The sequence below is a fragment of the Nothoprocta perdicaria genome, unplaced genomic scaffold, assembly GCF_003342845.1.
Source record: "Nothoprocta perdicaria isolate Ctin4 unplaced genomic scaffold, notPer1 scaffold_52, whole genome shotgun sequence".
Classification (NCBI taxonomy): domain Eukaryota; kingdom Metazoa; phylum Chordata; class Aves; order Tinamiformes; family Tinamidae; genus Nothoprocta; species Nothoprocta perdicaria.
Window position 1 is genome coordinate 1,847,784 of NW_020455777.1, and position 51,932 is coordinate 1,899,715.

The 51,932-nt window shown below is 44.1% G+C and overlaps 2 protein-coding genes across 2 annotated transcripts; one reads left to right on the forward strand and one right to left on the reverse strand.

Annotated features, from left to right (window-relative positions):
• Window positions 1-12,715: 12,715 nt before the first annotated feature.
• IL20RA (interleukin 20 receptor subunit alpha) lies at window positions 12,716-20,650 on the forward strand. The gene is made up of 6 exons (XM_026048214.1): window positions 12,716-12,875; window positions 14,647-14,825; window positions 15,508-15,683; window positions 17,217-17,361; window positions 17,926-18,065; window positions 19,089-20,650. Exons 1-6 carry the CDS (start codon window positions 12,718-12,720, stop codon window positions 20,034-20,036), a joined length of 1,746 nt encoding a protein of 581 aa, XP_025903999.1. The 5' UTR covers window positions 12,716-12,717; the 3' UTR covers window positions 20,037-20,650.
• Window positions 20,651-48,205: 27,555 nt separating this feature from the next.
• On the reverse strand, window positions 48,206-51,932 carry SLC35D3 (solute carrier family 35 member D3; the record flags this gene model as incomplete). The annotated part of the gene is made up of 2 exons (XM_026048198.1): window positions 48,206-50,556; window positions 51,533-51,932. Coding segments are annotated over 2 exons (1,236 nt in total), but the record flags the coding sequence as incomplete, so codon positions are not given.

Sequence of the window (51,932 nt, forward strand, 5' to 3'; positions counted from 1 at the left end):
GCTGCTGCCGCCGCCCGCCGCGCCGCTCCCAGGTAGGTGGCGTGCCCGTCTGGTGAAGGTGCGCGGTCTCCAGACGCTGCTCTGAGCTCTGAATGGAGGGTGTTGTCCGGAGGTAGTTCTCGTTGTGCGCGCTGGAGCCGCTCCCCGCGTGTCTGTGTTATTCCTGCCTTCCTGTGTGTTTGATGGTCACGCAGGGGTTCTGCTTCTGGGCTCCAGGGGTAGGCTCAGTCAAGGGCAAGTGAAGACTGGGCATCCCTTCTGCGCTTGCAATACCTGTAGTTAGCCCACGAGCACAACTAGTCCCTTTCTCAGTCCCTTCCTCTGTGCCGTCGGCCCTTCAGCCACAGGGCATCTGCAAGGACCAGCAGGATGAGTTTTTGGCAGCCAGCTTGCATTGCMAGTTGCCTGAGTCGCTGTCATCACTCTCACCTGTGTGTCAACCAGAAGGTTTCCCCAGGGAGAGCCGCGCATCCCAGGGCAAGGAAACAGCAAGAAAGCAAAGAGCAAGAAACTCTTTGGATTATGCAAAAGGATTGTGCGAGCAGTTCTGGCAGCAAACGCTCACGCGTGAGCAATGGATTTTAGCAAGTGGCAATGAGTTCATAGTTCCTAACTATTGAGTGTGCGTGCACAATAGATCCTGTGCTGCTTCAAGAAGCATCATAAATGAATTTTTTATATATATCTGTGAATAAATTAGAGCAAGGCATTCTCCACGATTGTGGATCTTTTGAGAAACCTCACCTGGCTTCGTGCTGCTSTTTTCTGCTGCAGTTGCTGCCCCCAAATCAAAATGGGAGCATCCTTCCAGACTGAAATCCACAACCGAACTCTTTCCAGGGCCGGTGAGAGGGGGATGTGGTAGCAAGTGCTGTTTTTATCCTGCTCGTKAGTGGCACTGTCTAAGAACTGTGCTTCAGTTAACTCATTTGAGAAACAATTCCGTGAGTGACTTTGACTTTTGGCATATGTCCTCAGGGTGCTCCTTCTGCAGTGCTTACTATTTTAGGCAAATGGTTGCATCTGTATAACTGGTGTTCAGGTGCCTTTCACCTTTCTTTTTTTAAGAAAATTATATAGTGTGTGTGGTGTGGGTGTTTCAGGGGCTTTTTGTTTGCTTACCCTTAAATAACAGTCAAGTTAGTTCCCTGATAGACCTACTGTGTTTCTTAGGCTCTTTCAAGCTTCCCCCTTTTCAATATTTTTAATAATTAAGTTGTTTGGTCTGCATTTTCACACCTAATTTAATTTTTGTCTTAAAATATATGCTTTATCTGATTTTTTTTTTACTTGTAAATAGATAAATAGATTTATGCTCTGAGAACGAGCTGCAACCCTCCCTTTAAGCAAATTTTCATCTGTTTTATTTGGCAGTTGCCAGAGTACTGAAAGACACATAATGTGTCTTTTTATAATTAAATTCTTGTGGGAAATATAGAATAAAATGATGGAGTGCAGTACAGGCTTTGGAATTAAGCCACTGAGCCTGAGTTCAGGGATTGAATTTATGCTCAGATGTTATATCTTACTACACATTAAATCCATCCAGAAGATAGGCTATAATCCAGTACTAATGATATATKTGCTTTCTTCAGTACCTATGTATAGTAAATCACTGACCAATCATAGTAAATCATCAATATACTGAGTCAGTATAGGCAAAGTATTTTAAAGCGGCTTCACCTCACTTTGCATTCTCCCCCGTTTTTCTGCTCCCCAGAGCTAGTCTACAATGTTCCTACAGAGAATAGTAGACTTGGCTGCTATGGAATTGAGTTACTGCTGTGCCTGCTGCTTCTGAATTTGAGAGGAGCAAAGACACTGCTCTTTGCAAGAAGTTCATTTTGCTCCCTTTGGAAACTGCAACAGCAGAGAGAATTTGCATGGTACCTTTTCATACAATGTCCAAACCAGAACCGCTCTATCCCAGTCTTCAGTTAGAGTTGTTTTTATTCCTATTTGACACGATACAGAGCACATGGTCTTTGAGCTCATCATTATTGAAGAACAGGAATGTAATGCTTGGCCCAAAGTTTGAGTGCTGAGATGCTCCGGTATTGACACAAGGTAATTTAAGGTATGTTTTGGATATGAAAGAAGATTGTAAGGAAGATTACAGTGTGTAAAAAGTGTTATCTTCCTGCCATTCTCATCTCTAAACTACTTTCTCAGGCCAGACTGTTACAGATAATGCTGTGGTTTGTGCTCTAGTGGTTGGATTTGCTTCTGATTTCCTCAACAGACAATTTATTAATGCCTATTAGGAATGTAAAAGTGGCTAAARTAAGTATTTTTATACAGGAACTTCTCAATGCTACTGGAACTTTATGCTTAAAGCCCCAAACCAAGGTGTGTTTTGCAGTTCCGTGTGCTAACGTTCAGGGTTACCGTTCCGATAACTTCAGCCGTCCTTCGTGGTTGTTTTCTAGTAATGTCTTCTTTGAATTCTTAATTCTAAGACAAACAAGTCGTTAGTATTACTCAAGTCTTTTGCAAGTGTGTGTGGGGTTCCAGCCTATGTCATTTAATAGTTGTGGCTTGTTTCTACTGATGAATTTCTCTCCAAGAACTGATATTTATTATCTAAAACCACTTGATTAATAGCTGAGAGAGTTAAAAATCATCTTTTATGCGGCCCGTGTTTTTAAAAGCCAGGCCGATCTCTGSATAAAAATGAGATTTTGTTAGAGAACTATGTTTAAATGATTTCTTACAAATCTGTTTCTGTAAATTTATAATTAGTGTGCCAATAACTTTTTTTTTAAAGGAAAAAGTGTAGTAAACCAGATAAATAATAAATAAAAATAAAGTAAACAAGGTATAGGACAGAAGGRGCATGGGATGTCTTTCGACACGAAGAGGTTAAATCAGCTAATCTGCGTAGTACTTTCCCATGAAAAATAGATGACTGCAGAGGTATGTATTCATATATTATTTCTGCCTGGCCACAGGTCTATTTTAAACTGAATTAAACTGATCCAGAGAAAGGCTGTAGTCCCTTCTTCCTCTCTTTATTCCCCAGCATCCCAAGGTAAATTTCACTGATAGCTGAATTATTTTTCAGCCTTGAGCTTTCCACTTGCTTTTTTTTGTAAAGAGATTAGGAATGTGACCAAAGAGAATTCCAGTAAAAGAATATTGCTTCAGGTGAAAGGACCCTTATAGGCTGATACCAAAATAAATCTATTTGAGCTTAATTACAGTCCATGCATGAAAACATAAATTTATGTGATTATTACCACCCTTAGATGAAAGGGGATAATTTATTTCCTATTCATTTCTCAAAAGTTTGCTAGGGCTGGAGAGGGCAGTGAAGCTGGTATTTGTAATGGCCTGTGGCCTGCACCAGGCTGCTCTGTTCTTGGCTTTCCATGGCTTTCCTGAGGATGCTTCAGGATCTTAGGGTGTTCATAGAGTGCATCAATACAGTGTTCCTTAGATCCAGCTCCTTTCATAGCATTTCCAAGGCAGTCCTTAGTAACTTACATGTAAAAGTAGTAATGACTGTGATAAATCATGTACTCTGTAGAGGGAAAAAAAAACCACGCTTTGAATCTATAGACTGGATTAACATGTCTAAAACTCATGACTGGTGATTTTAACAACAACAACAAMAAMAAAAAAAAGTTAAGTACAGGAAAGAGACTAAAAATAATAATGTACCTATTATTAGATACTGACTAGTTCATATCTGAAATGACTGGGAGCACTCTGAATAGTCACACAGTGTTTCAAAGCAAACAAGTCCATACCTCACAGGACACTAACAGAAACGTACACCTGTATTTCAGCAAACTCCACTGCTGGTGAGCTCACCGCAAGCAGCTGCCCAACGCGAGGCTTGGGCCTCCCTTTGCTTGGGCTTTCTCGGTTCTCCCCGCACAGACCCCTCCTGCCATTCCATCCTCCATCCATCCATTCCAACCTCATCAACAAGTCAGCATGAGATGAACACTGAGGGCAGTGGAGGGCTGCTGTTTGGGGCTGCCTTGTGCTTCTGTCCTACAGCCTTAAGAAACAAGGACAAATGTAGAGCACAAGGAGGAAGGAAAGTATGTGAGYTCTTTGAGTAGCAGAAGAAATCCTTAGCAGGATGCTCCAAGTCTGCTAGGGTGTTCCCAGCACATCTCTGACACTACAAAGAGCAACCTCCAAATGCTGCTGGGAATCCTACAAGAGCCCTGTGCTCTCCTGGATTGATCCAACACCTTCCAATCAGAGGTGGAGCTGGTGGCGCAGGATAAGAGAGCTTTCCTCAGAGGAGATTTCCCAGAAGGTAAGAAAGAGGAGGAGGTGACCTGTGGCCCACATGTCTGTGCTTGGCATGGGGCACGATCTCGGGCAGATAACAGCCCATGTGGCTACGTAACTCCCGCGAGGCCTGCCAGGCTCTGCGCTGCCCTACTTGCGATTACACCACTAACGTGACTGTAGATACTGTTGTATGAGACGCGGGAGTGTTTTCCCTCCTCTGGATCCAAGGGATGGAGTGGCAAACTCTTGGAAATATTCTCTTGCCATTGGTAAGCATTGAGTGGAGATGAGAAATAGTCTTTCAGATTTGCAGGCAGTTGGGCTGATTGCCACCCAAGAGATGMGCTGCTGCAAGCCGGTAAGGTGTGTTAGGCCTCCCTCCCAAGACCCTGACCTAGAGAAATGTGTTCAAGCTGCATCTTTTGAGGATTAACTTTCCCTTGAGGACAAGGCCTTGCCTTCCATTTTTCACTTGCTTCGTACTGTGCCCAAGGGAAATGTGGACTCGGAAGAGGACATTTCACTTGAGCAATTAATTCGTATTTTGAGAAAAACAATCTCTTGTCTAGACAAGTCATTAGTAGGTCCTGGAGCAAGGAACAATACTCTTTGGGCAATAAGTCAATGTTACCAGTTCTAGTTGCTTAATAGATATTAGCCAGCACTAAATAAGGAAAGCCAAAGCTACTATTTGCTGAGTTTATGTGAAAAAGAATTATACATACTTAATGTATAATTTAGGAATTGATCCAAACATGGTGTGTCAGAATTCACTAAGAGCTGCCACATGGGATCTGTCTTCATACTCTTCCATTTTAAAAAGAAAGTTTATTTAACTTGAGCTTATTTAACTTTCAAATACCTGAGTATKTGAAAAACAAATTTAACATGTTAGAAATATTCTAATTAAGCTTTTTTTGTGGCTATTGGAATGTGGGGTTTGCACGCTGGTTTGATAGCTTCTTATTTCAGGATGATCTAGGCAAAAGCGATGATTCTAGTTATATTCTAGGAAGAAAAGAAAATGCTCAAATTCTGAACAGCTGTTTTTAATAATTTATATGATTTCAAACGTCTGCTTTGGAGAAGCAGCAATTTAGACAATTTTGATTGTGTGTCAGGGCAGTTTGTACCTCCAGCTCACCTTCTGTATCTGTATTCCCACTATTCTTATTCTTTCTTGAAGCAACTTCTTACTCACCTGCTTCCAATGGCAACCAWGCTTATTTTTATCAAGATTGGAACCAACATATCCAAGTCTTTTTATTCTGTCACATTTCCCACCTCTTCTCTTATGACATTTGCTTTTCTGCCTGCTCCACCTCCTCATTTTCATTTAGTCTTATGACTCTGCTTCTGTACACATATTTTTCTCCCTTTTCCCCTGTGCCCCTAATGAAAAGAGTGGCAGGAGTAACTGACTCCCCTTCTAGTAGGGCAGTGTGGTTATGTGTCAAGCACTGCTATGACTAAAACAGGAAATTACCTCTGTGCTTCTCCCCACATTCCCACCCGCTCTGCTAAAGTAAAAGTCTTCACCAGCCTGGCTTCATACTCTGCCATCCCGGGACTACAGCAACACTCCATACCAAAAGGTGGCCAGGTTGTAATGAGTCTTATTTGCCTTTCTCCTGGTTATCCAGTGTGTTGAATCCCAGAAATGAATTTAAGGAATCAGTGCACAGAAAACTTCTAAGTCCACTCCATAGAACCATTCTTTTTTTCTTTTTTTTTAAACTCATTTGCTTAGACTGCTGCTAGGATGACTAATACCAGGTAATGACATTTGCTAACGTGTATTCCTGGCTTTGCAGGGTTTCCCTTCCTCTCTGTAACTTCTGGTTTCCGATTTTGGCTCAGTTCCGCTGTTTGCCATTTCATGTACTCCCTCACATTCCTGCGTGGCCAGTGTCAGCTTGCTGAAGAACATAGATACGCCAGAAAAGACAGTCCCAACTGTCTGCTAGCAAATACTATTAAATATTAAGCTAAATGGACATTTGGTCTGACCCAGTATTATCACTCTTATGTTATGCTTAGGTGCATATTTGAATATTTTTTCGTTGCAAACAACGTAACCATTTTAGAAGATGATTTAGAGTTAGGCAGGAGAGTAGGAATTCCTTAAAGGAAAAACAAACAAAAAAAAAAAGCGGCAGTAAAGCAAGCAAACATGATATTACAAGTATTGGTAAAAGTCACTCAAACTGAATAACAAGACTACAAAAAGACAGTGAGTACCAGGATAACCAAAAAGCCCAAAATGAATGTTTTAGTGTTGTATTTTTGAATGCTGCACCTAAATTGCTTCATATTTCAGTGCTTGAGAGTTCCCAGTGAAGAAAGGAGACTCAGCATTTTGAAAGTCTGCTTTCTAAGTGTTAGAAATTGGCTTACATCAGTGGCCCTGAATTGGCAGCTGGGAATGGCGAGGTGCAGAGTGCTTGCCTTGTTGCCAACCTCCCAAGAGTTCAATCCATTAGAGGTGTTTCCAGCAGCTCCTTTATTCTGAGAGAATCCAACAGTAACTGAAGTGTGTCATGCACTTACTTTTATGGTTTGTAATGCTAGGTTATCAAATCCAAGTGAAAAGTGGAGCTRGCTTTCTTCTGGCTTACATAGGAGTTAATAAAATATATAATCTCCCACTGGACTGGATTAACAATTCAATTCATAGAGTGTTCAGGTAATTGCAGCCTGGATTTGTTCTTAAGCACTGGTAAGAATCACTAGCTATTTTATCACAGAATTAGACAGCTAGACATAAAGAATAGGTACATTGAACAGATAGTTTTATCATGGAGATTGTATGCATTTGTATTCTATATTTCTGCATAGGTATACGCATGTGGGCATATAGATCTTGCTTTAATCAAAACTGTTTTGAGAAGGATTGACTTGARTAAAGCACTTATACAGGACTGAACTCTATGCAATTAAAACTGACTTCATTTTTAAACTCAAGAGGGTTTAAACTACTCTTTAATAGAGAACTCTTTCATAAAGAGTAGATGAAGCACCTGCAAAACAGTCTTCTACTCGTGTGAATAATCTTACTAACATCAGTGGKTTTTTTTCTCACATATTAAGGTGTTTTTAGACAAAGTCATTTTTTTGTAAAGCCCTGCAATTGTTTATTCTAAGATCAGGGCTTGGCTGTTCATTTTAATGATCAAGTTTACAAACCTTTATTATTGTTTTCTTTGCAGTTCAGGTGTGCAAAGAGTCATGGAGATGTATAGAACAATCTTGCTCAAGGTTTGATTTATAGCACTTCAAAAGASAGTAATAAGGGCTCCAGGTTTCTCCATGCAATAAATAAATTAAGGAAGTAACTTCATTATACTAGAAAGTGATGACAGCCATTGCAGACACTGCGTATGATGCAGACTCAACCTAGCAAAGCCAAATGCAAGACTGAAGTCTGCTCTCATGTAGGCCAGTGTAAACTGAAAATGCTCCTATCCCATCCATGGCATTAATTCTGGTTATTGGAGGGAAATCAAATCAGAATGAGATTGGATATATTGTGTTAAAGGACAAGATACTGACGTCAGCAAGCAAGCGCACCTACTGGATCACTAATTGGTGACCCTGGAACATACCTGCTACATTTAAGTTTATTTTCTGTGCATGACTCCAGATACTGTTGAGCATTATATAGACATTAACTCTTGCAGAAATAGTGGGTTGTGGTGGATCCTGTTTTACATATGAATTTTTGAAGAATTAAAAGAATTCTATGGTTTGTTCAAAGGACAAAAAGAAATGGTTACTAAATGGACAAGACCAAAAAGCAGGAACCAAGACTCTGCTCTTAAAGCTAATGGAAAATTGATAGTCTCAGTCTCTCTGTCTTCCAAGTCACACAGAACTTGGGGCAGATAGGAGCAAACGCAGTGTTGTAATGCTTTAGATCTTGAAAAGATATGGTTCTGTGGGTTTTGTTYGCTGAGATTGGCTCATCTGCTGTAGTCAATGTTTCTGTTTTGAAACTTCGTTTACCACATCAAAAACCACAGAATGGGAAGGGCGTTTAAAAAAAAAAAAAAACTGTATATGCTAGTTTAAAAATATTAAAATATAATAAAGACATATCTCCTGTACATAAATACTTCTACGTTAAAGAGGCTTGCAGTTTTGCTCAAGAAATACAAATGTGTTCATGCAGGGAAGGACAAATGTCAAAAGGTACAGGCAAAGAAAAATATTCAGAAAATCGGGAAGGTAATTTCCCTCGTCTGATGAGTTCACTGCTTCCGTCTAGTTCAATTCAGTGACTGTACATCAGCCTGATAAGCAGTACGAGTTTAAAAAAACTCTTTTTAAGATAAGATGTGAAGATAAAAGTCTGAAAATTGACTTGTTAAGGATATTTTTGTCCTTATATATGGGAAGAATATAGGAACATTGTCAGAGAATGCAGGGATGCAATGAGGAAGGCCAATGTCTGTCTGGAATGAAAGCTAGCAAGAGATGTCGGAGACAACAGGAAGGGCTTCTATAAATACATCAGCAGCAAGAGGAAGACTAGGGAAAACATTGGTCTGCTGCTGAATGGGGARGGTGCCTTGGTGGCAAAGGATGTAGAGAAGGCAGAATTACTGAACATCTTCTTTACTGCTAAGGCTGGTCACCATGAACTACAGAGCCCAGACACRAGAGGGAGAACCAGGAAGAGGAAAACTTTCCRCTRGTTGAGGAGGATTGAGTTAGGGATTATTTAGGCAGACTGGCCACCCATAAATGTATGGACCCTGATGGGATGCACCCAAGAGTGCTRAGGGAAGTGGCRGGGGTTGTTGCTCAGCGGCTCTCCATCATTTTCAAGGTCCTGRAGAGCAGGGGAGGTGCCAGARGACTGTAAGAAACCAAYGTTACTCCAGTCTTCAGAAAGGGAAGAGAGAGGAGCTGGGAAATTACAGGYCAGTCAGCCTCACATCTGTCCCTGGAAAGGTGATGGAGCAGCTCATCTTAGAGAGCATCTCTAGGCATGACAAGGAAAATAAGGTGATCAGGAGTAGTCAGCATGGATTCAAGGGGAAGTCATGCTTGACCAACCTGGTAGTCTTGTGTGATGGGATGATGGTCTACCTTGTCTACCTTGACTTCAGCAAGACTTTTGACACCATCTCCCATAATATCCTCATAGGAAAGCTCCAGAAGTGTGGGTTGGATGAGTGGAAAGTGAGGTGGATTGAGAACTTGAAATTGAGGTGGAKTGAGAACTGGCTGGATGGCAGASCYCAGAGGATGGTGCTAAATGGTGCTGAGTCCAGTTGGAGGCCTGTGGCCAGTGGTGTCCCCCAGGGGTCAGTACTGGGCCCAGTGCTGTTCAACTTGTTCATCAATGACTTGGACGAGGGCACCCTGAGCAAGYTGGCAGATGATACCAAGTGTGGCTGACACTCCAAAGGGTTGTGCTGCCATCCAGAGGGACCTAGACAAGTTGGAGAGCTGGGCAGAGAGAACCTCCTGAAATTCAACAAGGAAAAGTGCAGGGTCCTGCACCTGGAAGGAAGGAAGAATAACCTCAGATACCAGAGCAGATTAGGGGTTGACCTGCTGAAGAGCAGCTCCACAGAGAGGGACCTGGGAGTCCTGGTTGACACCAAGTTAMCCATGAGTCAGCAGTGTGCCCTCATGGCCAAGAAGGCCAATGGGATCCCGGCTGCATCAGGAGGAGTGTTGCCAGCAGGTCGAGAGAGAGGATCCTGCCCCTCAACTCAGCTCTGGTGAGGCCGCACCTGGAGTACTGTGTKCAGTTCTGGGCWCCCCAGTATARGAGGGACGTGRMGCTTCTAGGGAGGGTCCAAGCACAGAGCGACAAAAGCTGATGAAGGGACTGGATCTATCTTACGAGGAAAGACGGAGTGAGCTGGGCCTGTTTAGCCTGGAGAAGAGAAGACTGAAAGGAGATCTAATGAATATGTACAAATGCCAGAGTGGAGAATGTAGGGAGGATGGAGTCAAACTCTTCTTTGTGGTGTCCAGTGATAGGACAAGGGGTAATGGGTACAAGGTGAAACACAAAAATTCTTCTCCATGTGAGGAAGAACTTCAGAACTGGATGCCACCCTGTGCCCCGTGTGCTGGGTGTCCCTGCTGGAGCATGGGGGTTGAACTAGATGACTTCTAGAGGTCCCTTCCAACCTCAACCATCCTGTGATTCTGTGACTTTTAGCTCTGCTCTRTCTAAGCAGTGTCCCCTGCAAATAGATTTCTAGATAGTTTAAAGGCAGGTATCCATGTTAGTCTAAGAAGCCCTATCAAAGTGGGGGCAAAAGTGACCTTAAGAAGTTGTCTTTTTTTTTTTTCTTTTTTCTTTTTAATCTTTCTTCTAAAGGTTTTGGACCTTTCACTATTTACTGCATTTTGCTATGGACTCTTTTGCTTACTTATCTCTTTTTCTTGTCAGGCTTTTGAGTTTTTTCTCATGGTGTTCTGTTGAGGAGCCTTTCAGGGCTTTGACTCGCAGCAATTTGAGGAAATACCTGTGTTGTATTTCCTCTCATTTGGGCACTGCAACAAAGTTCCTTTGTGTCTCACTGATTGCCCGGTTGCCTTTTTAAGGGCTTGAACTGGATTGTGGTTATTTCTATTTTTTTTTTTTATCTCTCCTTCCTGGTTATAAGTCATGTAGGTGATGGATATTCTGTAGCCTCCRACACTTCAGTGCAAGGGTACAGTACAGTGCCAAAAGTGAAGTTTGATGCATGGATTTTTTGCAGTCCGTAAGTTCTTAATGGCATGTACATCAATGCTTTAGACACTTCTCTGCTTTACTGAATGTATCTTGCCACTTTTCAACATTATAATTTAATAACTGAGCCTATGGTTTTAGCCCCTGCAAGGTGACCGCCACTCCATCTCTCTATGTCCAAACAGTGAAGGAAACAGGACTTGCTACGTACTCTCTGGAAATAAGTAAATTTGCCTTAAGGACTATGTCTGATTTGAATTGTTTTCCAAATAGAGAAAAAAAAAATAGAAAAATAGGAAAAAAAAACTGAAAAGTAATGAAGAAGAGCTAAGTCCTAAAAATACATCTCCCTATGCAGTTTAATGATAAAAAGTTACAGATACAGACATATACCAGAGTTTTTGAATGTTAATATATGTATAGAGGTTTGAAAATCCCACAATTTCCACAAAACTGTTTCAAGAAGTTGGTCCTTACAGACTTTCACTGTGTGGTTCAAAGATTTCTAGAAGTCAGCAAGTTCATCAGGACAGTAGGTTATTTTACTTACAGAAGCAATGATATATTACCTAACAATATAGGAGAACAAACCCTTTAATAGTGAAATATGATATTAAAATCTTAAGGACTGCTTAAGGAAGTAACAAAGGTCAAGGAGCATTCTTTCCAATGAGTTCCTACTGTTCCTTGTAATATGTTTTATTTCCCTCTTCCTTTTTCTTTAGATTTTCTTAAAGCAGAACTAGTATTGCATCCCTGGAGGAAGAGCTAAAAGGGTTTTGAAACGTCCTGAAAGACCACAGATCCGCTTGCTCGCTTCCCCCTCCTGCCTTCTCTCATGGCCATTCACGAGGAGCTTTTTCAGACCAGTGGCTCTTTCAGGACTGAGTCTTGGAGCTACTAAGCACTGCCAATTCTCATCAGCATCGTCTTCATGGCAGGAGGTGCTGGGGAYGGAGTAGAGAATTTGCAGTTTGGGATTATGGCCCTGCGCCCAGGGGCCTCCATTATGGCATTTTGCCACGTGAACATCTCCAATTAATTTGTAATATTGAATGTGTGGATTAATGACACATGTAACTGGCTTCTTCGACCCCAGACGTGTTTGCTTATTTTTTAAAGGTTGGTGCACTGAACAATAATTCTGGTGAGTGGCCTAAGAGCAGGTATTTGATTGTGGCTTTCTGAAAAATAAATTTAGATGATGGATTATTTTAGGGTTATTGTGATCATCTGGTGAGATCTGCCAATGTGAAATTTTGCCTCTTCTGATAGAACTGTGCTTGAACTAGACTTCACGTGTCTTTTTAAACACGTTCATTTTAAACACGTTCATAAATTTCATTTTAAACACGTTCATAAACAATGTTCATTTAATGTACAGTAATGGGCACTCAAATGCAGCAGGAATTCTAGAGAAGCATCAAGGATGTTGTATGCTTTAGAGTCTTAAATTGTGCAGATACCCAGTTATTCTGGTTTTTTGTGTATTTTTCTTATTTTTAGACTGAACTTACCTAGTTTTAGCTTTAGATAGTTCTATGAAAATATCCCTCACATAAAAAAGCTGGTTTTGCTAGAGACAAAAAAGTCATTTTAGGACTGAACTAGCTAGGGACATTGTTTTGAACTAACTGAATTTCCATGGACAACAACATTACGCTCTTTGCTCTGGGAGAGGCAGCATTTAGTATTTTATTGCATGCTTAAAATAAGTATATTTTTCCTTGCATGGAAGCATATGTATTTGCTGATTCTTAATGTTTATCACTTTTTTTTTCCCCCCAGGAGAATTGTATTGTTCTTTGCCTAACCCTAGGAATGTCCATTTTGAATCTATAAACATGAAGAATGTCCTACACTGGTCAGCACCTGATGGCACAGGAGATGGAGTAGTCTACAAGGTGAAGTATTCAGTGTAAGTTGGCTTGTTGGTTTTATTCCTCACTCATTTGAGATTTTTAAAATAAGTTTTTTTTTCCTAGTGCAAGATATGGCTGTTAAAAAGGACAGAAAAGAAAAGTAAAATGTAAAGAAGAGTAAAAAGTAAAGAAGCAGATGTAAGGATTGTGCTGTGGATTGGCATCTCAATTGCCTTTTATATACATTTAAATGAAACTGGGAATTGGATGTTTAATGGAATATTAACAGCACCCAGTGTTTCACTGGTCTTTTCTAACAGACTCAGCACACACTGATCTCTTCTGATCCCACAGATGCCTGCAGTTTGCGAGTAAATCCACCAAAGTTCTCAAGTATGGTAAAAAGCAAAGCAAACTGATTAGAATCAGGACCTTATGTTTTAAAAGGTTGCACATAATGATTGGTAGCATGTCGAGGAATGTGTTTGGACCAGAATCCATTTCCTTTATTCATAGTGAGCTACTAGAAAACTTCATTGTTGTGCAGGATAGTACATGGAGTTTAACTTATAAAAAGGTGTAGTGCTGTTGTTACCAAGGATCTAATATCCTCAGTCATATTCTCTGTTATATACTCTTCCCTTGGTCTAGTAGTTCTTTCATGACACTAAAACCAAGTTAATTGCCAGAAGTTTCTTGTAACTTGTACTGGTTATGGAAAATGAAATGCAAGGAGTTGTTTTTACAACGAGAGATTGCACCTTCTTTTGTTGTCCTTACCGACAGAGGAGTGACGTATTTCACCTTCCTAAAAAGGAAGAATTGCTCAATAATAATAGAGTTAAGAGTAATTGGGCAGAAGGTAGAATACTCGAGGGGAGTTGGCTGCGCTACCTCTTCGGGGTCAGCTGATCACAAGATTGTATAGTTATGGTTACAGCCACCTTTCATCTCTTTATATTCGTATGACTTCTTGCCTAGAAGAGCAAGGCCTGGAGCTAGGTTGAAAGTGCTGGTGAGTGATATTATCCTGGAAAAACATAGAAGCTTCCTTTTAATTAGCAGCCAAGTGGGAATTCTTTTCAGCACAATATCAATTTGAGCTCCTGAGCTCTATATGAATAGGAGCTCCTGAGCAAACCTAGGCAGGAATTTTTCAACAAAACCTTGAATTCTTCTAGCAGAATATAAAAATTTGTCAGTAGACGAGCACTGTAGGTAGTATGTGTGTGCCTCTGCTTCAGCACTTCAAAGGGTTTTGAAGTTATTGCACTTCACATGGATTTTTTGCTTTGTCCGAAGAGGGAAGTAATGAACAGCTTGAAGGTTACAGATAAGTGGTCTCCTATACAGGTATTTGGAGACCCCTGAGCATTTGTTTTCATATTCCAAACAGAGCCATTGGCCATTTTGGCTAGTAAGTTCTTGATAAAAATATTTGACATTGTATAAATAGTCCCATGGGACAGAATGATAGCCAATACACCTGACTCGCTTCTCCTCTGTGTAGTGTTTAAACTGAAGGTGTGGAAAATGTGCAGAGATCTCTCATCTGTGCAGGCAAAACACCAGCATCTCTAGCATTCTAGTTAGTTCCTTATTGTCTCTTCTGGAGAGGATTTATAGTGATTTTTATTTAAAAAAAAAAAAAAAGGGTAAATCTTGTATTTTTTCTCAATTGAAGTTGGTAATTTCTTGAAATTGCAAATTTTTGCAGGCAAACTATGTTCTTAGCTCTAGTATCAATTCCTRTGTGTATCTTATCAGATGACTAATACCATGGTGATGGTTTCTGTACAGCTCCTTTCTCTTTCTGTTTTAAAATAGATACGGTGTTGGCAAATGGATAAGAAAATCAGAATGCAGGAATATCAGCAGAACGTGGTGCGACCTCTCGAGCGAGACAGCTGACTATGAAGAACAGTACTATGCGAGTGTGAAAGCCTTCCTGCACGGCGTGTGCTCCGACTGGACGGAGACTGCCCGATTCAACCCTCTCACAGAGAGTAAGGAAARCTAATCCCAAAGACAGATGTTCCCAATCTGGATTAGTACTGCATTCCTAGTGTGCCTGTGCCTGCATAGCATATGCTGTTTTGCTGTTAGTGAAAGCACATAATTTTGTACTCTTATTTGAGGTTTGTGTTGCTGGCAACTGTAGTTGAAATAATCTTATTAGAATTTGAATATGCATATTAAATTAATATATTTGAAAAGTCTTCTGTATATTGAGTACTGTTTTATGATTTCATAAGGCTTCAATCAAAAAAAAGAAAAAGTAGCTGTGTATAAAGAATTTTTTTAGAAGACCATAATGGTTAAACATAATGGTTGTTGTAATAAAACCATACTCTAGAGCACAGTATTTCTCAGCGGTGCCACATAATCCAGAAGCACTCTGGTAATTTAGCTTATTTTAGCAAATGGAGTTGCAAGGTTTTATGTTCTGTTAAATCATAGGAATTTCTAGCAGAATTCCAAGTCAGAGTTCACATTGTTGATGTGAAACTTTTCGTAGGTATCTGGAAATAATTTTTTATTAAAATAAATGAATTGTACTTCTAAGTACTACTTAGACTCTGCAAAATACTATCAAAGGGTAACATCAATCACTTTAAGAAACTTCATAGTCAAATTAATGCGACTCTGCTGCATGAAATGGCTTTATATAAATACTTATTCTTCCAGCTAAAATTGATCCACCCATGGTAAGCATATCTTCTACGGAGAAATCTATTTCAATCATTCTGACAGCTCCAGAGAAGTGGAAGGGAAGTCCTGAGGAAGAATCCATATCTCTGGCTCAGGTATATCCTGGCCTGCAATACAATGTGTCCGTCCTCAACAAAAAAACAAAGAAACGGGTAAGTTTTGAAAAGGCTATGGAACTGTAGCTATTAAATCTGTCTTCTGCCTTTATTGGAATGTGTTTTGTTCACAATAGAAATAATTGAAATAAGATTCAAGGGATGATAGGAACTGTAGGATCGTTCAGGCTGGAATCGAGACCTCAGCAGTCTCTACTCCAGTTCCTTCTCAAAGCAGGGTCAGCCCTGAGCTCAGACCAGCTTGACTTCATCCAGGCTTCATCCAGTCAGGTCTTCAAAACTCCAAGCATAGAGGCTGCACAATCTGCATCACTTCTTTTCCCCCATGAGGACAGTCAAGTGTTTCCTTGCATCCAGTCTGGTCTTCCTGTTTCAGCCTTTACCCCTTGTTTCTCATCCTTCTGCTGTTTAGCACTGTGAAGAGCCTGACCCTGTTCTTGATGACTTGGGATCCTAGGTAGGTTCCAGGGGGCTGCTATGAGGTCCTTTTCACAGCCATTTCTTCTCCAGTCTGCACTAGCCCAAACTTCTCTGCTTCCTTTCACTGAGCAAGTGCTCCAACCCCTGGCCGTTTTGATGGTCCTTTGCTAAACCCTCTCTGGTTTGTCCATGACCACCTCTACCAGGGAGCCCAAACTGGATGGGGTATCCTAGATGTGATCTAGTAAGTGCTGAATAAAGCAGGTTAATTGCTTATCTGCTGGGCTGAATGTTAATCCAGCCCAGATGCTGTTGCTGCCTGGGCACGGCTGCCCTCGTGCAGCATGGTGCCTGCCCCCAGGCCCTCTTCAGCTGAGCTGCTCCCCAGCACATCAGGCTGCTGGCTACTTGCAGGACATCACTACCAACTGCACCCTTTCCCACCACAGCTGAATGTCTTCATGCATCTGTCCTTTCAAATTTACCTTCCGTATCAGAGACTAGTTTCCAGTGTAAACCTTGGAGATGAGGAAGAATCCAGTGATTGGATGCAAGGACAATCTTCTATCCCTGTCCCCCAGACACTTTCACTGAACTGACAAGAAATAGAATATTCACATCAAAAAGGTCTCATAAAAAGGGATATTTAAATGCCAAAATAAGAAATTAGAAGCTTACAAAGTTGGCTTATTTCTTTATTTATTATTAAGATGCTTGACATAGAACAATTATCTGGGACTCAAAGGTCTGTATAGCTATTGCTGTTATCTTAAGGCTCCTGTCTTTACCAGTGCCTTCTGTTGGTAACAATTTATCTTTTATTGCATCTGCATGAGTTTGTGGGCTAGTGATAGCCCATGATTCTCTTTCATAGAACATATAAAATTGTTTAATAGTGGTAGCAGAATTATTGAAAGGAAAATAAAATATTGAAAGAGGATGTGACCTAATAAATCACTTGAATTTTGACTGCATTTAGGAAAAACATAAATCATCTGGCAGTTCTTGCCAGCACCATTGCATTTTCCAGAAAAGAAAAAGTGCTTGTGAAACACTTTGTATAACATTTTGTAACATCTTGTATATAAAACATCTTATCTTTCTGTAAACTGAGGTATTAAAGGGACGAATCTTTCTTATGCCTTCTAGTGGTGGTTCTCTGTCAGCAACACCACTTTGGTGGTGCCCTGGTTGGAACCTGGCACAGTTTATTGTGTCAGCGCACAGATACATGTCACTACGCCGCTTTTGCACAGTGCATTTTCCAAGGAGTATTGCATTGCTACTCTGAAAGGTATGTGCGGGCTGGCAAATGATGGAAATGAGATCCAAGTTTCAAAAAGTCAGGGTCACTGAGGTTGGAAGTTCTTGATGTGTCCATTCGGAGGCTGAAAAGCTCATATGGTTTTGTCCCCACTATGCAATTGCACCAAAGAAAATATACATTTCACTTTAAAAAAATCTTCGAGTTAGCAGGCGCTCACTATGGCAGTACCTCTGAAGAGAAAGATCCAGGTTCTTTAAGTCTTCATGAACGGAGAATATTTTTTTCCCCAACACGAGGTTCGGGAGTGACACAGTTGGGTCATTTAGAGTGGGGAGAAGTAAGGAAGATGAGAGTCTGTGAGAGGGGGTTAACAGAGTTATTGCTTCTTTTTAGAATTATTATAGTATACAAATTTGTCCTCTAGCTCAAATGTCAGCATTGTAATTGTCTGCAGATTCCTTGTTTAATGTCTAAAACATTTGCATCCCATAGCTAAAAAGCAATGATGTGCTGAATGCATGTAGTACTATGTGAATGTTAAAAAGTTGCTACATTAATGGATAATTAAAACTTTTTTTTTTTTTTTAACAGATAAAACAGCAGATCAGATCATAACAAACCTATTTGGATATGTTCTGCCTATCACTCTGGCTGTCCTTTTTATTTCCATGGCATGTTATTATGTGCACAGGTATATTCACGTCAGCAAACAGAAACATCCAACAAACCTGGTAAGTGTCCTACACTGCTGCTGATGTTGCCAACCTTGGCATGTGCAGTAGAGCTCTGAGTCAGCTGGAAGGAAACCACACATAGCACAAAGGTGGAACAAAGAAATGAGCGCCACGTGAACCTGACATTTCGATGATTGGGTTTTTTTGCTACGCTGCAAACTATCTCATGTGACTATTTCATGTGACTAGCGCCTGTGGCCAAGGGGAAGTGAAATAAGCAAGTTGCTCTGGTCCAGCACGTCTAACCTGGGAGGTGTTTCAGGCTGCTTAGTATATAGATTTCTGGTCTTAGTTTTTCATTCAAGCTTCAAAATAGCTTCAAATGCTACTTCTGGGATTTTAGTAACTGCTCATACCATATATCGTTCTGTCAGAAATACTATTAATTTCAGTGAGATTCTTTTTGTTTAACTAGGTATGTGATTTACCCCTGACTCTCAAATCCCAGCCTGGGACAGAATCCATAATGCAGGCTCCATACAAAGCATTTCAACCTTAATGTATAGCTTTCCCCTTTGAAAGGAAACCTGCTTTACTCATTCCTGTGCAAGTTATACTTTAACACAGTAGCTGATTCTGTGCTTGTGGGATGTGGTTTCATCTACACTTCCTCTTCACCGATTAGAGTGGCATAGATGCTGTAATCTGTGACCCAAGGGCAACTGAGATGTTTTCTCTGAAATCACTTGAGTTTGTGCTAGTCATATGCAGATTTAGACAAAAAAAAAATACTTTGACATGGGTAAGATGAGAAAATGGAAATTAGAGCTGGTCATAATATGTTTTTACTTACTATAGAATAATAATTTTTAAAAAAGTGGAGCACATTGACACACTCCTGGAGGTACATATGCAGAACTTTTTTTTTCCTCTAAACTGACTTAACTGACTTACTGACTTAAAAAGATATGACCCAGCCTTATAGTTTAAAAATAGATTTCACTGATAAACAACACTATAAGAAATGGTGATTGTATTTTTATCATGTGTTGTTCAAATTGAAACATTTTTGCTTTCCAGGTATGGCACTATACTGACAAATGCAAGGACAGTGTTTTTATACCTTGTGAAAAAATAGTGGTCAACCTTATCACTATTAATGTGGATGAGTACAAGGCATCTCAGGAATCCATTCATCTGTCAGAAGGGAAAGGTCCCCGTTATTATACCATTTACAGTGACACTGTACAGAAGGATTTGTCTCCAAAAGTAATGCAGGAAACAATAGAGTTGCTCAATATTTCACATGAAGTGGATATTTTCTCAAAAGAGCACCAAACTAGGAACTGGTCACTTTATGGCCAGGCTGGACCTAAGAATACTATGGGCCAAAAAAATGAAGGGAATATAGAGTATGGACTTGATGTAAGGGCTGAAGACTTCACTCCTGGTCAGAAACTGATGGAACTCTGTTTGAAAGAGAAGTCTTCTGCCCCTAGGGAACTGCAAGGTGAGTCACACCTGGTGGAGAGCTTGGCTAACAGTGAAGTAGGGCAGCCATACTGTCCTCAACTGGAGATGATGACAGCAGATCCTTGCTTGGAACAGAACCTGGAGGAACTGGATTTGAAGATGGTTCCTGCAGCAGATAAATTGCTGAATGAGGCATGTATCAATTTGGTGGACTTGGATACTGAAAAATCTGGGCAGACATCCTATCCTCTAAAAACAATAGCACGGAGCCTCCAGCATCCATCTGCATCAAAAGACCCTCATCAAGAGAAGGAGAATGAACAGACCATATTAGTAGACTGGGATCCTCACACTGGAAGACTATACATTCCTACTTTGTCTAGTATTGAAAATGAGGCATGTGAAGCTGTCTTTCATTGTGATGCTCCTGACAAAGAGGGAATTTTGTCCAGACTGTATAAGAAACAGATATCTGATGAAACATCTGAGGACCAAGAAATGTGTCTTCTGCGATTCAGGGAACAATGGGAACTGCATGTAAAAATGGAAGACTGAGCAGTTGTTCTCTAACATGCTTTGACATGCAAAACCTTGTTGCACTATCAGAATGATGGACTCAGTTGAGGAAATGCATCTTAATGTATTGAAAATTTTAAAAGTGTCACATTGATAGGAATAGTCAAGAGCTTGTGATACAGCTTCTTCATACTGCTCTCCACCCACCCTTATGCTCTCCCACCCTACACACACTGTCCTGATGTTATCTTACAGCATTCGCTGAAGCGTCAGTTAAACTTCTTCAAGATACAGTATTTATAATGATTTTTAGTGATCATATAAATGATTTCAACTCCCATCAAAATTTTCCCAGGTAACATATACTGGTTAAGAAATTATCTTAAAAATATATGTATATATTTTTGCAGAAAAAGTCTTTTAGAATTCTCGTGGTATAATTCTTACCAAAACAAAGGACTTGTGTTGAGAAGTTATTTTTAGAAATTAAAAAAAAAAAAACTCTCTTTGAACACGTAATAAAGCAATAAAGCAATAAAGCTAGGCATGGAACAGGAGAGAACATAGAATATCTTCTGGCCCAAAGCATCTTACAGTCATGGGACATTTCACTGGGAACTTGTTGCTTAGCCTATCTTGACATAATGTAGTCCTTTCTGGGTCTAACTCCTGTTACTTGTAATAGTTGAAGCTGATTGTTGCAGAAGATAACACTTTCCACTCTTCATTTTGTTTCATTTTGTTGAATAAACATTATTTTACTTAATGAATTTATCATTTACTTAATGAATTTATCATTTATTACTCTTTACAGATTCCTTTCAGGGGTGCCTTCTGTACTACCCAGATACATGGTCGGTGAATTCTTGAGTGACGTAGGAGCAACGAAAGCAAGCGTTGCTTGTGTTTTAAGCTGAGGGGGAAAGGGGCACAGAGGCATTCACTGATTAAAGCTCCCCTTTGAAAGCTCACTAGCTGGAATATGTCCCACTCAAACTTAGATATTAGCAATATGGCATTTCACAGTGAGATAACTCATGCCCTATTAGTGCCTCTTTCTCTCCATCAAGTTTAAAGACGGGCTAGCATGACTGACTCAGATCAGATGGAGAACTCACAGGATGATTAAGATTGGAAGAGGTCTTTAGGGTTCATCTAGTCCAACCATCCGGCACAAGCAGAGTTCCCTAGAGCACATTTTGTAGGATTGTGTTCAGATTTGCTTTGAATATTGCCAGAGAAGGAAACTCCACATCCTCTCTGGGCAACCTTATTAAGTTCCCTGTGACCCTCACAGTCAAGTTTTTCTTCAAATTCAGATGGAACATCCTGTGCTTCTGTTTGTGCCAATTGCCTCTCACCCTATCACTGGTCACTACTGAAAATAGTCTGACCCTGTCCTCTCCACATCTTCCCTTAAGATGTTGTACACACCAATGAGATCCCCTGTCAGTCTTGTGTAGGCTGAAGAGGCCCAGTCTCTCATCCTCTCCTTATATGAGAGACATTCCAGTCTCTTAATCATATTTGTAGCTCGGTATTGGACTCTCTTGAATAGCTCTACATCCCTCTTGTAGTGGGGAGCCCAGAACTGGGCTCTAGACACGTACTATAGATACGGCCTCGCCAGGGCTCAGTAGAGGGAGGGATCTCATCCCTTGGCCTACTGGCAACATTCTTCCTCCTAATGCACTCTGGATATCATTAGCCCCCAAGGGCACATTGCTGGCTCCTGCTCTACTTTTGTCCAACAGGACACTCAGGTCCTTCTCTGTAGAGCTGCTCTCCAACAGGTCAGTCCCCAGCCTGTACTGGTGCCTGCAGTTGTTCCTTCCCAGATGTAGAACCCTGCACTTGCCGTGGTTGAACTTCATGAGGTTCCCCTCTGCCCATTTCTCCAGACAGTCCAGGCCTCTCTGAATGGCAGCACAGCCCTCCAGTGTATGTGACAATGTTCAAGAAACATGCAGATGAGACACTTAGGGACAAAGTTTAGCAAGTTGGGTGTTGGACTTCATGATCTTGAAGGTCTTTTCCAACCATAATGATTCCACGAGTCTATGGTAAGTATCATAATCAAATCATTGCTGTTCAAAATATGAAATCTTGAAAAATCTTTAAATTCTTGGGTCATTATAATGGTCTTTCCTTAATCTCCCCTTTTTAAAAAACTTTTCAGTTACAATTAAATTCACGTAGCTTTTATTTCCTCTCTTGCACTTGAAGAGGTATTGCCTTCCTAGCTAACATTTTGTTCAATCAAAGTACAGGGCATGGAGATTCTTGCAATTATCGGCGGTTTTCCTTTTTAAGGTTGTGTTTTGATAGTAGTAGGTGATTTTTGGACCTACTTATTTGCAATAGAAATCTGCAACACCTTCAACTTTGCTTCCTTTTAGATTGATTTTTAACTGAATTCAGAACTGATAATATATTAAGCAAAGAAATCCACTTCATAGTTACGAGATACACTTTGAAGATGCTCTCAGGATACTCACAGCAAAAACACTGGAAAATCAAGTAAATTAAATTCATTCTTTTTAGAAACAAAAGAAAATTTCAGGCAGGCTAGTCATGCTCTGAAATTGATTTGTTAGAAAACAAAATTGTATCAATTTACATCAATATAATAGCAGTAAATTTGTGTCACATTTTAATATTCCCCAAGATATTCATATTTTGCCTTAAAATCTTCTAATTACATTAATTAACTCAARCTCATCAGACATGGTACTTCTCAGGAAGCCAAACGACCATCAAGAAGAAAAATACTTCCACATAAAATTTTAATTCTGTTTACAAGTTTTCAGACAACATACAACTAGTAGCTATATGGAAGATCCAAGCTATAACAGAAATGTCATGTTTGAATCTTGGTCTTTATTACACTTTATTAAACTTTGGTTAACAACATTTAATTGACTGCATGCAGCCAAAGGCAAAGTGATATATCTAGGCATAAAAACTATAGATTGCATTCAAACAAAAAGCTACCTGTAGTCTAAAAATCACTAATTTTGAAACTGATGTGGGAGATTAATAGTGCTAAATAGCAGTACGTTGAGGACAGAAGGACATATTTCTCGGCTATACAGGCAATAAAAATAGAACTTTACCTCTGYTTGCAGGACTGAGGTATTCACTTGAAAAATAAAATCATTTCTACAAAATGAGCAAAGCTATGAAGATAGATGACAGGTAATGCTATAAAAGCCAATGCTCTTGAAAAAACAGGAAGCCTAGCTATCAAATGGAGATCTCGTTATGATGAAACTGATAGCTAGGTGTGGGCACACACCATTTTGGAAGAGAAACTATGATTTGTAAGTGTGGTTAGCTGCCTACAACTTAAGAGTTTTCAGGTTCTCAAAGGAGTGAATGACACAGGCATCTGGGCACAAGATACCTGTGGTGTGACTTASAGCAGCCTCGGAAAGATAACTGCACAGCAAGAATGTGTGAATGAAAAAGTGCAAATATGGCATGTGAAAACACAGCAGGAGCCGTGCGCACGGCATGAGCATGGACTGCAGCCTGAGAACTCGACTGCTGTGGGTGAAGTAAACTAGCTGAGGGGTCCATGATAACGACATAACAGAGCAGTGCGCCGGCATCTGTGACATTCCACATCTGTGACATGCCAGTAATTTGCAGCCATCCTGGGAGTGCAGCAGTTACGAGGAGCGGTAGACCCTGCAAAAAGTAGCTAATACCATTCAGCTGCTAGTAGAGCTCTTCCTGTAGCTGGTAAGGCCACAGAAAAGCTCAGAAAGCCACTCTGAGGGCCTGCAAAATTCACAGGATGAAAATGAGGTCCTAAGCAAGGAAATACTTAAAATTATGTTGTCGATCAACATGTTTAACTTCTGCTGATTTCAAATTAAACCTACATTTAAGCACTTTCCTGAAAAAGGATTAATTCCTGAATTTGGCCTGACAAAATCCATCAGGTTTATCAAGAGGACGTTAAGTCATGACTTTTCTTAAGGTCTATTCTACMAATAATGGCTTAATTAAACCAAACGCTTGGTAGATGAAGTCAGAAAAACTTAAAATAGAACGGTAGTTTTAACAGCTTGACTTTTTTCTTAGAACAAGAACAATTGACTTTATATCAAGGGTTATGTATATTCTCCAGTGCCTGTAGATSTTTAAAATCTTCCTTCAACAATAATGCTAACAGACAGGCCAAGTTCATCCTGGAGGATGCTGAATGCTAGAATGATGCTGATATTCTATCAAGTCTTAAAAGGGATTAAACCGTTTTTTCTTCCTTTTTTCCCTCTCTTTAACTAAGAAATGTTGGTTCATCTATACAGTGCAGCTTGAGAATAGCTGTTATTAACATAATTTTTAACACAATTGCAGGTTTCTGTCTGATGTGATTCACTCTTRCAAGTCAAAGATTGAATATCATTCAGCTACCTTCAATTGTCCATTCACAGTATCAGTGTTCTGCAGAAAAGGAAGGCAGGTTTTGCTCTCTTGGTTTTGCATATAGGTTTCAAGCTTCATCAGCCCAGGATCATATAGCAGTAAGTGTGGGAAGTCATTTTCATGTTTAGTGTCAATTAGAAACCATAAAGATTTTGGTAATTTGTGCATGCAATAATACTTACCTGTTCTCTTAATTTCTCGCTCTTTTTTTTTTTTTCCTTTCTGACACAAAAGTAAAAAAAAAAAAAAGAGTGAGAACAAAAGGTAAAGATCTCTGTTTAAGCCTCCAGAATCAGTTTAGCTGACACAGATTTTCTTGGATAAGCTCAGGCTTTAAGAAGACTTGCTGCTTAGTACCACACAGCTATGAGAACCTGGGGTAGGGAATGGAGAACAGGAGCTTGCTGAGACAAGGCACCGTATTCCACCACCTCCCCCTCAGCGCTCGACTCTCGTATCCATCCTGCTGGAGAAGCTGTGTTCCACATTGCTGTAATGGTTTTCTAGAGTTGCCCAGTTGCTCTCTGGCCACCCAGACTGCTTCCACTGTGAGCACTCTGCGGGCCCCTTCTCCTGAGCAGGCTGGGGCTCGGCAGCAAACTGGCCTCGGGATCTTTAACGCTCGAATGTGACTGTGAATCTGAATATATATTTATATATATATATAAAAAAAAGAACACGTTCTTTCATACTCCAAACCACCTGCCACATTCACCTATTGACAGAAAGTTCACATTTGGAGCACCTTACACCTGTAGCTATGCACCTYTTTACTGGCAGATGTGTCCTTCCTATATCTGCAACATCCTTAACTTCTTACACAGGTGTTACACAGCTGTGTGTTCTTACACAGCTGTCACAAATATTTCATCATGATCCTTTGGAGCAATTTTATTTTCATTAAAAAAAAAAACATAGGTGACAGAACTACCTAATGTCCCAACCATTGTCAAAACATTCCCAGGTCTCCATAAACAAGTTCCAGTCTAACACATTGAGGTGTTGCAAAATTACTGCCTTTTATCCAGTTAGTAGACACAAAAGATTTGTTTGCCAAAAACAAAAGACTCTTTCCATTATGACACCTAATAAAATTCCCATAAGCAGGTCTCGCAAGAGAGACAAGTTCTACCCCACTTACATCATTATCTTTAATGTAAACCTTTCTATAGTCAAAATAGACTTGTTCTAGGCTACTTCCAGAGAAAATCCAGAATTTTTTTTTTTTTTTTATCAGGATGTGCTTCTGCATTAGGACAAGAGGCAACGGTCACAAACTGAAACACAGGAAGCTCCATTTTAAAAAGTAAAGGATCAGATTGTGCCCATTCTGCTATTAAAAAGAGGCTAAGGAGCAATCCTTGCTCCACGATGAAGTGACAGAGCGGCTAGTCCACCACCTCCCTCCAGAACAGAATAGCCCTGTCACAGTACATGGCAGCTGGCCAGGGTCTATTATAATAAATAAAATAAATAAAAATAAAAATAAATAATAAATAACAAATTTCAAATAATAAATAATCAATAATCAATAATAACATAAATAAATAAGCTCTATTTTTTTCTATTCTTCTGGTGCTGGCATTTCTTTATAGTAGTAGGCATTTTAGCATGTTACTTATGCAATGCTATGTTTCCTCAAGTTCACTRAGATGAATAGTAGTTATCTTTTCTTAGTTAATCTCAGAGGAAATCTTGGCAAAGCATTTTACAGCTTCTCTAGGACCCAATATGCTCAGTGGGGCAAGCAGGACTGGGGGTTGCCAGCTTCTCTYGGGGAGAGAGAAGAGATCCATCATTTGTGGCACCTATCATCTTTCAAAATCCCAGTCACTTGCAGGTTGTGCAGTGATCAGGTCATGTTACTACTGGCTCCCATAATTTTAATCGCCTGACAGAGATAAGATGTGTCTTTGAGGCTCTTGACTGATCCAAAGCCAAATATTCCAGGAAATCATAATAATCAAAACCCACTAAGTGCACGGACTAGTTGTGGCTTGTTTCCCCTTGCTTTTTACTGTTTTTTTTTTTCATCAGAAGGTAGGCAGAACTGCTCCTCATAATTTTATTAGCATTTATGAGAAAGCTATCTGCTATACTGAGACCATCAGAGTCCCTGGTAAACATATATAAAGACCAAAACAAGCAACCTCAGTGAGACTGGGTTTGTAAATTTAGCTTATCATTGGATTGCAGTCACTGTGACACTAGGCAGATGGCTGGATTTCTTCCAGTCTGATTTGATTACTACTTGTTTTTGTCTCTTCTGCAACAGAGCACATGAGAACCTCTACTGAGATAGCTGGGAYCTCATCCTAACAGTTAGCCAAGATAATTTTGTTGTTTCAGTACCCAGGACCTTCTCCAAGGGCATGTCAAAAGCCAATGTGCTCTATGGAAATCCAGTTAAACTAAGTACTCTGAATTTTACCTATTAAAAATAGAAAGTTCATAGCAACAAGTACGACTGAAATATCAACATAGACAAGTAGCTTACTCTGGAGAAGAGTTTTTGCAGTTAAGATCCAGGACTGAGATTTCACTTTCAGTCCTCAGGCTTTAATAGACTTCATTAGGACAAACCAAATAATTTCTCTCAATTTCCTACTTCCATCTCTGTACTTATTATTTATAAAACTCCCCAACCAACTCCTTCTCTGTTTTGGTCTACCTAGTGCCATACAYGCAGAGACTCAGCTTCTGTCTCCGGCAGCTTTTGCTATATTGTTATTGCTTGTAATGTGCAGCAGAAAACACCTAGCATATGACAAAGTTTGCCTACRAGTCTAAAAACAGACCCTCAGCAGACAGGCCACATGCTGATTATTCTGAAAACACAAAGTGAAAAACATTCCCCCTCCCAGACAGGGACAGTAACTGTCGGAGAGGGGTAACAATGAAGATGGAACACACCAAAAGTCAGCCGCAGACTGAGGAGTGAGCCTCAAGTTCCTCTCCGTGCCCAAAGGAAGTCTGTACATTAGGCCAAACCACACGCATCATTCTGAAAAAAAGGGAAGACAACTTAAAAATGCATTGCAGAAGAATGTTTCTTGTTGGAAATGTTCCCCACAAAGCCAAAGCAACAAAAATAAAACAAAGCAGGAAAAYTGTATTTGGAAGATGATGGTGGAGCCCAGATCCATATAATGGTTCACTCCACACATTTTTATGGACAGAGAAGGAAAATTCTGTCACTTCAGCGAGGTGTTTTGAGAGAAGAACAGGAAGCCATCCCTGAGCTCTCTCTTCCCCGTGGCCTTTGCTGCTTTCTGCAGGGCACTGCCTTTCCCATGTCTCTGCTTGGATCATCAGCAGAAACCTAAAGGAGAACTCARCTTCTCTCTGGGTCAGCAGGGCAGAACTGTTGCAGCTCCCTCCTGGACAGACCTGACAAATCTGAGCTATGCCCCTCTGAAGTAGAAAAGTTCTGTGCCTTCCTTCTGCCAATACCTCCWTTCTGCTCTGACTCCAGTATAGGTTGTCATCTTTTTAGGACTTTTTTTTTTCTTTTTCCAAGTAATGTACTTGGAAGTGTGGAGTAGGCACAGGATGTGCTGCTTCTCCTTCCCTGTACTAATTATTAACTCCTTGATGGATGCATTCATTTCATGCTGATTTGAGCTAGTGACTCTAAATTCTACCTCATCTATCTGCAGATGCATGAAAACTGGGCAGATCCAACAGCCTTTCCACAGCACAAGACSAGATTTGTGCCTGCCTACAGTGTGGGTGCTTGGTGGATGGAGACTTGAGTCCTCCAACCCAGACACTGCTCACATCTGCCACTGCAGCATATGTTGGAGTGATCTTTGCACATCCCGCCAGGCAGAGGCACAGGRTGCACCTGGGCTGAGAGCACCCGTTTTGCTGCTCACTGCAAGGGGTGTTCCTCTTTACGTGCTTTTYACCCCTTCRCCAAGGCCCTGAACACCACCGTGTWGCAGCAGCGCAGCCAAAGTGGAACTGAAGACAACACAAGTGTATTGCCATGGCCAAGACCACACACAACAACCAGGAGCCGCAGGGGAAATTCTCTGATTCTTCCTGTAAACGGCAAAAGCTGCTTGGCAGGCGGCTGTCATGCTACCGAGCGACGAGGCTGGCAGTGCCCAAGAGCCTGGCTGCAGGCCCGTGCACACCCGGTGGCAAGGAGGTGCCTCCAGCTTTCCAAAGGCCCCTCTGCTTGGAAGGAAGGGGACCGTGTTCAGCCACTTCATACAGCAAGGGATCCAGCGGTGCCTGAATGTACTTGAGCTGCTGCGAGGTGCAGCCACCCAGGCAAAGAGCCCGTGGTGTGAGAATCTCTTCACAAACAGAATTGGAGAAGTGCAGAATTGCAGGTTCCGAGCCAAGTTCAGGTGCATCTTATTTCCTCTGCATGTCTCCAGTAATATAAAACGGGCAAAAAACACCAGCACAAATYTCTCTGCTTAGAATTCTTCAGTGGCAACAGGCTCAAAGTAACAGGCTCCTGTTGTGCAGTGAACATGTCTGCAGAGCCAAAGATTTGCAGCAGGTGAAATCCACATGCTATTTCGGTATCTAAAAATGTAAATTAACTGGATTGGATCTGTCTCTCAGAGAAACAGATGATAATATTCAGTGATGATAGAGGGCTAAACATCACAGGTTTCTCTGGAGGAGCACGCATGTGACATGTACTAAACATAAATGAGCACACACCCTGCCCAGACTCACTCTCATCACTATGTTTGTATTCATTTCTAAATGAGACCCTTGTAGCACTTTCTGAAAGCTAACAACAGGAGAGAGACAAGCCCTGGTTATCACTTATAGTTTTGCATATAATCACGAGGACTGCTTATAAACTTGTCTCACTTCAATTCACTCTCTCTAAGCTAAATAATTTTTAACTAATTGGTTAGTTATAGCTATAAGGCGTCAAGCATTGCCAAGTGTTGTTGCTCTGTGTGAAACACCTAGTAAGCACAGCCAAGGCAAGCTTTGGAGAAGTTTATTCAGCTGTTAAACTACAAGCAGATCAGAYGGAACCTGAGACTGAATGTGCACATTTGCATTCAAAAAGCCGTCTTTTGGTGGGTGGCAGTGAGATGTGGGGTAAGAGCACCTACCAGTCCAGCTGCAGCACTGAGCTAAGGGCCTTTGGTCACACTTCCACCGGTAGGACAAGCAAAAACTTGGATATGAGGGGAGCTGAAGGTGAAGCAAAGATTGATTTCTCAACTGCTCTGTGTTACAGTATTTCACAAGCAGAAATCACTGCAGCCGAGATGTGCTCTGTGTAACTGTGCTAAATATACTTGCTTCATTTCTTTTTCTTTTTTTTTTTTTTTCTTGCAATCTGACGGGAAGTTTTGTGCTTATGAGACCTACTAGGACCTCTTTCAGCAACAAATACTAAACAGGACAGCTCTAAGTACACCTCTAGACCCAGGACAAGCACCAGACTTTACCTGCACTACCTACTTCTCCCTTTCTGCAATGCTAGTTAGCCCAGCACCTTGCCACAATCTTCAGTTATTCTATTATTATTCTAATGATTACCTTTAATTATTCTGGTCACTGAACAATTGTTATATTGGCACTGGTATCTCTGAGGTGAATTTTGCTTTGTAACCATAAATTCAGAGCTAACCACTATCACTGCACTGGGAGAACAGATAACCCTAAGGTACACGAGGGCACTTCTTAAAGATAGCTTTGTGTGCACACATTCATTTTCATTTCCCTGTTCTGCTAGTTCATTTTCCCTATTCTGTTAGTCAGTCCAATAAGGATATTACCCAGCCACAAACCTTGCTCTTTGCATAAAGGTAAGGCCCTATATAGAGGTCTTTTTTACAAGAGTCCGCTAAGCACAGCACAGCATACAGAGGAGCAGACTAAGGATTCTGTGAAGTGTCAGGGTTCGGATTTATCTTGTCTTAACCCACAAGTAAATACACTGTCCTCGGAGCCGCACCCTGGCAAGTGAGAGTCTCTTAACAAGCTTTTAGGAGTGGCAGCATTTTTTCCACTGCTCTGCTTTGCGTGTCTCACTTGATTGAAACACATTAGGTGCCTTGACCTCGTGGTCACCTTCACGCCTCAGCTGTGACATTCGGAAGTCCCTCTTGGGGAGCTCCTGCCCTTCTGCACTTGCACAGCTCTTGCAGGCAGAGGGAAAATGTTGAATTTCCCTTTTTTTTTTTCTTTTTTTTTTCTTTTTTTTTTTTAAGATGCCTACAAAGTTCAGTAGTTTCAGTATATTTTTTCTGGTTTACTTTAAAATGCTCAGTGCCTATTTGAAAATGTTCTCTAATCAAATTTTCAAAATTACACTGATATTTAAGATTTACATTTTTATATAATTGTCTAGCTTTCTTAGGATGCCTAAACAGAAAAACTAGTCTAGTGACTGTCATTTTGAATTGGTAACTTGATCTTTATTTTTTTTTAACAGATTTAAAAAAAAACCCTATCATTCCATCAAGGAAGGCTTATTTGTTGCAACATCTCTGGAGCACTTTCTTTTACTCCTGAAAGTCCAGTATACGGGTATTTGGCATGGTATGAGCCGGMGTCCAATGCTGGTGCTCTCAGACTCACCAGGAGCTGTGTCCATGCTCTCTGMTGCAATGCGTGGGGATTCACCGGCTCCACACACTGCCAGTGCTCCCCTCCATGCATTATGTGGGATAGCATTGTGGGCTGCCCCCCATAAGCTCCCACCTGGGCACAGAAGGGAATCATGGAAGAAACTTTGGGCTTCCAATACAGAAACCTGGTCACCAACACGGGGCACCRAGGAACCCCCACCTCACTCCATGTGCCTGCTTTTGCCTAGTGTTCAAGCCATACAATCCGTGGTCCCATCTCATCCACCTTTTTTTACCAAATCCCAGGCTGTTGGRTGTGTGCAGAGGGCACTGTGTGTGCGCAGCCGAGCGGGCGCGCTCAGGGCTATTTACTTGTGTCGGCTGCTGGGTATCAGTAACRGCTACGAGTGCCTTCCAGTAACAGCGTCACTTGAGCATGAGGGGAAATTCTGACTCCTCTCAGTTCCCTTTCAGTTCATCTGAGGCATCTACTAACGGGCGGGGGGGGAACGAGCGTGTCCTCGCGCCGGAGGCCCGAGCGCGAGGGAGCAGCGGCCGCGACGCGGCCAACGGCCGCACGGCGCGGGGAGGCAGCGGCCAACGGCCCGCGCAACGGGCGCGCTCCAGCGCCGCGGGCTGCCGCCCCTCGGGGCCGCCACGAGCGGGCGGGCACAGCGGCCTGGCAGCCCGCGGCGGCCGCTGTGCTCTGTCGGCACGGCGGGCGGTGGCCGCGGGCACACACCGTGGTCTGCGCGGCAGAGGCGGTGCGGCCTGCGGGACCCAGTGGACACAGCGGGTGCCTGCGGGGCTGTTCAAACGTGTCGCGTAGTCCCAGCACGCGTTTTCCCAGCAGCCTGGGTTTGATGCKTTCACTTGGGGGATGAAACTCTCAGCCATGCATTGGGAAAGCACTGAGAGAGCTTGGTCCTTTTGATACCTCTTATCTTCACTTTTCTGCTTCCCCCACCCTGTGGGGGCATAACCAGGAAGAACGGGAGTTATCACCTGCTCGAGATCCCTCCATAGCTGAGATCTACTGCCCAGCACGTTGTGTGTGTACAGTCAAATGTGAAAGATTTATGCCTGTGTTAGCTGATACTGCCAAGAGTCAAGGATACCTCAGAGCCAGAGCTCTCTGAGAGGCATTGAATGACACTAACTTACTGCTCGGACCCCTGGAATAAATAAATTGAATTCTACCTCCTCTTTCCCCGTTGACCTAAATCTCCAAGTGCGCCTGAGGAGTACTAGAGAAGGACTCTAAATGATGTGCTGGTATTTCCACCAGTYGCGTGGCCCCTGTGGGCCACACTGGGATCTGTTTAAATCAGTATTATAGCCCAACACTACAGGCTCCAGCTGACACAGAAATACCGCTTGGTCTTTCCTCCTCTCAGGCAGAGGATATAAAGTTTATCTGTGATAGATATTCTCAGTCAGCAAGATTTTCATAGAATCATAGAATGCTTAAGGCTGGAAGGGACCTCAAAGGTCATCTAGTCCAACCTCCCTTTTGGAAAGGGTTGATTAAATTCGACTCCTTTACTATCCATTCTCTCTGCCCTAAATCATACACAATAGTCATCAGAACATTGCCTATAAAACCCATGGAAAGGCAGGAGAAATCCATGAGGTACATGTGCACGGATCTGGGATAGAAGTTCCCACGATGGAATACATAGTGAAGCTATTTTGACCATCCATCTAGAAGCAACTTGCTAGGTTCCTCACTATTTTGAGTTATCCCTGCCTTCCTCCTTCYACATAGCAGAGATGTAGCCTGAGCCTTTTAGTAATTGCAACTGCAGTGGGTTCTCACTAATTTTTCATTATTTCTGAGATTCGCATTTGTGAATGCAGATACCCAACTTCCACTGAATTTCCAGAGAATATCAAGAGAGAGCAAAGCAAAATCCAGTAAAGACCTGAAGCAAAGGAACCACCCCCGCAGTGGAATCCAATGCCCTCCTTTGGTGCCAAGAGTTGCTATTTAAAGGATGGGGGTAGTTAGGTGTTTCAAGGAGGATATTTCATCATCAGTGCTCAAGGCAGGGAGCAAGTTAGCAAGTAAAACTGCCAAACAATAGTGTGCCAGGGGATGAGCAATGAAATTTTGTGCTTTTCTGGGATGTCAACCCCTTGTATGAGGTGTAAAGGATGGAAGCTCCCACATTCAAGATCCCAAGCCCTGATATCCCTTCTGAAGAGAGGTATCTCTTGAACAGGTCACTGGGTGGTAATGATATCACCCACATATTTGAGCAATTAGATCACTTAGGCAGGAAATGGGACCCATGCTTTAAGTTCCTCCTCTGCTCAAGGTGTGTAGGGGAGAAGGGTCCCAATCTCTACCACTTTGACTACCCCATACACCAGGAACATGTGAGGCTTATGTAGCAATTCAAGCAAGTTTCCATCTTTCTTGAAGAGCACAGAGGGAAGAAACTTTAATTTCCTGTTAGGAGTGGGAAGTCTTATCTTCTAGCCTCTCTTCTCAGTACTGGTGATCTATTTCATCAATAAATGTTAGAGGCAAATGCTGGATACAATGGGAAGAATGACAACTCCTCTGAATGTCCTATATGAGAATGTAACAGCTARCACAGAATTTGTAAGGTCATCAGGCTTGTCAGTGTATATTAGACATTTTTTCTAGTGAAGATGGTACCGAACATGATGAATAGGAGGACTGAGCCAAAATGGCTCAGGGGATGGATATGAGAAACTGTAAATTGCAGTTATGGTGATTCTGGAACAGAGCATGTAAACACAGAAATGAAGCAAAAGTTTCTCACTGTTGGAGAGCTGAGGTTCTGGAATGGCCTCCTAATAGCAGGAAGGAGYTCAAACCTAACTACTTTTAAGAGTGACAAGAACTCTATCAAAGACTGGACCATAGTGATGCCAGATATAAAGCATAATGCATTAGCATACAAATGTATGCATATTTGCACAAGAAACAGAGAGCCAGCAAAGTTCTTGGGAAACTAATTACACTCACCGTCCTATAGGATGCAAAAATACTGAGAGAATGAAATAAAATTTCTTTCAGACTGAATAATAGTGCAGACAAAGCCAAATAGTGCAGACAAAGCCAAAGCTTTGTCTGCCAAAGCCAAAGCATTCTTCAGTGTCAGGATGTACATTCATGAAGTTCCCATTCTTGGTTATGGTCTGTAATTAATACAATCTGCTGCAAATTCTGGACCATCTCCTTATTTTCTGCATGGTCATGTGCAGGCACAAATCCTCGTCATGAGCTGCAACATTTTTAGCCATTTTACTGAAAAATGGATGCCCACAGCAGTCCTCTGAGTCCTGCCTGCCCTTCACAGCGAGGAGAACACAGCACCATGCCATGAGCCTGTGAAGCCAGGGAAGTGGCAATGCCTCACACACAGTGATGAGAAGGGTTCTCCTTCTGTGGCAAGTACAAGTACGTCCCCCTTCTGCAACAGCAATGCCATGGAAAAGTGGTTTAGCCCTAGAAACAGCATTCACCTTGCACTAGTGCTTGAGCTTGTGGACACAGTCTGGTCTCCCTGGCTTCTATGTTGGTGCGTCAGGAAGGTCCTGTTGGAGCACTTGTATGTTCTTCCTCCTGGAAGGAGGAACATACTTGTTGTGAAGGACAAAGCTCAAGGCAAATGCCCTTGAAGATAAAAGCTCCGTGGAACAATTCAACCTCACTATAAAAGGCCTGTGCTTACTTTGGTTTAATATGTCTAGAATGACATATTTTCAGAAGGTACAAACACAATAGATAGGCTCAGGATGTGAACCCAGTAGCAGTCCTGAGATAATACCAGCAATTCTTATTCCGCTATGGTTTACTTTCAAATATTTTTTAATTTGATTAAATAAAAGCAATTCTTTCTTTTACATATATTTTTTTTTCAGAGAAATCACTAGATTTCTCCTATCCTAGGCTCCCCTATTTTTCTTTTTTATCTCTTTGAAGCTAATAGGCTTTTATGTCTATATGCACACTTTTCTGCTATATAGCTTCAGCCCATAAGAGGCACTGACAGACAACAAGAGGGGCAGGAAGCAGCTTTAATCATCGTAGCTAATGCAATGTACAATGCAGAGACCGGAGAGAAAAATTCTACATAGGAAGTCAAATGTACTGTATTTCCTAGAATTACCCATCTTCAAAGAGAAGGGCTTTGGTTTAAGAAAAAATAACAGTAGTGGTAGTGTTAGACCATATTTGCTGCATGCTGTTTGAGTTAATATCATTTGAGTATGAGGTGTGTTGGTGGCTTTGCAATTTTCATTAGACTTCGGATTGGTKTTCTGATGAGCCTTTTGAGAAGAACCTAGGGTTTAGACCAATTGAACGTTGCAATTTTTTTTTCAAGTAGACCATTCAATAACTCATTTTTAATAACCATTTTTAAATTTAATTTCATTTACTTTTAGAGTGCAGAAGGTTTTTATGTTTGCTTGTTTCATTTGGAACCTGTGCTTTTGCAAGACACATTGTTCTAGGAATCACAAAAGCTCGCATGTACATGAGGATCCTTCAGTGAGGATCAGAGACTGGAAAAGCTGTAGCGTCTATAGAAAATGGCAAGCTGGAGGGCAGCACTGCATACTCAATTCAATGAAATGTGTTACATTTTGTGTAATGTATTATTACATAAATAATAAACATCGCTATATTAAAAAGTGCTATTTTCCTTTGGTCTCCCACAGACAGCCCTGAGTTGAAGGCCAAGTAGGACATCTACGGGGAAGAGAAACTTGTCTTTTTGCACTGCCTTGTAACCTTCTGCCAGTCACTACCCCGTCACTTTCTGCCCGTAGCCTATGCAGTTCACGTCCATTTTCACTTGCGTCTGGGGGCTGCATCATTTGGCGCTGGTGGAGCAGCTGGATCTTTGGGTGCAATCTGTAACTAAAGGAACCTGCACAGTCTAGCAGGTTCCACAGTCCAGCAGATGTCCAGGCTGGTGCTTCTGCAGGCAGCACAGTGCAGCCACTGTGGTCAGTGGTGATAGGTGTGTTGGCTAAAGGAAAAGACAAGATAAAATGCAACCGAGACCGTGGAAGCCCTGGCGTGTACACGAGCTTCGGCAGCTCGGAAGCCAGGCAGTTCTGTTCACATGGTGCTCCACCCGCACAAATACTCATCTCATGCTGGCACACGGAGCCACCCCAGCTGTGTCCGYACCTGGGGTAACCTGTGCTTCAGATCATATTCCTGGGAACAATGCAGAGTTATTGAGAATAATTCATAAGCTAATTCCCAGAGCTGACTAACCCAGGAGCACCTCAACCCTCTTTGCAGGCAAGGCATGAGGCATGAGAAGTTCAGAGCTCCTCAGAGAGTTTCAGCGTGGCAATTCCCAGTTTCAAAATTCCCTGTTGTCTCCCGGAGTACTTTTTCCCCAAGGAGGGATGCAGGTCTGTAGGTCACTCAGGGCACAGTGGGTGCCAGCGGAGGGGAGCAACTCAGCTCCATGCTGGCCTGAGAGCTGCTAGCAAAGGAAACGCTAGCCAGAGCACTGCAGTCTGCAAGACAGTTAGGTTTTGTGTTCGCTTAGTGCTTGTGGTAGTTGTCTGTAACTTGGTGTCTGGAAGACAAGTGTTGTGAAAGTTAGTGGTGAAGTTTTCCATTGGGAATTCGTATACTGCACTCATTGCTGCAGAACTCTGGACAGGAAGATAGCGAGCGGCTGTCAGGCAGAGTGTTTCACAGCAGACAATATGCCACGGACTCAAAAAACCTTTAGGTAAAAAGAGAAAAAGAGCATCTGAGTGGCTGCTTTATTGGAAAACTCCAGGCACTTTCTTTATCTCACTTTGCACCTGTGAGCTGTCTTCACTAGCTCATCTTCCAGTCTTCAGATGTAAGCTAATATGTATTGTTAAGGAATATGGGAKAGCTAGTGAGAGGGTACCCCCACAATGTAACCCCATGTTAGATGAGGAAATGCCATCCATCTGCCCTTACAGGTCTGTGAGCTGTGAGTAATTTCATTATGTACTTGATTCAGATTTATCTTCTAGCAGCATGTACGATTGCAGAGGACCATTCAGCGCAGACTTTGATTGTAACCTCTCCTCCCTCATGTATATCTCATGTATAAACAGAAGCTAAAACAATGGGGGTCCTGTGTCCTCCAGATACCTCTGGGATGCAGATACTRAATACTCAACTGATTTTTCTCTGAGGCCTTCCTCAGCATGTAGTGACTATAATCCTCTTGGAATTGTGTCAGTTGCTTTAGGAAGTAAAACTTGTAGCCAAACCTTGCTGCAAAGCACAAGCAAAAGAAGCTGAAAGAAACAAAACAGAACGAAAACTTAAAAAATACTTTTTAGGTGATGCCAGTCTCTGAGGTCCATAGTCATTAGAGCTTCTACCACTGCTCAGACCCAAGAACACTTTAGTCCTCCTGCCGGTTTTTGCCTTGCACCAAGCCCTTGCCCAGGCGTGGTTCCCCGTCRCCCATCTCACTTCGGTGCGCGCTTCAGGAGTGTGTCTAGCATGGGCAGATGCAGACAGGTAAGAATTCTTTATTTGCCAGTGCTTAAAAGGCCATGTAGGATGTACAGTAACAAATAYGAGGAAAAGGGAAAGAGAGCCTCCTGCCTTCCCAGGGATGCTCTCAGCTGTGTCCCTGTTTGAAATGGATTGAATCAGCATTTTCTATCTATCTCAGCCACCACAGAGAAGAGCATAGAACAGCTGTGATGTGGATCCCGGTAGCCCCGTGGCTAAGGTAGCTCTCTCCAAGTGCCARCGTTGCCTCCGAAGGCAGACACAGACTCAGCGCAGCTGCTGCCACATGACAGCAGGCGCTCCACAGGGGCAAACCAGGGGAGGGCATTGCAGCGAGCCCCGTCCCTCTGGGGCCGGCGGCCACAGCCAGGCCCACGCCAGCAGAGATCGGGGCTCAGAGTGCGGAGTCCCTGTGGGAATCTACGGAGTCATTCGAAACAACCTAGGATCCATCCTGCTCCCTGTGCTGGGGGAGCCGCCGTGCCTTCAGCTGGGTCCTTGACACAGCAGCTGCAAAACTGCAGCCGTGGCTGTGGACTTCGGCCCTCTGCACGTGGCTGTGGACATCGGCCCTCTGCACGGAGCCAACGGAGGGGCCCTGAGCGGACTGATGAAGCCAGAGGGTGCAAGGCTCTGCTCCTGACTGCTTTGGGTGCCACACGTGAGCACAGCCACTCTGCTTTTTGTAGCCCTGTTGGCTGCAGGTAACCTACGGATGTCTGCATCTCTTGCCCTCAACATAAATGTGTACATTGTGGTTCCCAGGAAGGGCAGTGCTCCTTAGTATAGGAGTGGAGAGTTCCATGGGGGAAGAGCAAGTTAATTCAGGTTTTGCCATCAGTGGCCACATGACTTTGAGGGCCACCTGTTTTGTACTTTTGGTAAGTTCAACCTTCCATGTGTTTAGCTTTAAGAGATATAATTGATCTTTTAGATGTGTGAATCAAATTGTCATTGAATCCAGTCATTTCAAATAAGGTCACCTGTTATTATTTCTATTAAAGTGTGGAAATAAAATAAAATAAAATAAAATAAAATAAAATAAAATAAAATAAAATAAAATAAAATAAAATAAAATAAAATAAAATAAAATAAAATAAAATAAAACAAAACAAAACAAAACAAAACAAAACAAAACAAAACCATTTACTGCTGCATTCTAGAGACTATTTTAAAGACATACTTAAAGAACTCAGGCAGTGGTGGCTGCCTGCAGAGCGCAGTGGTAGCCGTCAGTCTACAGTCACGCTTCCACTCACCTTCTGCACACGAGGTGCATGAGATACTTCCATGCTGAGTGCAAGCAGCATAAACTAGGGGTGCCTCGGCTCCATGCCGAGTCACCTCTGAGGCATAACTGGACACTCCTTTGCAGCTCATGCTACACTCAAGCTTTCTGCTCCTGGATCAACAAACAGGTCCAGCTGGGTTATTTCTGAAAACGAAATGCCTGTGGATCAGTGTTGGTCTGGGTGTGTCCTGAGGAGCCAACCATACGTGATTCAGCAAGTGTGTCTCATCACTAGGGAAAATCCAAGTGGAAAGACTATGGAAAACGTTTTGATTCAGGTCTGTAGCCTAACTCAGACATGAGCCTGTCTAGACCCAAGTACCTCTTTTTTTTCCTCTCTGTTGACTTTAGGCTTCCAGAGGTCTGAACAGAGAGATTAAGGGGCTTATCTTTGAGCTGTGCTATCATTAAAAGTTCTTCTATGTGAAATATATTCTAGGATTTTGGTGTCTTAAAGGTGTCCTTCATTGCCACATGTAAGATCCACCTATCACGATTTTTTGCACAAAAATCTTCAGAGTTCTTTGTGTTCCAGTACCCAAAGTTCACACTTCCTTTGTGCAGATGTAGGGAGCTGGTGCCTACTGCAAGCGGAGTGGAAGCAGAAAACAAGTGGTAGAAACAGTAAAGGGGGAACCCAGGAGGCCGTTCCCCTCTACACGTGAAAGCCACTGCTGCGTCACACGGGAAGTCACCAGCCTGATTCCATTTAGTCATTTTGTAGACATGATGGGTGAGAGTGATAAAATGGATGTTTTGATGATTATCTGTTGATGCGGTAGCATGTTGTGCTTCTGAGCTGAGGGTTGTTGAGTATCTGCAGGAGTGAGTTGGCACAGGTACGTCATTCTCTGGCAGGTTATTCTCTTACAAGCATGAGGCATGTGGGCCCTGCCCATCATAATTATGAATATTATACATCTGTGATTACAGTGGTGGAGATTACAATGGATTACAGAGGAGGAGGAGGTAACTCCAACAAGGCATAGGCACGAAAGCAAATGGTCTTTGGTGGTGACCATTTTTCACCAGTACCTAATGGCCTTTGCAAGAATCCTTCACTGGATGGTTTCACCTGTGCCCATGTTGAGTCACACCGCTTCAGTACAGAAGAAGAGAGAAAATTGCTGAAGAAGGGCTCTCCAGAGATCTTTGAAGATGGGAAATAYCTTGAAGAAGTCTTAGTGGACTTTCTTTGGAGAGAAGGCTTTAGAGTGAACATAATAATGACCATAGTGGGTCAAATTAAGATCCATCTTCCCTGGYATCCTCTCTTCAGCAATGTCCATAAGCAGGTGTCCAGGGAAGAACAACAACAGGACACTGTATATGATGCTTCCTCTGAAAACTTTCCCAGATTTGTGATACTTTCATCTCACTGGAATCCCTGATCTAGATGTGATTTTCAATATTTATTAACATTCAGTGGCAAAGTGTGCTTATATACATAGAAAACAGTTCCCACTACACTGGCAACAAGTTCCACTTGTCAACTGCCTGCTCTGTAGAGGGCCTTTCCATTTGCTTGTTTTGAACCAGGAGCTTCAGCATAGTCCTCATATCAGCCAATTTGATGTGAAAAAGCCACAGAGAAAATGATAATTGTATCTCAGGGCTATGAGGCTCAGAAAAGATGCAAGACCAAATACAGACAAACTCAGTCTGTTCTTGAGGGGACTGACTGGCCACATAATGTGGATGCAATCTAGTCTTTCCCATGGCCTATTTTTCATATTTAAGGTTCCAAACCACCAAATCTGGATTAAATCAATAAAGGATCATTTCTGTACCCCTTTTTCCAGCAGGGATCAGACAAAGAAGCCCTTATGATCAGCCAGTGGRTGGCACTGTTGGGTGTTGTTGGTCCTCTGCTGTCTCAGAGGCTACAGCTACATGCTGCCACCATCTGCCAAGAAAACGTGCTGCCCGTGCCATGAAACAGSAGAGCACTGAAAACACTGAATAGTGCGTGAAAGGCACTGGTGGAGGTCTGGGTGGAGTTGTACAATCCTGTAATTTCCATAATCGCAAACATTTCTAGAATTATGGAAGCGTGATCACGTTCTTCCTGCTAAAGCAGGACTGTTCTGCGTGTTTTCACCCGTGCTTGTTTGATTTGCGGTTGATCATCGTGCAAGGGTGGTAGCAGACACAGTGGTTAAATGAACRTCAGACAACATGGAAAGCTGAGCAGTTCAGGGCTGGCTGCAGCTCGGGGGCTAGTGCAATCCTGCCGCTTCTCCCAGTGTCCATGTGCAATGGGATGAACATCTTTGGGCAGGGAGGGAGGGAGCCACTGAGGATGTGCAGGCGCAACATAAACAGGGAAGCTAATTTGCCTGGAGAGCAATCGCTTATTTTAAGAAATATTTAATTGTTACATTACATTTTAAATGTTTTAAAATGACAGATTTAAGACATGTTTAGACATTACAGTCTTTTCCTCCCCATCAGCCAGTGAAGATGTCAGTCCTCTCAACACCYGGTACAAAAACGCCCCTGACTGGCATGGGGAGGCTATAAGGGAGCAGCCGGAGGGGGCACGCGGGCAGTTACTGCCTCACCAGGAGCTGCCCTTGGCAGAGGAAGTTTTCAGCTGGTCCGAGTTCATCCTCCCACTGTTCCTTGCCCCAGAGGTTCCTCCCCCTGAATTGTGCCGAATGAYGGATCCGCAGCTTGCACGGCTGCATCCCAGCTCAAGGGACAGAAGTCTCCCAGAGGAGAGTTTGTGGTTGCAGACAGAGAGTACAGCAAAAACCCTAACTAATAACAGAATAACAGCAAACTGCTGACACTTAGAGAAACACCAGCAGGAAAAAAGATCTCCAGTCAACATCCCTAAATGGAGGTAATTAATGGTTCCCACAGGAAACCACACAGCAACATGAGAGGTCTTAACAAGACAATATTCCTGAGCAAATCGCTGTAGCCCTTGTGACAGCTACACCAAATAACAGGAGCTGCTTCACATTCGTCTTTGCTGCCAGGGCAGAGCAGCCCTTCACAGCCTTGGATGCATCGCTTCCCAATGGGAAGGGCCCAGTGCAGCTTAGGGGGGACCTTGTTGCTCCAAACCAACATCCTTCCGATCAGTTTGGTTGACAGGATGGGACCATGCCAATGTAACATAATGGAAGGGGCTCTTTACTTTTATTGAAGCACATTGATTTCACCAAAATATGCAGAATTAATTTGTAGTAGAAATAAATGGATGACACTCCCAAATATTTGTGCAGCATTTTGTAAAAGCCAGTGACAGTACAATTTTGGAGGGAGGGCAGTTATGCTTACAGCTGAAAACAGACCAGCAAAGAAGAACCTGGCTATGTTCCAAGTGTAATGTACTTTATTTAAACATATACACCAGTCCTGGAAAGCAGTGACTCCTCTCTTAGGCTTCCCTGCTTGACATCCTACAAGTAACCTTGAGCCATAGAAGAGCAAGGCAAAGACTGAAAACAACACCTTGYTTTTCATATGCTCCCCTCTATGTGGGCATTCACAAGGAGCTCTTCATCGGAGGGTTAGAATGGCTTCCCATCTGCTCACTCAACGGTGGGAGAGAAAAGGTAGAAATTGTAGGTACAGCTGCACTCCCCCATGAGTGGATATTCACCAGTCTCACGAGTGGCTCTGTCTGCACCGTGTGCCAAAAGTTGTGTGCTCAAGCTTGTGCACTGTAACACGTCGTCCCGCTCAGGTGTGCATGCTATTCAAGTTTAGCATGTCATTTAAAATAAGAGGAGTTTTCTGTGTGAATCTGCAACATTGCTCCTGTCTGTCCCCACTGGCAGTCACCCACARTCAGTCCTCATGCGCCCTACTGCTGGGAATGCACTTACCTAAATTAGATAGCCCATCGCAGCAGGGTGCCCTGATAGCAGAGCGTGTCAGTCTGTGCGCTGGGAATCAGCTGGTTACTCTTTATCTCACAGGAGATTGAATTTATTGCATTTTATATTCTAAGGCTGAGCAGTAAAGATGCCAGATTTGTTTGTCAAGTCAGTTCAAGGATGATGCTAAATCTCTAAAGTTCTCAAATAGGTTTTAAGGCCAACAGTAGCAAAGCTGCTTTGCAGAGCTCATTCTTTATTGCAGGTCTTACCTGTMCATTTTAGTTTTCCCAATCACTTCAGAGGCAATGAACATAAAGCAGCCGCAAACCTAATCCATACCGTACATTGAATTATTTTGCAAGCTCAGCCAGTGCTRTATTGCCTGCAGGAACTAGCTTCTTAAATAAATCCTTTCTTCTGAAAAATTATTAATGGTTTTGCATTTTTTTTCCCTTTCAGATATACAGAGTGTGCTGTGGCTGAAAAAAAAAAAAAAGGAAAAAAAAAGAAGGAATCATTTCTGCTCCAGAAATAGCCTGCCTGGGTTGCACGGGTAAAACTGGTGCCGTTCCCATCCCTCCATGTGGTGCCACTGCTCGTGCCAGCCCTTGCTGACCTGGATTACCCGGAGCAGGGAGGTGCCTCAGCGAGCCGAAGGGCGCCAGGCCGTTCCCGGGGGCTTGGGGAAGAGGACGAGCCCACGAGCAGGCAGAGGGAGATGCTAAGCGCTCAGGCGCAGCACGCGGGAGGGTAGCGGCAGGAGCTGCCCTCCGCGCGCGCCCACGCTCTCCTCCCGCAGCAGCGTGGGCGAGTGAGGGGTTCGTGGCACTGACTGCTTTTCTGGAAAACTGTGCTAAGGTCTCGGGAGCTTTGGCTTCCCTACTACAAGCTTTTGCTTGAGGACACTAAAGAAGCCATCACGAAATTGCCTTTGAACACTCTTCAGGCCATAGTGGTGTAATGCAAGCCAGCACTASGCTCCTAATGCAGTAAAGTGGTTGTATTTAGGGTCGTGTCTTACTGAATAAGGGCTAGCTCAAGGCTCAGATTAAATATACACTGTAGTTTTTTTTGCTACACAGGAAGGGATGGGGAAGGAGTGTTAGGTCTGTTCTTCGAATCGGTAGAGAAGGACAAAACCACCATCAAGAGAATCTCTCAGAGTCGTGGTTTATTTGGCAGCAAAAGAAGGTGCTACAGGTTCTGCCCTATGGTGCCATATAGGAATGTGCATTCAGCAGCAGCTTGAAGTCTTTATAGTTTGCTTACGAGCCACTTGCAAAGCCTGCATTTATAGAAGAAGCCTGGGCCAGAAGATCTACTGACAAATCATTTCCAGTCTCAACCCATGCTTTAAATGTCACATTTCCGAGGATATGCTCCTTACTTCTAAAGGACTTTACCACTGTCACTGTTTGCAGTGAGTATAAATCAGTAATTAAGCTCCATCACAGAGCAGCCTGTCCTCGTCTTTGCCCAGGGGCAAGGGATCTGATTCTTTTCGCCTGCAGCATTGATTTCCCTGCAGTGCAATCCCAGGACACAGGCAGGCACAGGAGCACGTTGTGCCCTGCCTGATCAGCCTCACGCAGGAGCTGGCAGAGGTGAGGTTTGCAGAAAGTCAGTAAAAACAAGGACAGTGTCAAGACTACATTCAGTCCAGACCAGACGACAGTCTTGAGGCACTAAGGCAGATACCAATGAAGAAAGCCTAAAAGCCTGAACAACAAATCACCAGCAATCCTCCCGGAAAATCCTCCATAGAAAAGCCAATACTGGCTGCCATTCTCATCTTCCATGTCTTACGGCAGAGCAYGATAACATGAAGGGGATCAAACTTCATGTGTTACATGTAGTGTCCAACCACGACAGCCTTTTAGCAGCTGGGTATCGTCTAGTATCACTCTGGAATGACACCTTCAAGTACCCAGAGTAGCTGATTCCGGGAAGGACATTTATAGGTGTGCAAGTGTGCTTTAAGGGTGCTAAGKAGATCCTGCAAATGGAGAAAGAAACATCAGGGTTTGTGTCACACTATGGAGCCAGGTTCATCAGCATTTGCCCTTGTCACTGCAACATTAATTGTTTGAAAAGAGCTGAGCACCCAGGAGGCATGTAAGGCATCCTAGGACATAACCAGGATAGTCCAGACTGTGCTGCTGATGCTTAGGTGTTATTAGTCAAACAAGACAGATGAGCAGTTTTGAAAATTCTACCTCTAGGCATCATTGAAATGGGAAGCTTAGAAATAATGCTTTTTTTTTTTTTTTTTTTTTTTTTGGAGAGTACTTTCATACAGACCAATATACCCCCGTGTTCCTAAGTTACTCCCCGTACCTGCCACCATGACAGGACTTTGTTTTACAAAATGCCGCAGCCCCCAGAGGCAGAACCCTCTGCCTGTGCGCTCCCATCTGTGTTGTCCGTGCGTCAGCTTCTAGTGCTCAACACGCAGCAGCAGCAGCAAACAGTCGTCCCAGGGCAATGTCGGGCACTGCACTTAAGGAACTACTTGCTTTCTTTGTTTTTCCCTCTGTAAGACTGGCATAAGGAAGCATTGAGCTGATTGTCATGACATATGTTGTTGGACCTCATCCCCTGCCCTGGCTGCTCAGCCACCCCGGAGGCGCCGTGACACTCGGAGCAGCTTGTCCTCGGCTCCCCGGCGGGCTCGTGCCGCAGCCAYCACAGGGAAAACCCATATTTTATCTTTAAACCAAGCTTCTATCGTTTGGAATTGCGCGGGCTGTAATGACAGATAACAGAGATGCTAAGGCTGAAAATCTGCACAAAGAATTAAGCCAATTCCAGACTCAAGCTGGTGATACTCAGCATAGCCAGCGGCCTGTAACCAAATTTATTTATTGATGGGAGTCAATATTTACAGCAGACTGTAAACCTGACTGGATTACTATCATGACCAGCTCCAGCTCATTATTCACCTGACTCCTTGTCAGGTTAAAACCAGTCTTAGCCATGCTTTAACTGAGGAAAAAGAGAAACCTCCTGTTGGCCTGGCAYGTGTAACAAGGACCTGCGGCGGCCTCCATGAGAGGGACCGTCCAGCGCCGAGGCCAGCAGGTTCGGGACCTCCCTCCTGCCTCCCCCCACGCCGAGCCCAGTCCCACGAGAGCCCCTAGGGGCTGGCTGGGCCGCGCTGGGCTCTGCAGGTCGCTGGCCCCTGCAGGTCGCTGGCCCCTGCAGGTCGCTGGCCCATGGCCACAGCCATCCCGGTGCCCGGGCACACGCAGGCAGGAAGCAGGGAGCAACTGGACTCACCAAATCCTGCCGGCCCATTCCCCCGCCCCTCCTTCTAGGGGAAAAAAAGGGGAAATGAGGTGGCAGAAGCCTCTGTGGCAAGTCCTGTGGCGCGTCCCTGCAGTCCGGCCAAGCTATTCCTGCTGGAAACACCATTTGCCCTCAGGATGAAGAGCGAGGGACAAGGAGGAGGAGGCCACGAGGCACCAGGGAGCGGGGCCGCCGGCCGGGCTGCGGCCTGCGCGGTGCGTGGAGGCGCCGCACAGAGACACGCGAGGAACCTGCCGGCAGCCACACAGCCAGCCCCATGTGAGAGAGGCCGGGAGAGCAGCGGGACAGCGGCCTCCGCGCTAACCCTCCACTGCTCCAGGCAGGAAAACGCTCCAAGGTTAATTCAGAGATGAGAGATGGAGCTCCAGCACCTTTCTGCGCACTGAAACCTTTGCCTGCAGTGAACAGATAGAATCAAATAGCGCAGGCTATTAAGCACCAGCAATAAACAATCCTCGATAATATATAGGACTGTAGAGTGTAGTTTAATAAACTAGAGAATTTCTTTCCCTCTCGCTTGTTTATTTTCAGGTTGCTGTTTGTTCTCCTTCCGGCAGTAATGGTAAATTCAGGATCAGTTTGTTGGTAATGCTTGCAAATTTTTGCTTATAAATTTTAGCTATCACTGCCTCTATACCTCTGATCTCTCTTTTATTTAATTTAGAAAATAAATATATTGCCGATAAGGTTTTATTGTAGGAAAGCTAATAACCATCTGCCTTTCCTCCTCTTGGTTTGTGTGTGCATGCATGCTACTCAGAGGTGTTAGAGCAGGTGCTGCTCAATGATACCGTGATGCTGAATGTAATATTTATTCCTAAAGCACTCGTTGTACACCATAGCCTTTCATTACTATGGAACARAGACTGCTCTTTTTTTCCTGCAAGCCACCCTGCAAGAAGACCTTGGTAATGATCACCAGCCCCAGCATGGGGCACTACTCACTGTGAGCCCACTACACACTTAAGGTCTAAAGGAGGAAGTAAAAAATAACACTTCTAAAATAAAACAATATTAAGTTCTTTAATAATGCAATGATTTTATCATCTTGCTATTAACAGTGAGCAATATGTTGTTTAATTTTTTTTTATTTTTAATTTACAGCAGTTACACTAGTGACACTAAATCCCCTCAAATACGTAGCCAAAGAAATCACTGCTGAGAACAACAGCTGCTTACAGATTTCTTGCGTCCCTTTGGCTACCCCCAGTCCCTCTGTTAGTGACAGTATTTATGGGGTGCTGTCACATGCGGAGGAAACTTGGATGTTTATGAAGGCACAAGAATAACTGCAAGTGAGACAAAAATGAGCACCCCGGAGAAGCAACAATAAGAAGACCAAACGGCTTTTGGAAAGCAGTGCATTTTATTCCCACATCTCATTCTGCAGTCTTCTGCTGATGTTATTAAAACACCTCAACRCGAGGCAGTATTGTTATTTTATTTTGAGTCAGCCTCTTTTACTGAAAAAAAAAAAAGTGGATTGCATTTGCCAAAATCCCTTTTTCAATTCAGGGGATTTACAGATATAAACAGAATACAACGTGATCACATTTTTACTATACATGCAAATGTACAACACTGAAACAGCAGCTTTTGTGGCACTCAACCCTGTTAGAATTTCCATATTTTTCTACTGGTACTTCTACCACGAGCAGCAAAACATTAGACTCCACCAAAGGGAAAAGTCCTGTGATGGGAGTCCAGGAGGGGACCTTCCCAGAGCATGTGCCAAACAGGCACTTTTTCTGCAAGATCTCCAAGACTATCTCTCTGGTAGTGAAAACCTCTGCATTCCTGGTAGAAAYGAGTCACTGAGCACAGAGATGGACCAGGAGAGCAGGTTTCTCCCCAGGCGCCTGTACGGACTGCAGTGCAGCTCAATACTGTAACGAGCTCCGCAAGGCAGCRACTATCGGTCATAGACACAATCTTCCTTACTCTAAGATGCATTTGACTAACAAGCCAACAAGAATCCTGGTGCATGTGCCTACAGGCAACAAATAGTACATTACTGAAAAATGCCCCGTGGAGCTTGAACAGAAGGTAAACACTGTGTTTCAGCACATGGCCAGTAGCTCTCAGTGCTTCAGCACAAGCTATACATTAAGCGCGATGTACAGATCCCCTTGCCAGGGCCCCACAGCTCAGCAGCTACACGCATTTGGTCAGAATGTCTCTCTAACCRTCTTCTGCAAAATCCATGTGTAATACCAGGTCATCCAACTTCTGGACTCAGCTTTAAAAAAAAAAAAAAAAAAWACGCTATTGCACCCTGATGTTTCTGTCTGCATTTAATTTAATGAGGACCTAAAACCTGCCTAGACACCAGTGTTTGCAGATCCTCCCTGCCGGGTGAATTGCTTGTTTCTGTGCACAGTCCTGCTGATTGCAGTGATGAATGCACTCGGAGGCTAATGCTGGATTCAAAAGGCATTGGGGTAGGCACTGCTTAATTAGGGCTGTGGGAATAATTGATTTTCAGTTCAGTGGCTTAATAAATAGGAGCAATAACAATAACCTAGACCAACTGAAACACAGGTTTTTCAGGAAATGATAACAATTTGGTTTGGTCTGTGGTCTGGTTGGGATGCTTGGGATGAGGGATACTCAGACTCAAATCCCAGGATGCCAGGACTCCCACCTCCCCGCTCCTAATCCCAAACTATGGAACACTCAAGCATTTGCTTTCTCCATCTTTCCTGTTGAATGTGCTTGACACAAAATATCAGCATGTTAATTAGAGGAAACACAAGCGCTTCCCGCTTCCCACAGGAGCGCTGCAACACGCGAGGTCAAAAGGCAGTTTTTTATCCCTCAGGGCCCAACAAAGTGCTTCAGGTGAAGGAGAGACGGAGAGGAGACGTAGGGTTGTATCCAGACTCTGACTCAGCTGGTTTGGGGCTATAAGAGGGGGATAGCACTAAGCACTCACTTCCTATTTTTTTAATAGTCTCCCCTCAAACCAAATAAATTAATTCCAGCATTTCCAAACTCTTTTATTTGAGTCAAGTTAATATTCCCAATGCTACATGTACTCATGGAAAAGCACCCTTGCTTTGCTGACCAAAGCTTCTCAGCGGCTCAGATGTGACTCTGCTCCTGGGTACACTACCATGAGMCACAAGAAGTTCTGCTGAAGACCAAAAGCTCTTCAACGTGAACTGGGTCTAAGGCTCAGATTGGCCACATAACTTGTGGAAATTCTGAGTCTTCAGTTAAGAGAGGGATTTTACACCAATCTGATTAAAGTGGCACAGCTTCTAGCCCTGTTACAATTATACTGATACAGAGGAGCACAGAAAAGTACAGTCCGCAGGGGTTTATATACCGCAGGAACACGTTTCTACACAACACCTATAAGTGCACGGAGACACACACAGAAACACCCACAGAGCCTCCGAGCGCTGYCAGCCCACCCGGCTCCACAGGGAGCAGAGGCGCAGGCCAGCGCTGTGTCACAGTCGCCGACGTGACGGGAGCGGGCACGGCCACAGCGCGGCCAGCTGCCTGCGCCCCGTGGCCACGCGGCCCCGTGGCCACAGCGGGGGGCTCGGCACCCKCAGCTGTGGCAGCCCGGCGTGTCCTACCAAGAGCAGGTCACCGCGAGCCCGCAGCACGAGCGAACCCTGCCTTTTTGCATGATGAGGTAAAGTTATCCTAAATGACCTGGACCCGTCAGGCTTGATGTGGGAAATGTTTGCTCTGCCTTCCCGCCGCGCACGGCCGCGGCCCCTCGAGCAGGGCGTTCCGCGGCTCTTTACCCCTGCTYGCTACGGGCTCGGCACCTCTTCGTTTTCTATCAAATAGTCCTTCTTTACGTACTTGGCGCCCCGCACCAACCTCCACACGCCGAGATAGGCATCCTTCAGCCGGCTCCCGCTCGTCCCTGCTGTGCCAGCGGCTCCTCCATGGGCAGCGGCCGGCGCCTCCGTGCGCTTCACGGGGCTCTGCTCCTGCTCCTCCTCACGGCGCTCACTGTCCCCACTCGCTGCAGCCGCCGCCGCTGCTTCCTYAGCCCCCTCTGCCCTGGAAATCGCCTCCATGGCAAACAGCACTTGCTCCCCAGCCCGGCCCTTTTCCTGCTCTTCCCCAGCTTCTTTCTCCAGGTCCTCATAGCTGCTCTTCCGCCTGGTCTCAACATACTTGGCCACGCAGTAGATGACTGAACCCAAGGTGTTGACCACAACGCCGGCTATAAATAACTTTGTGGGCTCCACATCATTGAAGGCCACCATGCCCACCGTGATGGTGGCGATGCTCTTCACCACCCCTACGAAGCTAGTGGTCACGGCCGAGTTGATGTAAGTACAGTGAAGGGTGGTAAAGTTCATGGCACAGCTAATGAGGACACAAGCAATAAAGATGCACACCATGGCTGGGTCCTTCCAGCCTGGAAAGGACCACACGTTGATGGAGTCCATGCTGGCAAAGGAGAAGATGATGAGGAAAGGGGTGGCCGACACGGCGATGGCGTACTGAGCTGTCAGGGGTCCGTACTCACTCTCCACGCTGGTTTTCTGAATGAGCACCAGGTAGGCTGCGTGTATCAGCACGGCCAGCACGCCCGTCACGTAGCCCATGGCATCGCCAGTCAGGTCACCAGCTCCTGCCAGGAGAGCCAAGGAACAGAAACGGGCAGAGTATTTGCTTGTGAGACAGAAAGATTGGGACAATCATTACATAAATAAATAAATAAATACATACATAAATAAATAAAGGTCTCAATGCGATTTCCATAGTCCCTGTGATTTGTCCGCCTGTCCAAAGGCAGCACTGGACACACTTAGCTCCTGGCAGAGACTTTTTGTTTGCTTTGCTGTTGAAGTCCTTTCGCTCTCCCGCTAGCCCCCCACACACACTATTAACCCGTGCCCTGCTCTTGCTCAGGCACCGCGGGCGACCGCTCGCTCCGGACAGTCCGGCCCGCTGCTCCCGCCGCTCCCGCCGCCGGGCGGGCAGCGACACCCGGGCTCTCTCCCGCTGCGCAGCCCCGCGCCCGCTCCCGSCGCTCCCTGCCCCTGCGGGGCTGCCTCCCCCTGCCCGCCTCCGGGGCGCGGATGGAGCCCAGGCCCCGCGGGCAGCACCTGCCCCCAGGGGTCCCAGCCGCCCCTGGCCCGTTTCACGCACCCCTTAAGGCTCTGGTTGTCCCCGTGAGATGACACACACCCCCCGTAAGGTCTCACCTGTCCCCCCCGGCTTGCACACACCCCCACGCACCCGTCTAGGCTCGCCCTTGCCCCCACAGGCTTGCGGCGGCTCCCAGGAGGTCGCACCTGCCCCTAACACGGCGCTGTCCCCGCGAGGTCCCGCCTGTCCCCGCGAGGCTGCACTTGCTGCAGCGGGAGCCTCCCCGCTCCCTGCCTGGGCTGCGCATCCCGCTCGAGCTCAGCGCTGCCCCGCGGCGCCTCCGCGCTGCCCGTCCCGTCCCATCCCATCCCGTCCCGTCCCGTCCCGCTGGGCGCGGCGGCAGCGGCGGAGGCTGCGGGCAGCGGCGGCCCGTCCCGTSCCGTCCCGTCCCGTCCCGTYCCGTGCCGTCGGGGCGCACGGCGGCGCCGCTGCGGGCGGCGCGGACGCTCACTCACCGGCCAGCGCGGCGCCGCAGGTGGTGATGAGCACGGCGGCGAGCACGCCGGGCGAGGGCAAGCCGTCGCGCAGCACCAGCGCGCCCGTGAGCAGCGTGACGAGGGGCAGGCAGCGCTTGAACACCACGTACATGGGGAGGCTGAGGCCGCGCAGCGACCACAGCGTGAGCGTGGACTGCAGCGTGGCGAGCGCGGCCACGGCGGCGAAGGGGCGCGCCAGGCGGGGCCCGAAGGGCGGCAGCGCCGCCAGCCCGCGCCGCCGCAGCGCCTCGAGCGCCAGCGCCGCCGCCGCGCTGCTCGCGCACTGCAGCAGCGTCAGGAAGGCGAAGTGGTAGCGCGCGAGCAGGAACTTGAGCAGGATGTTGAGCGAGCCCGAGCAGAGCCCGTGCGCCACGGCCAC

Bases quoted from the DNA above. Each gene is read 5' to 3' on its own strand.
- IL20RA (XM_026048214.1), top strand. From the start codon at position 12,718: ATGTTTATCACTTTTTTTTTCCCCCCAGGAGAATTGTATTGTTCTTTG. The intron at 15,684-17,216 runs GTAAGTTTTGAA...TATGCCTTCTAG, and splicing joins ACAAAAAAACAAAGAAACGG to TGGTGGTTCTCTGTCAGCAA. The intron at 18,066-19,088 runs GTAAGTGTCCTA...TTTGCTTTCCAG, and splicing joins AGAAACATCCAACAAACCTG to GTATGGCACTATACTGACAA.